This window comes from Erythranthe guttata, chromosome 5, assembly GCF_056151865.1.
Source record: "Erythranthe guttata isolate IM_541 chromosome 5, IM_541, whole genome shotgun sequence".
In the NCBI taxonomy this organism is placed as follows: Eukaryota; Viridiplantae; Streptophyta; class Magnoliopsida; order Lamiales; family Phrymaceae; genus Erythranthe; species Erythranthe guttata.
This window is the reverse complement of record NC_142537.1, coordinates 15405087-15465069: the sequence shown is the minus strand read 5'-3', so window position 1 is coordinate 15465069 and position 59983 is coordinate 15405087. Positions and strand designations below refer to the sequence as shown.

Sequence of the window (59983 nt, the reverse complement as noted above, 5' to 3'; positions counted from 1 at the left end):
CCAACGAGAGATCGTGGCATTAACCCCGCATTCCCAATCAACTCTTCAGCTCGACTCTCGAGTTACCAATCTTGATTGATCCCGCATCATCAGCATCTCTTAGTTACTATTGGAGTAATGATAATCAAACTTTGAATATTGCATCTTGAATGGAGAAATTTGATAATATTTTTTTTTATTGCAATTACTTATTGATTTATCAATAATAGATATAAACTACAATATTCTATAAATTAATATAAACAGACTAGAAAAATTCTAGTAATTTAGCAAGTTTTTACCAAGTAGGGATCGAAAGAATTTATTATTTAAGCGAACTTATTAATTTATCGAGTATTTAAACTTTTCCAAATCAATTTAGATTACGTTCACACTAAAACAAGAAAAGCCTGTTGAAACAGGTAAATGAGCCGAAGGAAAAAAATATCAGTCAACGAGGACAAAATCGTCATTTTGAATTCCAACAATGATCTATATTTAGGTTTAGTTAATTATCCCCTAATCTCCCCTTAATCTCATTTCCTTTCATAAAAAAAAAAAAACACACACACACACACAGTGTAAGAAACAAGGACACACGCGCCCGTACGCGTCCAGTACCCACGCCCACCTATATATACCCGTCCAACTGGCAATTCTCTTTCCCCAAATTCTCTCTCTCTGTATCGATATCTCTCTCTAAATCGGCATTAATCTGTATGCAAAACCCACCCACCTTCCATTTTTTTCCCACCTATCCTCTTTCAGGAAACCCCCACCAGATTCATCGGTTCTCTCTCGTAATATGGGCTCATCGTTCTCGTCTTCGTCTCCGATCGAAAGCTCCGCCGGCGCCGCATCGCCGGAGACCGGGTTGGGGGATTTGCCGGAGAGCTGCGTCGCGTCGGTGCTGGTCTACCTGGACCCGCCCCAGATCTGCCGGATGGCGATGATGAACCGGGCTTTTAGGGGCGCGTCGTCTGCCGATTTCGTTTGGGAGTCGAAGCTGCCGTTGAATTATGGAGATGTAATTGAGAGAGTATCGGAGGAAAACGATGGTTTTGTTGAGGGTTTGTGCAAAAGGGATATTTATTCCAGGCTTTGTACCCCTAATTCGTTTGATGCTGGCACCAAGGTTCGATCTCTTATTACCTACCCCTTTTGCGCTAATCGAAATTTCTCTCAGTTGTGCGTATTTTAGGTTGGATTTTGGGGATAATTGGACCCTATTATTGAGTACAATAACAATTAGGGTTTGTTAAATTGGAATTTGTTTTTCTTGAAAATGCTGAAGAAGAAAAAATTAGGGTTTTGTTAAATTTTCTTTGGCAGGAAAATTGAAAATAAATGAAAAAATGTCCCTTATTTTGATTTTTTTTTCCTAGGAGAGAGGGTTTAGAGAAAATTGTATATAGTTGTTAATGGAGATCTTTTGTTTTATGTGCAGAAAGTTTGGTTGGATAAGAGCACGGGCAAGACTTGTATGTTAGTATCATCAAACGGATTAGCGATAACTGGGATTGATGACAGGAGATATTGGAGCCGCATTCCAACCGAAGAATCGAGGTGAGGATTTCAGACTTTCGATTTCTGTTCCTTCAAGAAAATCAAGTTGAGGCTGTTTTGGTTGTGTTCGTGTGCATGTTAATAAATTAGGGGCTCAAAATACAACTATTTCCAAAAAAAGTTCGAATAGCGTTTCTTGTCATTCAAATTACGGCATGTTGGCATTATTTTTGGCCGATATTTGCTTCTGTGAGACATTATTATGAACTCTTAGATATATACATAAAGGGTTTATTGCTGTATGCAGAATAAAAACTTAAAATACCTATATAAGCTGCTAAATTTTAAGTTTACCTATTTGATTTCAATTTACATTGCTAATCTGTAAGGCCTTACGGCCTTAGTGACTGAAATTCCGCGACCCTAAACGGCCGATTCGAGCCTGAAAAATATGAATTCTTGAACCCGACAGCCTGTTTTTTAATTCTTCCGTGTACTTCATTTGATGAGAAGTCGACTAATAGTATTAATAGGTTGGAAGGAGAAGCACACATAAAAATGATTCGATTTAAGATCTGGAGAAAGCCCTGCCGACTATACAAAATATCTCTTCTAAAACCATAATGAAGTTACATTCAACTTTGTGTTTAGTCACTTCCTATGTGATCTACCTTTTTCTACATTGATCTTCAGTTTTCATTTATCTTACAAAATGCAAACATTATTTTACTAAATTCGGTTCTCCGGTGTAGGTTCAACTCCATCGCATATCTCCAGCAAATATGGTGGTTCGAGGTGGACGGGGAAATCGAGTTCCCGTTTCCAGCCGGGTCGTACAGTCTATATTTCCGATTGCAGTTAGGCCGGGCCCACAAGAGATTTGGTAGAAGGGTTTGCAATTCGGAGCATGTCCACGGTTGGGATAGGAAGCCCGTTCGATTTGAGGTGTTGACTTCGGACGGTCAACAGGCCACGAAGCAGTGTTACTTGAAGGAACATGGGAGGTGGATTCATTACCATGCCGGAGATTTTGTTGTAGCTAATACTTGCAGATCAATTAAAGTCAAATTTTCGATGACGCAAATTGACTGCACGCACACGAAGGGTGGCCTTTGTGTAGATTCTGTACTGATATATCCTGCCGAGTGTAGAGAGAGGTTGCAGCATTTTTAATTGTGATCCCATCTCTTTTGTAGGAAAGTGTACTCGTAGTGTGTGTTTCATTAGTCGTATCGTAGATTAGGGTTATGTAGAACAGGCAAACAAAACATATTGAGCAGTAAAGAAATTATGATCAAGATTTGTGCTGATTGTTTTCGACACATGATATGTAGATACGAGTCTCTCTGACTCTCCCTCTCTCGATCGCCCTTAATATTAAAAAGGGTAAATTACAACCAACCCCCTGAGGTATGGTCAAATTACAAAAAAACCCCTCATGTTTGGGTAATTACAATCACCCCTCAACTATAAACCTTCTTACACGTCCACCCTTGCGGTTTTAAATTTTCAAATTTAGTGGAATTTTCTTGATTATATGAAAAATATTATCACTTTTATACCCGTTTTATGCCATTCAAGCTCTACATTTTAAACCAAGATGATCAAAAGATGTTTTTTTTAACTTATATTGTGGCGCATCAGAAACTGTATTCTTACACAAAATGAGTACAAACTAGAGCACATTCCACGAAATCTAAATTATTATGTTCAATTTGACACCATAAAGGTGGAGGTGTAAGAAAAAATCATAGTTGAGGGGTAGATGTAATTATCCAAACAAAAGGAGTTTTTTCATAAATTGACCATACATCAAGGGTGGTTGTAATTTACCCTATTAAAAATGATCCATTATCCAAACATTACGGAGGAAGGTTCTAAATGTGAGGTAAAATTCTGGTTTCGTTTTTTCACCGAATGTTTCTCACAAATTAAAAATGTACAAAAAGTCGCAGCCAAAAAAAAAAACAAAAACGAGAGCCATCGACAAGTTTGCAGTAAAGCAAGTGCAAACTACTCGTCTCCTTGTTCGGAGGGGCGTCGATAAGGCATGTACTTTTGGTCCTTGGCAGCATTCTTCTTCCTCTTTTTCTCGATAAAAGCTTCGAGTTTGCCAGACTCCTGATGAGAAAACACATTGAAATAAAACCATATCGACAAAATGAAAACAAAATGATTGTGATAACTACGTTCATATACCTTGAGTTCATTGTATTTCTCGATAAGCTTTTGCTTCCGAATATCCGCTGCAAGAATAAAAAAAAATTAAAAATCAAGCTTATGATTTTCACAATATCTTTTGCATCATTTATCGAACTTTTCTTTTAATTTGTTTAACACCTTCTTTGACTTGCGCATCAAACAAAACTCAATACTTATGATGATTAAAAAGTGGCAAGGAGAAAACAAAATTCAATCACAGTCGTAAAACGACAGCATCCCACCAGAGACGAACTTTAAAAATCCTAAAATCTGGCAAAGTATTTGATTTATAATTAATTCTTTACATCCAATTTGTTCGTGCAACCAAAATGCAGACGGGATAAGAGTAAAAGAAAAGAGGACATTACATTTTTTGAGATAATAAGGTTGTTTCCCTTTCTTTGCAGCTTCCCTCTCTTTCTTCTTATGCTCCGCCAATATATCATTCTCCGTACGCTTAGGTGCAGCCGACTTCAACTCTTTATCCTATGATAAAATATTAAAATTATTAAAAAAATAATAATAAATAAAAAAAAAATTATACAAAAATAAACAGCAGCAAATAGTCTCTTACAATCCGAGATATCTGATCCTTTAGTTCATTTACTGCTTCCGGATCTTTTACTTTCTTCATCCGTTTCTTTAGTTCCTACAGATAAAAAACCGCAACGAATGAATGCAGAGAAAAGATTGTGTAAAAACACCAAATATTACGAAAATATCTGAATATTGAACGATACCTGTTTTTCAGCAGGAAGTGTGTTCTCGTAAATAAAGTTATATCTCTTCTTGAAGCTACATTAACAGAGTATTATGTCAAATCAACGAGGAAAAAAAACCGAACATATTATTACGTTGTATTCTATAATCTTGTGTTATTACATGCACGCAAAAGAAGTTTACCCGTCGACATTGAGTTCTCCACATAATGACTCAAAACGAGGGTCCCTAACCACCTGAAAAGACAAAGTATACAAAAACTTTAACCAACCGTAATTGTTACAAATGAGCGAACAACAAAAGTCAATAACACATGTCGATTGTTTGTACCAACAAACGTAATTCTTATCCAGGTAAGATGTTACACAAAGTAAGAGTGCATCCAATTTACATATCGACGGAACGTATTTTTGTGAGTGAAGACTACTTGAGTCGAACAAGATAGTTAAAGATTATTACAAAATTCATTCATACGTGGGAAAAGTGACTTGTTAAGAGAATAGAATCAGCAACCTTTTTTGGAACTTGAATAACTTCCCTAAATCTGCTGACAGGCTTCTTGCTACTTATCTCCATTGGCCTAAGCAAATCAAAAAAATGGAAAATCAAGAAACATTTAACGGGGAATTGGAAAAAGTAAGCAGAAGTAACAAAAACCTGTTTTATTCACTCGACCGAACAATACATTAACGGAAAATCAAGAAACATTAACGGAGAATTGGAAAAAAAGGAACCAGAAAAAAGAAAAGAAAAAGAACCTGTTTTTATTGACTCGACCGGCTTTTTTATCTGAGTTGGGTTTCTTGTAAACCATGTCAGAACCATCAGACCTTGCTCTCTGCAGCTCTTCAAATGTAACATCCTCTAGCTCCCGCTCTATTTCACCTTCCTTTACAAATCAAATCAAACCAAACCCTTTTTTAATTAGATAATTATTAAGAGAGAGAGAGAAGACAGAGATAGAGAGAGAATGGTGCAGATTTCTTACATCTTCAGACATGGATTCATGCTCATCATCGCTATCGTCGAATATAATCTTACTTGAAGTTGCAATGGGCGTCTCTAATTTCTTCATCTCCGAACAGAAAATCAAAATGTTGAGATTGTACTGAGCCAGCAATTAGGGTTTTTATTTACAATATTTAGGGGAGGAAATTCTTCTTTTATCTTATTTCTACTTGTGCCACTCGAAAATCAGGGTAATTGGCATTTTGCACCCTTAAATTACAAAAATAGTACGATGCACCCATACATAATAATTTCCTTGGCAAAGTGCACCCTAGTTCAAAAATATATTTATCTTTACTATCACAATTTTAAATGGATAAATTAATTTGTAAAATGGTAATAAATCTATAAATACAAAAATATTTATCTTTTCTATCACAATTTTAAATGGATAAATTAATTTGTAAAATGGTAAATCTATAAATACAAAAATATTTATCTTTTCTATTACATTTTTAAATGGATCCGATGCCAATTTCTTTTTTTATATAAAAAAAATTGTTCAATTTTAATTATGGTCAACGGTCAATAGATCTTGATCGTTCACCGTTGATTTTAAACTGGACGGGTCAACTCGGTCAAATTACCTGTTTGTCGACAAAAATGCACGAGTTAATTCGCCGAGTCACCCACTCGGGTAGACATGTCGGGTTGAACTTGGTAGTTCATGGGTTCCAATAGGGACAATTACACTTTTAATCCCTAATGATTGACCCGATTTTCCAAACTGGACGTACAAAATACACACTAAATGATTAATTTACGACACATTTGATCTACTCTGTCGCATGTTTGTTAGTAACTAACGGAAAAATGTCACGTTCAACACACATGACCCCTAATATGTCCGGATTAGGGCAAAACGAGGGAAATTTTACTTTTAGTCTCCGTCATTTCAAGATGGATAAAAAACGGATTTTTTGCACTCACCATGCCCATGTAATGTCTAATTGCCAAATTTATGTGTTGAAAAAAGGGTGTTACTATTTGCAGCGGGACTTTTACTGAAATTGGCTTATTTGTAGCGGTACATTTTTCATTTAATATTTCTTTTTTTTTTTGAATTTCTCTCTCCTATTCCCAAACTCTCTCTAGAAATTTGAATTTCGTAAATTTTTTCGACTTTGAAACCGTAGCAAACGAGGCTCGATTCCGGTAAATTTTCAATATCCTACTACTTTTAATTAGTTTTATTTCCAATTTAGGTAAAAAAAAAAACACATGTTTAGGATTAGATATAGCAAAATTTCGAAAAAAAAAATTAATTTTTGAAGCTCCCGTTTTCTGGAGCACGGAAACTCGAAGAAAATTCAAGTTTCCGTGCTCTGCAGAACGGGAGATTCAAACGGCTTGAATCCTCCGTTCTGCTGAGCACGGGAACTTGAATTTTCTTCGAGTTTCCGTGCTCCAGAAAACAGAAGCTTCAAAGTTTTTTTTTTCGAATTTTTTCATGGTTCCCATCCTCTAGGGCATGGAAAACCCATATTTCCGTCTTCCATGGCACGAGAACTTGGTGTTCCCGTTCCCCACAACACAATTGTTCTTTGTTTTTTTGTTTTTTTTTTTAATTTCCCATTTTGTGTAGCACGGGAAACCCAAAAAAATTGGGTTCTCGTGCTGCACAACACGAAAATACCGCAAAAAAAATAGAAATTTCACTAATTTCTTCAATTTTATCTCGCAGAAGTCATCTGAATCGGCCATTATGTTATTTGTTGTCGTCGGGAAGTCGATTTATCAAACAAACACGAAATTCTTTTTTTTTCGACTTTTTTTAGTTGAGAGCGTTTTGAGTTTTTTAGAAAGTTGAAAAAAGTTGAAATGAAAGTATCGCTGCAAATAAGCCAATTTTAGTAAAAGTCCCGCTACAATTAGCAATTCAGTAAAAAATTTAGCAAAGATCTCCTTCACATGACACCGAATTAATGATCCATGGATAAACCCGTTTTAGTTATAAATGGGTTTTCGTCATTGCCCTTTTTAGTTTTTTTGCGCACTCAATTTTTCGGACTATAATTAATGATCCATGGATAAACCCTACATGGATTAGGTGTGGTAGAGAAGTTAAAAGAAATCTATTTTTGGAGTTATAGTTTTGGATGATTGGAGAATATTTTCTTTTTCAAATATTAGGTACTTAATTGAAAGTTCAAAAAAAAAAAATCATTTTAGGCCTTACAAACTTTTGGTGTAAATTGGATCTCTTATTTTCAAATTGATGATTTGAAAGGTATTTAGGTATATTCAAGTTAGAAATCACAAAATCAGTCGCACAACATGCGAGTATAGCGCACGACCATGTGTCGTGGGGTTTTATCATTTTGACTAAATATCATTGGGGAGTTCTTGTTAAACACATAACTTTTTTCGGCAACTAGACACTATGATGGAGTGGACCAAATGTGTCATAAATTGATATTTTAATGTGTATTTTGTCCACTTCGAAACAGCAAGGAAATAAAGTGAAATCGGGTCAAATATTATGGACCAAAAGTGTAATTCTCCCAATCTCAATGCATATAACCTGTAACCGCCCGTTGACATACGGGGCCAGTTTGTGGGTCCGGGCCCGACCCGTTTTCTAGGTATGAAGTATGAACTCACTGAATCAATTAACACAAAAAATAAAAGGTAGTAACCGAAAGAACGTGGTGTTAAAAGAGAGTTTCTAGGGGTGAAAAAGAAAATAGAGAGACAAGAGAAGTTTTAGGGGGGGGGTGCAAATAGCAATTTGCTTGTTTTAAGACAGCTCGTCCGGTACAAACAATGCAACAAACCTAGATCAGGTCCTGTAAATTACAATTGTACCCCACATGAATGCACACGTTTTGGAAGGGAGAAAATTTTGCCAAATACGTTTTGGCCATCGACGGAGAACTCCTTTATGACGAATCAACTCCCATTACTCATTGGTACAAAAGACCCCAGAGTCTTTGAGAGTGAAAATTAAAGGCTATGTTTGTTACGGTTTTCGAATTCTTTCCACACTTTCCCCAAAACGAAAATTATCTTTCTACACTATTTTCAAAAACTTTCCCCAAAACAAATTCAAATATTTCTGTCTCTAACAAACATGATTTGACCGCTACAGTGAAAATTGTCTTCACTAAAATACAAAATCAAATCACTTTATCTTTTAAATTCTTCTTCCAAAATACATTTTTCCAACACCTTTCAGACATGATTTGACTTGCTACAGTACAAATTGTCTCCTCCCAAAACACAAACAAACTTTATTTAATTTTCAAATTCTTCTCCCAAAACATCTTTCCCCAAAATAAAATGGAAATGGAAGCCCAAAAGCTTACCAAACACAGCCAAAGAATCCGTCTCATCCGGATTAAGCACAACTCCTGGTATCGGGACATAAGTTGTTCAATTCTTCGAGTAACAAACTTAAGAATTTTCGAGCAAGCTAGAGTATAGATAGGTATACTCGCTAAAACCGATTTAATTATCAAAGTTAATTTGTCGCCAAAATATTAGGTACTTAATTGAAAATATATAAAAAAAAAAAAGGGAAAAATAAAACATTTTAGAGCAAACTTTTGGGTTGAATTGAATCTCTTATTTTCAAATTGCTGATTTGAAGGGTATTTAGGTATATTCATGTAGAAATCACAAAATCAGTCTCATAATGTATGACCATGTGACATGGGGCTTTTCGGCAAGTAGACATTACACGGGGGGTGAGTGCAAAACCTCCGTGTATCTTGTCCACCTTGAATCACCCGGGACTAAAAGTAAATTGTGACAAATATTAGGGACCAAAAGTGGCATTCATTTTTTTCTTTTCACGAGTTGCTAGTGGACGTGGGATAGAGTGGACCAAATGTGTCCTAAATATATGTTTTAATGTGTATTTCACTATTTTGTCCACTTCGAAACAACAAGGAAAGAAAGTGAAATCGGGCCAAATACTAGGGACGAAAAATGTAATTATCCCAATTTCAATACATATAACTCGTAAACTGCCCGTTGACATACGGGTTCAATTTGTGGGTCCGGGACCGACCCGTTTTCTAGGTATGAACCCACCGAATCAATTAACACAAAAATTAAAAGGGAGTAATTGAAAGAACATGGTGTTAAAAGAGAGTTTGTAGGGTTCAAAAAAGAGAGACAAGAGAAGTTTTAGGGGAGGGTGCAAATAGCAATTCTCTTGTTTTAAGACAGCTTGTCCGATACAAACAATGCAACAAAACCTAGATCAGGTCTTACAAATTACAATTGTACCCCCCGCCCACCCCTACCCCTACCCCCCACCCCACCCCCCACCCACGTGCGCTTCGGCCAATCCAAGAACCTGAGGCAAAAAAAGCCCAAAGCAAATCTCTCTCTCACCAATTTTTTTTGTCTCATCAAAATCTCCAGCATGAATTTTTCAAAAACCCAATTGTCTCCTACAATAAATACACATTGATTCACGAGCCAGAGGTGAGTGAGTGAGTGACTCAGTCGTCGTAGATTCCGAGTTAGTTTTGACAGATTTCCCCCAATCCGAATCATGGAGATGGATTCCATGGCGTCGGCGATTGGGGTTTCGGTGGCGGTCCTCCGCTTCCTCCTCTGCTTCGCCGCCACCATCCCGGTCAGCTTCCTCCACCGCCTCGTCCCCGGCGGCCCCGCCGCCCGCCACCTCTACGCCGCCGCCACCGGCGCGTACCTCTCGTACCTCTCGTTCGGGTTCTCGTCGAACCTGCACTTCGTCGTGCCGATGCTCCTGGGCTACGCTTCCATGGTGCTCTGCCGGAAGTACTGCGGCATCGTCACTTTCTTCCTCGGCTTTGGTTACCTCATTGGATGGTGCGTTACATCTCTGGATCTTAATTTAATTTTAGATTAATGGGTTAATATAAATTAATTAGTTAATTTAAGAACTGCTGTTGAATTGAATTTGAATCCACTGTTGATTAGTTATTCAGTGACATTTAATTCACCACTCTTTTTTCTTTTTTTTTTTTTTTTCCGAGAAGTTGATTTTGTTTGGTAGAGATGTTTACTAGATCAATTAGCAGTTTTTTTTTTTTTTTTAATTTGTTTCGATAGAAAGATCATACGACGAAAGTCGGTACATTGATAGTAATATTATGATTTACGAGGTTCGGAAAAGAAAAAAATTAAATCTTTATGTAAAATGTGTAGCCATGTGTACTACATGAGCGGTGATGCGTGGAAGGAAGGAGGTATCGATGCTACAGGTTAGTACCGTACATCCACTTCGTATTATTTTTCGATTGCTTCGTTTAATGTATTCGAGTTTCATCATTATTCTTGAATCTGTTTATCTGCGTAGAATTTCGTAAAAACGAAAAACAAAAAGAAATTCTTTTCAAACACAAAATAGTCTCCAAATGCTCGACTATTTTGTTTTTTTGGGCAATTTCACTTGATTTTTTCTGTTTATAATTTCTTTATGTTAAATTAATGAATCGGCTTTTCATTCTCACGAGCTGGTGTTTTAGTTGCTTTATATGCTTGTAAAATCTGCTTCGGTACTTGAACAGTACAAATCTCGTCGTTCTGAAGGCACATAATGTATCTTTTTTTTCCGAATTATTTTATCTTCACAGAAAGAAGAAAAAGAATACGACTAGAAAGAATTGGAGAAGTAGCACGATTCTAATGCTCGTGATTCTCGATGTCTGCTATTCTACGTTTATTATATTAAATCCCAATTCTTTGTATTAGAGTCATTTTCGCAAGAAACTTTGTGGATTGCTTAAAGAAAAGTCTGCTTTTTTGGAAAAGTAAAATAAAAATCGAGACTTTGTTATTTTAAAGTCTTGTTGTTTCCCAATTCGCAGGTGCCCTGATGGTAATAACACTGAAAATCATATCGTGTGTCATTAATTACAACGACGGGTTGCTTAAAGAAGAAGGCTTACGCGAGGCTCAAAAGAAAAACCGTCTCCTCAAACTGCCATCGTTACTCGAATACTTCGGCTACTGTCTATGCTGCGGAAGTCACTTTGCGGGCCCAGTCTACGAAATGAAAGACTATCTAGAATGGACCGAGAGAAAAGGGGTAATTATATTTACAAAAAAATAAAAAATCGACTAAATAATTCGTTGCTAATTAATTCACCTCCGAATGTTTACCTTGCGGCAGATATGGCAACCGACAAAGCAAGGACGATCACCCTCTCCTTATTTTGCCACTCTCAGAGCGCTTATACAAGCTGCTATATGTATGGGCTTGTATCTATATCTCGTACCGCATTTCCCACTCTCTCGATTTACTGAACCAGTGTATCAAGAATATGGATTCTTGAAAAGATTGAGCTATCAGTACATGTCGGGGTTGACTGCTCGTTGGAAATACTATTTTATTTGGTCTATCTCGGAAGCTTCCACTATTATTTCTGGTCTGGGGTTCAGTGGTTGGTCGAATTCAGATCCAAATAAACCACTGTGGGACCGTGCGAAGAACGTGGATGTATTAGGTCTTGAGCTGGCAACTAGTGCTGTGCAGATACCGCTCGTGTGGAATATTCAAGTTAGCACCTGGCTTCGACACTGTAAGTTAACTTTAATTGTATTTTTGGTCCTCTAGGTTGGCCTATTTAGGAATGTAGTCCTCTAACTTGTCATGTTTCAGTTTTACATGCTATAACTTTGCTAATATAGTATTTTTAGTCCTATTTTGCATGATTTTTAATTTTATGACGCGACAAATAAACTTGACGCCATTTTACTTATATGGACGCTTGGGAATCGATGAATTCGACATCTAATTTACCATTGGTAGAACTTTAATTATGTGAGACGATACACATCTATAAACCAAATTAGAGGGGCGTTTATAATTTTTAAGTGTCCATATAAATAAATTTGTGCGAGTTTGTTAGGTACATCATTAAATGACGGCTAAAATTCAAAGCTCGAATGAAATAGGACTAAAGATACTAATTTTGCATAATTATTGCATGTAAAATTGAAATAAGACAACTTATAGGATTAAATCTCTAAAGAGACCAACATATAGGACCAAAATTACAATTTTCCCTATATATATATATATATGTATGTATATATTTTTTCTTTTTCCTTTTTTTTTGGTGTTTCGATTTTTTTTGGGAAATAGTATATTTTCTGTTTCTGCACCTGTGAGCAAAAAACAATGATCTCTCTATCGTGTTTCGAGATTCTCCGTTTAGTATTATTTTCGGCATATTCCGTAGTATATTCTGCCTTTGTGAAAATTAATCATTAAAACATAAATCTCTATTTATGTGATTATTGTTAATTTCGTCCAGACGTATACGAGAGGTTGATTCAGAACGGCAAGAAACCAGGATTCTTCCAATTGCTGGCTACTCAAACCGTGAGCGCGGTGTGGCATGTAAGTATATAAACTCTCGTCAATTTTTTTCCCGAAAATTTATTTGCCTAATTTTAGCAAATGGTATTTTTTTTTTCTTCGTATTTCGACTAAGATATTTTAAAATGTGTTAATTCTCTCAACAGGGATTATATCCTGGATACATCATATTCTTTGTTCAATCTGCTATAATGATTGCCGGTTCAAGAGGTAACAAATTTTTTCGTATACGTCAATATTATTTCATCGAGTATATTAGGCTAATTTAAGTAAATCATTTCTTGATTAAATTTTTTTTTTCTTCTACGAGCAGCTATTTACAGGTGGCAGCAAGCAAGCCAAACGCCTATGATCAAGAATCTTCTTGCATTGTTTAACTTTGTCTACACACTTGTCGTTCTCAACTACTCCAGCGTCGGTTTCATGGTTCGTACTTTTATATTATTATTATCAAGAAAATTAAAAATTATTATTATTATTATTACTATTAATATTATTTTGCTAAATGTTTTTGGTGCTAAAATATTATCGTTTACAGGTACTAAGCCTGCATGAAACACTAGTTGCATATGGAAGTGTATACTATATCGGTACAATTATTCCAATAGCCATAATCTTGCTAGGCAATATCATTAAGCCCGCGAGGGCGGCCCGACCCAAAGCCCGAAAAGATCAGTGAGATTTTCGGTTGCTATTTCAGCTTGGGGGTGAGATTAATTAGATGAAAGAGTTGAAATCTGATTAATTTGCATCTTTTTGTTTTTGTTTTTACTTTGTAAGAACATCTGATTTGGTAATAAAGACGTTGATCCTTAAATTTTTCGGACACAATTTGTTATGAAGCCGACCAGATTTTATTTTGTAGCAAAGATTTTCAGGAGAAAGAAACATTAAAAACACCGGCTTGAATGTATGTTTTGTGACAAATTATTTTAGGACCAAAGTTTTCTCCAGATTCAGTACAAAAAATAATATTTTGAGTGACAAACACTAATTTACACATGATTAGGTAAAAAATTGTTGTTGCTATACTTGTCGTTCATATGGGCAAATTACGGTCACCTCTCAGTTATGGTCAAATTACGAAAATTCCCTTCTTTTGGGTAATTACAACGACCTCTTAATTATGTATTATCTTACAAAAAAACCCTTCCATGGTTAAGTTTAGGGATGCTAATTCTTTAATATCGAACCGAATTTTCGGTACGTCAATATTTCATACCGTCTACCGAACTAAATATACAATTTGGTTCTGTAAATAACCGAATTACATAAATTTTATGTAAAAATATTTAAAAGGAGGGGTGGCTGTAATTACCGAAACAAAAATGGGTTTTTTTTCGTGATTTGGCCATACCTCCTCGGGGTGACCGTAATTTACCCTTGAATATATGCGTTTAGTGACAACTTTTGTTGCGAACTGTTGTTTTTCGCAGTTGAGGTGTCACTAATCCTCTCAAAAAAAAAAAAAACAGTTGAGGTGTCACTAATGCCATTTTTTCTTGTAGTGATTTCGAGTAATTGATGTAGATATGCTATGGATAATGAACCGCTTGTTTACGTGTTGGAATCGATGGTTTACGGTTCAAAAGATAAACCCTTAACCGGTAACCGACCCTTCATTTTAAGGGTCCAATTACGGATCATAATCGCCGGTTTACTGATTGTCGGGTTGGTAGTTCACCCAATCGGATTGAAGATTTCAATTAGTCAGTTTTTTCAAAATTTGAGCATTAACCAATGGTTTTTTTCATTCTTTTTTTTTTTTTAATTTTTCTCTTCACCTTTAATCTTCAATGGACAAACAATCACGATCGTAATGTTTTAAATACAAATGCGAATCCCGTCAATTTGATATCGACGGTTGACACCCAAACAATCACAAGTATCGGTTCGGGTCCAACTCGAATATTGAACATCCCTAACCTAATAATTCATCAGTTTTCAAAATAAGTGTCGTTTAAGATTAATGCACACCAATTAAAAAAGTTGATAACTACTCTTGATTTTAGGGAAAATAATACTCCATCCTTCCCCAACATTTGACGTTTAAGGATTTCTCACACATATTAAGAAGTTCATTAATTAGTCTTTAATCTGATAGTGAAATTCAAGATTACCCTATTCTCTCTCTAAATAATAACTCATTAATTCGTTGAACAAATATAAAATAGCTTGTAACATCACAGAATAGGAACAATTAATAACAAGGGCAAACATGGAAATAAAAGAAAATGTTTTGCTTTGAAAGTTTACGACGTCAAATAAAAGGGGATTTTTTTCCTCGGCCAAAACGATAATTAATTGGGTAAGAAGGAAGAAGATATTTGACAAAATTAACCCTTTTGTGGCTTTAAATCTCTCTTTATTAGTTCATTAATCTCTCGTCAATTGTAAAGCAAAATTGAACAAAAAAAAAAAATATTGTCGTATTTTTTAAATTCTAAAGTGACACTTAATATGAAAAAATAAAATTATGGCTAAAACGACAATTAAAAAGAAGCTGAAGGAGTAGTATTTTGTGCATTTTAATTTGGTGCTCTATGTGTTTGGGTATTGGAGAATATATAATTTATTTAATTTTAGTTTCAAACATTTTAATATATTTGGATAACATCATAATTAATATCTATTATAATTTATAGGTTGGTTCTACGAAAATAGGATTTAGGAAAAAAAAAAAGAAAAGAAAAAAAGAAAAAAAAAATGGCCTTAAAATCATATTCCAATTTCGTACAGAATTCCTGCTTCCAGTGGCTAATAAAATAGCAAAAAATGGTAGAAAATGGGCCAAAGCCAACCAAGATTGGTTTCTCTGTTCGCCACTATATACCACCGCCCACTGGGCCCACAACATAATAAAAAAAGGGAGGTGATATTCGCGGTAGCAAAATTACGAATGCGGGTTTAAAAAAATCCACTCTCTACTTTCTTTCTCTCTCTACAATTTTAGCTTTTATATTAGAAATCATTCCAAAACACATGTTATTGTAGCCATTTGAAAAAAAAAATGAGTGCATCGAATGAGGATCGAGATACGGAATCCAACGAGGTAAAATTTGTTCGTTTTTGTTCTTTAAATCGCGAAAACAAGACCCACGACCAAGTTGGACGCCCCAAAATACGTCTCACGCCTAAACTGAACGCGGAAAACCTAGATCCACGTCCAAACCGAACGCACGGGATGGTACTCGGCGCCCGGTTCGAACGCGAACAAGTATTTCCCGCGTCCGGTTCGGGCGCGGAGAACTACTCCCCGCGGCCGATTTGGGCGCCAAAAACCAAAACCCACGTCCGGTTTGGGCGCGGAAAACTGCCAACCGCGTCCGGTTTGGGTGCCCAAAACCGATTTCCGCGTCCGGTTTGGAAGCGGAACACTTTTTTTTTTTTTTTTTTTTTTTTTTTTTATTATTATTCTTTAACCTTATTTTATTTATAATTATTTCAGGAAGAGCAACAACAAAATTCTTCTACATTTGAAGTTGATCATAGTGAGCATTTTATAGTACCGGAACTTTTTAACTCGAGGATTGAGTTGGTACAATGGGCGAGAATGACCGCCAAGAATCTTGGTGTAAAGTTGGTGAGCCGTAGTAGCCCTTCAAATAGAGCATATCTTACTTGTGATCTATTTGGGGTGAAGAGACCAAGTAAAACAGACACAGATGTGCCAAACTCTCGATGGTCGGGCACAAAGAAGATTAATTGTAAATTTTACTTGAAGGGAGAGCAACATTACGGGGATAGATGGGGAATTAGAATATTATACGGGAAACATAATCATGATCCCGTATATTTGTTTGGGCATGGGTCTACGAAAATGACTGAAGAGGAGGTGGAAATCACTCGGATGTTGGCAAAAAGTCATGTGCCGCCGAAGAAGATATTAATACATTTGAAAGAGAAGAACTTGGCAAAAGATGTGCATTTGAGACAAATATACAATGAAAAGGAGAAAATGAAAAAGGAGGCTAGAGGCGGACATACAATTATGCCGCATTTGGTTGGGTTGCTTGAGGAACATAAGTATTATAAGTGGATCCGCACTGATCCAACTACGCATGAAGTGATTGATCTGATGTGGGCACACCCTCAGTCGGTCGAAATGTTGAGACTGTTTCCATACGTTTTGTTGTTTGACTGTACGTACAAAACAAATGTGTACAAAATGCCTTTGTTGGAGATTATTGGTGTTTGCTCTGAGGGTCTGAATTTTACTGTTGCAGTGGCATTTATGCGCCATGAAAATGAAGATCATTATACGTGGGCGTTGAACAATTTGAGAAAACTATACCTCCCAAACAATGTACCGGGGGTCGTTGTGACTGATAGGGAATTGGGGCTAATAAAGGGGTTAGAGAATGTGTTCCCAGAGTCATATCATCTTCTATGCACATTCCATATCAATAGGAATGTGGGTCGTCGTGCTGCACAATGCTTGGGTAACAGTAAGTCTCGAGGAATTACCTTCGTTCGTGAGGTTTGGCAAAGAGTTGTAACTTCACTATCTGTTGCACAATACGAGAGTAACCTTGCGGCGATGGTCGATGAGTACAGAAACAATGCGGATTTACTCGAGTACCTAGATACGACTTGGCTCATATACAAAGATAGGTTTGTTCGTGCATGGACAGATTATGTATTCCACCTCGGCAATACCTCGACAAACAGGTAATTTAATATTACTTGTGCAATATAAATCGTAATTTAATATTAGTTGTGAATTAAAAATTTCCTATGTTCACTAATTAGGGTTGAGAGCGGTCATAAAGCAGTAAAGGATTGGTTGTCGTCGTCCACCGGTGGATTTGACACCTTTTGGGCTCAGTATCACTCACAGATGATTATTCAACTTAATGAGATTCTGAAAACATTTGGCAAATCAAGGAGGATCCGAGCGAAGACTATCAATGTACCCATTTTTAGGATTTTATCTTCCGGAATCGTCACACATGCGGCCCTTAAACTTTTGGACGTTGAGCGTAAAAAAAATGTCGAGAATTGCAATTGTTACTTGAAGAACACTCACGGTCTCCCTTGCAAACATGACATTGATCTTAAAGAGAGTAGACGTGGTGGTGTGTTTTATGCAGAAGATGTCCATAAATTTTGGAGGACCATGATTTTGTTGGATGGCAATGATGCTGAGAGTGTCGATTCAGTCCCCGATCATAGGACACAAGCACTTGGAAGATTAGAAGGATTGGTTGAGGAATTGCGTCAACGTTCTGACGTTGAGATTAATGATGTGGCGGACATAGTTTTTGAAAGGATACACCCCGGCGAGACGGAATTAAATGAGCCGTCAGTACAACGACCAAGAGGCAGACCGAGGAACAACTCCACACAGAGAGAATTGTCAGCGTGGGAACCTCGACCACGAGGTAGTAGAGGCCGTCGAGGCAGTAGAGGTCGTGGTCCACCTTCTGATTCATCTAGCAGAAATCGTAGTCGAGGTCGTTCATCTACTGTAAGTGGGGCCGAACCGGAACGCATTGTCCAACCTGACTTTATCCGGAATCTACATTTTGCACTTGTACCCGATGTTGTGACGTGGAAGAACGTGTTAGGCGATGGTAACTGCGGATACCGGTCTGTTGCATGTGCAGTCAAGGGCGACGAGGAGAATTGGTATGATGTTAGATTGGATATTTATAATTTTCTCAGAAAAAATGATGAGTTTTTCAAAGACTACTATGGCGGCGGGAATTACATATATCAAGTGATGACAAGTGTGGCACATTGGCAAAATGGACCGGCACCGCTAAATAAGTGGATGACTATTACGGACGTGGGAGTGGTCGTAGCAACATGTTACAACGCTTTGGTGTTGTCGACAAGCAGTTCTGGAAATCAGACGTATTTGCCGCTTTTCTCCCCCGTTGGTGTTTCACAACTATCGCACGAGATGACCATTGTATACCTGGCGGAAGGGAGTCATTTTGTGTATGTGAAGTTGAATGATAATTGTCCACTGCCTCCATTTGACATGCAGTGGCGGAGGTACAGGAAGGATAGTGTAGCTTATTTGGACGATGCATTAGCGGGTAGGCGTCGTGCGTGGGACATTCTAAACAGTTGATTGATTTTTTTTCCTTTTAATTTTATGTTGTTTGAAGTTTATGTAATTCAATTATAATTTATGGATGTTTGTGCTAATTATTGAAATATTTTAGTTTTTTAAAAACAATTTAAGAAAAAAAAAATGCATATTTGCTTGCATATATGCCTACTGTAATGCTCTGTGAAGCCAAGAGAAGTAGTTTTTAAGCTACTGTATCCTTTCTTAACAAACTGCATTTTTAAATCAAAAAATCCAAATACTCGGGCTCCAAGCAGGACTCGAACACAGGATAACATTAAGCTTCTGCCAACTCCCCTGCCAGTTAGGCAACAACGATTTTGTGAATTTTAATTTATTTAAATATAATTAATCATTTCATGATTTTCTGGGAAAAAAATTAAAAAACACGCACGCTTCCAAGATTTCGAACACGGGTCTGTCTGGTAAACCAAGATTGCCCTGACCAACTAGGCAACTACGAATATGTAAAGAAATACTTATTTAAATGCAATTATTGTTTTATACTGGGCAAAAAATATAAAAATAACATTGTTCATTTATCCAGAACTGAAATAATATGAAAGCCAAAAACTGAAATAATATGAAAAAAAAAACTGAAATAAACCTAAAAGTTAACATTGTTCATTTATCCAAGTAGTAATCCGAGAAACTCAAATAAACCTAAAAATACGTAAGTCTGTCGATAATAAAAAAAAACATAAAAATAGCTAACAGTCTGCTGATAATAACGAAATAACAAAAATAAATATAAAAATAGCTACTAGTCCCTCCTGTGCCGCCTGCTCTGGGAATATGGCATACGTGACGGTCCAGTATCATGCTCAACATTCGTATCATCATTTGGAATATCGGGTGGCTGCAACTGTAAATAATCAGAAAATGGCGTGCACAGATCCTGAACCTGTCTAAAGACATCATCTGGTACCATATGATATCCTGGAATACGGGATGCTGGCAAGTGATCGTAGTAGTACGGATGCAACAATCGTGTGATGTCGTACACGAATGGAACTGGAGATGGCTCTGCTCTCTCCAATAAATAGGCGACGTGCGCTCCGAAACTCGGTATCAAGTTATAGTCAGTAGGTCCACCAGGTGCCGGACCAGTCAACTTCCACGGACGAGTAACAGTATCGGACGAAGTACTACCCCGACGATGAGTAGCACCACCAGATGAAGTACCAGCAGCACCTGTCAAAGTAGTCGGGGATGCGGAAAAGGTATTGCCAACATCATTGCCATCATCATTGTCATCTAATCCAAAATCTGGCACCGGATAAACATACTGACCCTCGAAACCTACATGTGAATCATCATCATCCTCATCGGTCTGTGCATCTGGCTCCCTCAGTCGCAAATTACGCTCGCCCCGTCGTGTAGATCCAGTAACCTTACGCTTGTGTGTCCTACCCTCTCTTTGCGCAGTGGTATCATCTACCGGTTCCTCGATTCCAGCAAATCCATCTGGTCTCATGCCACGTGTCATCGGTCCCTTGCCCCGTCCGTGTGGCCAACTCGCCGACATCTACAAATATCAACATATACAAATTACTTAACTAATGAATGAATGAATTAATTATTTAATTCATAAAAAAAATTGAAGGCTACTCGTCGACTTCTACAAAAATCAGTGTATACAAATATAAATTAACTAATGAATAAATAATTTTAAAAAAATTGAACCGGGCTTTCGGTCTCGGCGCCGATAAAAAATAAATTGAAGCCTACTTGTTGACTTCTACAAAAATCAGCGTATCCAAATATAAGTTAACTAATAAATAAAAAAAAAAAAAAAAAAAAAAAATGAACCGGGCGCCCGGTCCAGGCGCCGGTCAGGGGTCTTCACGTCCGGACCGGACGTGCAGACCCCTGACCGGCGCCTGGACCGGGCGCCAGCAAATTAAAAAAAATAAAATAAAATAAAACCGGCGTCCGGTCCAGGCGCCGGTCAGGGTTCTGCACGTCCGGTCCGGACGTGAAGACCCCTGACCGGCGCCTGGACCGGACGCCGGCTGGTCTGATCCACGCCCAAAACAGCCGTGGGAAGGCAGTTTCCACGCCTGATTCAGGCGTGGAAACTGCCTTCCCACGGCTGTTTTGGGCGTGGATCAGACGGGATTTTCTCCCCAAAGTCACCCCAAAATCGCGATTTTCATTCAAATTTCAGAGGATTAACAACAAATTCGATACATATAAGTACTTTAGATGAGTAATTACCTGTCTAATTGACCCAAATTTCGGATTTGGAAGGATTGTGAGAAGAATTTAGGATTTTTGTGAAATTTGGGGGTTTTTGGTGGTTTTGGGGTTTGAGTGAATTGGGTAGGTTTTAGAGAGAGAAAGGAAATGCAATTGTGAACGACATTCGTAATTTTACTGCCGCGTAAATCATTTCAGTAAAAAAAAGGAAAAGAACATCTCCGTTAATTGGTTGATCCATAGTCTTACCCTACACCTGCGCACACCGAATCCTTCCCTCCTCAAAGCCCAAAAAAAAACCCAAATCTCTCTCTGTAATTTTCCAGTCTTCTCCTTCCTCGGAACAGAGCCTTCAAACTCGTCTTCGGCTCTGCTTCTGTTCCCTCTCTCTCTCTCTAGAAATTTTGTCCGAATTCAACAACATTCATCGCACCTTCCGTTGATATTTAATTTTTCTGTTCACTAATTTAACAAAACAAATTGGATTGGATTCTCGTGTTTAGGAGAGAGAAAGTATGGCGTTGAGCGGCGAAGCGTCGACGTGGACGCCTCAGGAGGAGGGGCTCAGGGAGATCTGTGGGCTGCTGGAGCAGCAGATGGCTCCCACCTCCGATGACAAGTCGATGATTTGGCAGAAGCTGCAGCAGTACTCCCACTTCCCCGATTTCAACAATTATCTCGCTTTTATCTTCGCGCACGCCGAGGTTGTTGTTTTTCTTTTTTTTGTTTGTTTTTGTGCCCTAGTTATATTGAATTGACTTGGAAGTGGTTGTGATTGAAGTTTGAGTTTTTGCTTAGTGATTTTGTTGGTAGTTGTTTTACTTGTTTAGTACAAAAATCAATGTGCTTATCGAGTTTCGGTGATTGTTTTCTGATATATGGTGAAAAGGCTAATTTTGGAAGTCTGTGTCAGTTATCATTCAGTTGGATTGTTGGTTTTAGGACAATGTTAAGTGAGTTTCGGTGTTTTGGTATTAAAAATAATTATGTTTCCAGTATTCATATGAATTTGGAGCAAGTGACATGGCCAAGTTAAGAATGAGTTGTATGAGTAGACGAACTTAATCATGTTCCTTTTAACCTAATTTTCCACTAATTTTGTTCATTTTGATTTTTACGTAAACATTCTGCTACATTGAGCAAGTTGTTGTTGCTACATTAAAGGGAATTTGTATGGGATTGTTATGAAGTATGTGTTATGGAGGCTTTTATGAAACCTATTAGCATTTGCAGATTGATATGACGTGACAAAGAAATGGAAAGCCATTTTCATGGGAAGAAAAAAAAAACTGATGGTAATCAATACAAGCTTGGCTGTGAGTACTTAATTGTGGTATGAATGAGCGTGCAATGTGACGTAATATGTATCACACTATTAGTTGGTGGGATGGGTGAACTTGTTTGAAATTCTGCAATCATCCGGGAACTATTCGACTGTAAACTAATTAGTTTGACCTTGTCATATTGCTGTTTTATTTAAAGATGCACTATACTAAAATATCAATGTCTGTAAACGAGTCTGTGTAGTGAACTTTTGGGCTATTTTGGTCAACTGACTATTTTGTGAATGTGATATAAAAGGGGATATCAGTGGAGGTTAGGCAAGCAGCAGGTTTGCTTCTGAAGAACAACCTTAGAAGTGCATTCAAAACCATGCCGCCTGCAAATCAACGCTATATAAAGTCGGAGTTGTTACCTTGTATGGGAGCAGCAGATAGGCAAATCAGGTCTACAGCTGGGACAATTATCAGTACTTTTGTTCAGATTGAGGGAGTTGCAGGATGGCCTGAATTGCTACATGTCCTCGTAAAGTGTTTAGATAGTAATGATGCCAATCACATGGAAGGTGCTATGGATGCTTTGTCCAAGGTATAAATTTCTTGTTTTGTTGGGTTGTACATGAATCACGATGTCTCGGGGCCATGATTTTTGTTTCGGTGTGAATTTTCATTGACATACAATGCAACAAGCTCTTCATGTACTTTACTTGGTTTTGGAAGAAGCTAAGTCTTACTAACGTGTGTACCAATGCAGATTTGTGAAGATGTGCCCCAAGTGCTTGATTCTGATATTTCTGGATTATCTGAACGGCCCATTAATGCATTTATTCCAAGATTCCTCCAGGTTCTTATGATGTTCTTTTGGACCTCCTCTCTCCCTCCCACCTTACTCCTCTGAAGACGAAACTAAATTTTTTTGATCTGCTATCTCACAAGAATCATGCTGTCTAATTTTGTATTAAACAGCTTTTCCAGTCCCCACATGCTACATTAAGAAAGCTGTCCTTGGGTTCGGTGAATCAGTACATTATGCTAATGCCTACGGTGAGTGTCGATCAATGTGACTTGGAATCATTACTTTCCAGTCAATTCCCTCACATGTATATACGTCAAAACTTATTTTGATAAATTTGCAGGTTTTGCATTTGTCTATGGATAAATATTTGCAAGGTTTGTTTGTCCTTGCCAATGACCCAACTGCAGAGGTGCGGAAGCTGGTAAGAAATTCTTTCAGTTGTCCTCTTGAGTTGGTTGTAGGAATTGATGTTTGGATCTCTGCCAAATGTATCAGACGTCATACTTCCAGTTCCATTCACCTTGTGCTTATTTCATCCAGTGTTTCATTATTGTTATGTTAGTTTTCCTTTTCAGCTTTCTTGATTTGCTAGCCTGTTGGTTTTCTTCTTATTTCTTGTGATGCTTTATATTATTTTCTGAGGATTTATTTCTGAAGTGTTATATATACTGAATCCCATTCAGTGAGCAGGATTAGTGGATGTGAATGCTCTAAATATGTAGTCACTCTGTCTGTTCCTATCCTTATTTTCACTTGTTATCTTTCATAATGAACACATCTTTTGTAACCTATATATAGTTGTATAAATTTTGAGGGCTCCCAGCTTTGCAACTTCACTTACATGGAATTCACTCTTTTTTTACCCTTCTGCTAAACAGGTATGTTCCGCATTTGTTCAGCTGATTGAAGTACGTTCTGCTGTTTTGGAGGTGGGTAATATATTGTCACCTTTAAATTTTCAAATGCTTATTATGTTTTATAGTTTAAGGAGTCACTAGTACTCACTTAATTTTATATACAAATACTTCAAAAGATTTTGATCTCTTATATCTATTGAGATGTGATGTTCCAAAATATTTTTCCTGATACCATTTCAATTTGATACTGCAGCCTCATTTAAGGAATATAATCGAATATATGTTGATAGTCAACAAGGACCCCGACGATGAAGTGGCTCTAGAAGCATGTGAATTTTGGTACCGCAGTTGTTTCTCAAGTCTAATTTTTTTATATATCTTGGTGGTCACGGATGACGGTTGCAAATCTGCTTTCTTGGTTCTACATTTTCTTTAGCTCCGGTTTTGTTTTAATTAGTGTCAAAATGGGGTAGATCGCTTTAGGATCAAGAAATTCTTTGATTTCGGGTAAAGGGCTTGGGATAGTTGAAATCTGGTTCGGTTTAAGTGTTGTATTAGTTCATTCTGACTTACACAATGGTATACTTATTGTTCACTTTGCTGGGCAAAAAGGGGAAAAAACTGTTCTGAATGGGTAGTTTATCAAGTCTTGTAAAAATTAGGTTACATTCTACCAAGCTACTATTAGTAGTGTAGCATATGGACCTAGATACACAAAATAGTAGTTCATATGTTAGTGCATGGGTTGATTCTGGAGATTTGTAAATATTTTTCGGTTTGATGAGGACCATTTGTTAGTTTAATGCTTCAATAAACAAGATTGTAACGTTTCTTTAAGTTGATTGCCATTCTCAGGGGATTATGTGAATTTCGTACTCCTTTATTCAGATTAAGAAACTTTATGGAGAATTTTCTAGATAGTGAGACAGATTAGCCTTTTTTTGGGACTGAAAGGTAAATGTCCAAACAGATTCCTTAGGTATTTTAAATCAAGAATTTGACTGCATAACAAACTCTTAGCATTACTATATAACTCCCATAGGATCAATAAATACAGCTGTACCGCTAATGACATAATATTTATTTGCTTTCTTGCAAACAAATGCAGGAATTATAGTTTATCTCTTAGTTGCGCATGCATTTACTACTGCTGATATGATTACTGTTTTCTTGATATGCTGTTCATTGCTCCTAATTAGTCATGTTTTTTTTCAACTGTTTAATTATGAACCCCCCCGTTGTACATGGTAGCTCACTTTTGCTTCACAGGTCTGCTTATTGTGAAGCTGAATTGCCGCCAGAGAACCTGAGGGAATTTTTGCCACGTCTTCTACCAGTATGATTCATGTTATGCTTATAATTTACTCTATGTAATCACTCAGTATACGAATTCTATACTTACTATTTACTAATATATTTGCCCAACTTCTGTAGATTTTGCTCTTAAACATGGCGTATTCTGATGATGATGAATCTCTTGCAGAAGCTGAGGTTTTTTTTGTTTTGTTTTGTTTTTCCTAATTCATTTCTGAACCTTAATTATAATGATATAATTTGGTACCTTTTTTATTCACCATGTTTCCTTTTGCAGGAGGATGGGTCTCTTCCAGATCGAGATCAGGTTCCATTGCAATTCGTGCTGTTTTTTTGGATATAAAATGCTGAGTTGATTTATGTTTCTGATGGCAATTATTATACGCAGGATCTGAAGCCCCGGTTTCATGCATCACGTTTTCATGGGTCTGAGGATGAAGAAGACGAGGTATGTATACAATTTCAGCGTTTATGATTAGAGGATGGTTGTATTAAATGTATTTTTCTCATACTTGCAATATCTGTACAATAAAATAGATTCTCAATGTCTATAACTCTGTTTACTTCATTTTCTTAGACAGTACTCTTCTTAGGTTACATGTAAATATTCTGATTTAGCTGCTTGGTTTTTGTTATTTCAGGATGATGACATTGTAAATGTTTGGAATTTACGTAAATGCAGTGCAGCCGCACTAGATTTTATCTCCAATGTGTTTGGGGATGAGATCTTGCCCACTATGATGCCCATTGTGCAGGTGGTTTAGTTGCATGATCATTGAAGTTCTGTTGTTTCTGCTCTTTGATTTTGCTTCTACCTCTTTAATTCCTTGCATTCCTTTGATCCCGACTGGAATTCCCTGGCTTGAATATTGATGCGTATAATTTGGATCGTAGAATTTTCTTTCTTACATCCAAACCAGTTAATTGTTGTGCATACATTGGAAGCAACAGATAGTATTGCATTGCCGTGATCTTTAGGAAACCAATAAAAATTTCAAGTATGGTTTAACATGGACTTCGATTTGTGAGACTCCTGGGTTTGACATGAATTTGAATTCGATACTTGATAGTAATTGCATCACAAATAATTAAAAAAATATGTCTTGGCTAATGAAGAATAGGACCATTAAAAAGAATATAATGTGAATGCTGTGTTCGTGTTTGATGCACACAAACACTGTGTTCGTGTTTGATGCACGCAAACACTGTGTTCGTGTTTCATACACACAAACACATTCTCTGCCTAATTGCTTATGCACAGTGAACATAGCTGTTGGATTTTTCGTCATTTACCCATGTTCAACTACTATATAAATATTCTGAAGTCAGTAATTATTAGTTCGGTGGAACAGTAAAGATTGCAAATATGCCAAGTACTTAGTTTAAGTTGTTGAACAGTATGACTCTGCCATTTTTTATAATTTGGCGCTTCAGTAAGTCCTAAATGGAATGGGACAGGCCAAACAGGTAATAATCTGTAGTCATTATTGATGAAAGTTGGAGAAGAACATAATGAGGCATGAAAAACATGGAAACATAGATACTTCTGCTCAATTCCTCTGTTTCACCAATTCGTGAAGTATTCTTTAAGATTAGCTTCTCAAGATTTTGGAATTTGTCCTTTTCTATTTTGCAGGCAAAGTTGTCCAATGCAGATGATGAAGGTTGGAAAGAGAGGGAAGCTGCAGTGTTAGCGCTTGGTGCCATAGGCGAGGGCTGCATTATTGGTCTTTACCCGCATCTCTCCGAGGTAATGTTTAGTGGTATTGGTCACAAACAATTTTATATTACATCTTTGTTTGCATTAGTTAGCGAGGTTTAGGGTGTCCCCCCGGACCATAAGAAATTAACACAGAGAGAGAGAGAAAATGGCTTAAATTTAGTGGGGGATGAGTAGGAGAGAATCAGAAGATATAAATGAAAGGTTTTCTTACTTGATGGTGAAGATGAAGAGTCGTTGCATAGCTGTTCCAGTGTTGGGGTGGTAATACATAAATAATTGTCAGAGCATGAAGTATCAAGCTTTAATTGTTATTTCATGGATAAAATTTCAAGTAACTGCACCTTAAAAGAAAAAGAACTATTACAATTAATCTGAACTGTGCCAAAATGAAGTCATCACACTTCGATATAGGTGCAACAAATACATGCATATTCCTAGCTCTACCTACAAGGAGTCGAATGTGTCCTTCCTGTCGTTGGTTACTAAACAATTTATGCATCTTACTCGCTTGAAAATACAAACCAATGGAAGGGTCACAAATCAAGGAACAGAGCATACTGACTTGAGGTTATAATGGGGGATGAAAATGGTTATTCGTGTCTGAGTAGAAGAGAGACCCTTGATTTAAATTTCTATTTTTATTTTTTTCAATACTTATAGAAGGGCATATGAGATATCCGGGGTACATAAGGGCTATTAGTAACTAGGGGAGATCAACTAAATTCTATTTTCTTTATAGGATGGCTTTTACCTTTAATGGCAGACAATGGTGTAGCCAGTCCAATGTATGAAATATTGTGGGAAATATCTGTATAACATGACTTGAAGCTGTAAATAATCAATCAAATCATATCATAATAGGCAGTACTGTTTCGTGCACCTAGCTTTGGAACAAAATCTTCCAAAATTAGAAAGTGGCCCTTATTTTTAATTTATGCTTTTGACTTGGTCTGCTATCCCTTGGATCCAGTGGTAGAGCCAGCATCTGATATCAGAAATTAAAATATCTTTTACATAAAAAATATTAGTGGACCTCCTTAGTACATATTTTCTCATAGACTTGAATGAGATATTAAAGTCTAGGTGAGGTGGGTTGAATAGCTAGTACGTAGTGGAAACTAGATTGGACCAGAGTGCTCTTGAGCTGATAAGGATCCGAGAAGTACATGTTTTGCAGCTAACGTAGTGTTGTCATGATGTTTTTCGGGTTTGTGATGTTAAAAGTCAAGCTCTTATATCACACGAATTCCAACATGTGTCATCTACTCTATCTGTTGCAGTTTTTATGTTTGATGCTTCTAGCGGTTCGTGACTGTATTTTTTTATCCTGTCTGTGTAACATATGATTTATTTGTTCCAATTGAAACACATTCTTTACATGTTCTCTTTATTCAATATCCCGCAGCATTCTAGTATATCTTCTCTGTTTGTGCTTAGCCTGATTAGATGCTGATCTTCTTTCCTTGTGCAGATTATTGCATTTCTCATTCCACTCTTAGATGACAAGTTTCCTCTGATTCGAAGCATCTCTTGTTGGACACTGTCGCGTTTTAGCAAATATATTGTTCAGGTAATATGTCACAATTCATATTCAGATATTGGGCCACTTCAGAGTCCCAAGTATCAATATAACTTTTAAATTTCACATTTCTCGATTCTTGGCTCAAGTGTGTCTTTAAGGTATTCTTATGTTATGTGCCTGTTATAAGGTTGCATATTGTACAACATTAGATGATGTAGAAAAAAGTAGTACCTTATGGCACGTTTGAACTGGAGAAAATATCTTACAATGCTTATAATGGATTCTCTACTACACTACATTCTATCTCTAGGGTATATAATTTCCAAATACAAGCTATTCGTGTTTGGATCTGGAGTTTAGTCTAGCATTACAGCTTCTGATAAAAAACGATATGTTATAAAGCTTATGATATTGAATGGACTGTTACGTTGTGGACACAACTGTTAGTATTGGAAAATCTCCAGATCATTCCCTCCCCTTTCCCTTTCAGTAGTAGTTTATCTTCACCTTAAGCAGGTAGATATTGAAGCCAAGCCTTGTTATCCTTTGTTCTTAGTGATAAGTGCCTGGAAATCTAAGGGCAACTGCCAAACCCGCAATGCAGATGCAATTCATATTTCTATATGCAATTCTAGTCAAAGTTTAAAAGTGTAAGAGTGTTGATGTTAGTATAAATTTTCCCCTTGAAGACTTTGAATTTGTTAGAGAATGGACTTGTGGTTTTAGTTACACCAGACAGCATTAACTTAGTGACTAACGTATAACTGAAGTTAATTTTGGTTTCTAATAATTTCTTGCGTTCTGTTATCGTGGCTTCAAACTTGTTTTTCAAGATTGCTTAGTTTACAATGTTATATTTGTTTGTTAACCCATGGGATTAAGTTATAAGGTCAGTTCTGAGTTGACATCACTTGTTAAAATGTTCTAGGGTACTGCTCACCAAGAAGGTCATGAACGATTTGACAAAGTTCTGATGGGTTTACTGCAAAGAATATTGGATGACAATAAGAGGGTGCAAGAAGCTGCTTGTTCAGCTTTTGCAACACTTGAAGAGGTTAAACAACCCCCCCCCCCCCCCCCCCCCCCCCCCCCCCCCCCCCCCCCCACTCTCTCTCTCTCTCTCCATGAAACTGTTTGTAACTTGGTTCAAGTTGTAGCTCTTATTGATATGAAATTCCCTTATATGCAGGAAGCTGCAGAAGAGTTGGCTCCACGATTGGATGTCATTTTGCAACACTTAATGGCGGCCTTTGGAAAATATCAGGTTGATTTACGGTGCTAGTTTTTGGTCTTCCTTGTCTTTATGGTCAGGAGCATGAGAGTCTTTGATTGGGATTTAAAAGCATCCTCTCTCAGTGTCTATTCTGCTCCCTCTTCCACTTATTTCTTCTTTCTCATAAGTACCTTGTTTGCAGAGGCGAAACCTCAGAATTGTATATGATGCTCTTGGAACATTAGCAGAGGCTGTTGGTGGAGAGCTGAATCAGGTATGCATAATTGTTCTTCATAGGTGTGTTCTATTTCTACTTAAAAACATGTTTTTCATTCACAAAGATGCATTTATGTTCTAAACATGATTTCTCTCATCAGTCATCACTACTGTTTGCTCCATGGGTTTAATTTACCTACTTTGAACATGTTTTCCATTTCTTGCTTATTTCGCTATGTTGACAATTGCAGCCTAGATATCTTGAAATTTTAATGCCCCCATTGATTGGAAAGTGGCAGCAGCTTTCTAACTCTGACAAAGATCTTTTTCCGCTGTTCGAATGCTTTACATCAATAGCAAAGGTATCTAGTTATCCTTGATCATTTTAAAGTTACATTCAAGCTGTTATTCTACATTAAGGAGCAGTGTAGTTGAACTTTTCTTCGTTTTGTTTTACAAGGTTTGATTGACTTTTATTATAATTAGTTGCCTTTTTTTTATGTGGTGAAATCATTTGATCCATTGAATACATTATCATGTGATTTCAGTATCGAAACTATAATCTTAGGTATTGCATACTCTTATGGGAACAACATTCCTCAGAACTAATTCTAAGGCATGACACTTCTATTCTGTTTCTTTATGGGAGTCCAAGGAGCCAAAGTTGTATACTTTGAGCTGTCAGACAAGTGATTGCCATTACACTCACGAACTTGTGTTAAAGACTAGAGTCTTAGAATTTTTTCTTCCTGCAAATATGTTTTTAGAAAAGTTTTAGAATCTTGTCTCCTGCAAATATGTATTTAGAAAAGTTTTAGAATCTTGTCTCCTGCAAACATGTAATTGAATCTTGTGGAAGTCAGTTATTGTCATACACAAAGTGAAACACTATGTATCTTTAAGTATTTAAATGTCATTGGAAAACACTATCTGTCCAGATTAGAAGGTTGTTTCTGCACTAATCCTTTATAAATGTCTGAAACATGACAGTGGAGGACAAAGTAAGTAACATGGTCTTTTTTCAGGCATTGGGTACCGGATTTTCACAGTTTGCTCAGCCAGTGTATCTGAGGTGCATAAACATCATCCAGACTCAACAATTGGCCAAGGTTTTTATTGACACAATATCTCTCTACCGAGTATTAGTTTAAGTGTCATGATATTTTGGTATTTTTTTAACATCTATGACCCTGTAGTTATGGTTTCCAGTTGTAATATTGCTTTTTTCACTATCTATTGGTTTTTTGTAGATAATTTTTTGCAAACTTGAAAATGCTCTGCAGAGCCTTAGTGTGCTTGTTTCATTTGCTTCAGAAGCTGTAAATATAGTAATTAATAGGCTTGATGCATTTAGCCTGACAAAGTTGGTTCTACCTTTTTTTTTAAAGGTTTTGAAAGTTTTGACTAGGTTCTATTTATTCTTCCCTTTTACTAATACATGTAACTAACCAAAATCTATGCATTTATGTATCCTTAACAACCTAATGACTGGAAGACCAAACTTGTGCTTTTAGGTTGATCCTGTTTCAGCTGGGGCACAGTATGATAAAGAGTTCACAGTTTGCTCCTTGGATCTTCTCTCAGGACTTGCTGAGGGTCTTGGTCCTGGGATTGAGAGTTTGGTACTTTTTTTTTTCATAATGCCGTTCATTACCGTACTGCATCATACATGTTTGCATAGGCCTGTGCTCTTTCAGCTAAATTTTATTGCTCAAGAAATCATCTCAGTTACTGATCCCCTTTAAATAAGCTATGCTATAAATGATGCTCTTTTATGATGTACGGTAGGAGAGACAGTGAGGAAATATAAGTGCCGATAACAGGGGGTGGGTTGGGTTGGGTTGGGGTGGTGGTGGGTGGGTGGGTTGGGGGGGGGGGTGTGGAGGCCGGGTGGAGGCTGGTGTTGGTGGTTATTATTGGGTAGGGTGAGTACAATGCAATGTTCATGATATTGATGCCCTTATCTTTATCCTCTTTTTTTTTTTTCATTCATTTTATATCCGTAAATAAAATGTTAGCATCATCATGGTAATGTTGAATGGTGATTACACATCATGATGTCTTTGATAGTATTGTCAAACTGTTGCCGCCACTTGCTGAAGTCGCAAGACTTCCTTAAGAATTAATATGCAAAATAGCTTAAACATTTGTTATTGTGTTCAACATCCTTTTTTCTTCTTTGTTTTGTATTTATCCTTTGTCCTTTATGTTGTCTTTTAGGTTTCACAAAGTAATTTAAGGGACTTGCTGCTGCAATGTTGTATGGAGGATGCCTATGACATCCGGCAAAGTGCTTTTGCTCTGCTGGGAGACCTTGCTAGAGTAAGTTTAGATTTGATGTTGTTTGAGTGTTGGTCCAGCTATTAAGCTGTGCCTACATATTCCATGATCTGATTATGTTCGTAGATCAATTATTTGCTCCTAGCAATGACGGTTTTGGAACAGTTAGAAATGAGGGTTTTTATTACACCTTGTAACTTGTGCGCTCTTGTTGTTATGTCTTGATTCAATCAGATATTCAAGGTTTTTTTTTTTTTTGAATTATTTTATTAGGTTTGTCCAGTTCATTTACATTCTCGTTTAGCTGAGTTTCTCGATGTTGCTGCGAAGCAATTGGTAAGTTAAATCACCCCTCTGCAATTATTGACAGTATTTTATAACTTAACTTTCTTATCCTGTTAATAACTTGTGCTCTCATCAGAACACCCCGAAGCTGAAGGAGACTGTATCTGTCGCCAACAATGCATGTTGGGCTATTGGAGAACTAGCAATAAAGGTATGGTCCTTTCTTCTCAGCATCTTTAGCATTGTCTGGGTGGTGGGTGCTGATTCTCTTATTTCAGGGTTTTGGAATCCTAAATTTGTATTATTGATTCGTTATGGTGTTCAGCTATAGTTCAGTGGGATTTCTATTATCTTTTGTTTCAACTCCAAATATTTGGTATACATAATTTCTCTTTTTGCATGTTGTTTATCTAATGAGGTCTGAATTGTTATTTGATATTTTAACTTCAGGTTCAGAAGGAGATGTCTCCTGTAGTTCTGAATGTAGTCTCTTGCTTAGTCCCGATACTGCAACGTCCCGAGGTAGTCACCCATCCTTGATTTTTGCTTTACTATGTATTTGTTTATTGTTCTAGCTCGTGGTTTGTACTTTGTTCTCTTAAATTTTATGATATCTTCTATTTTTCATGACTGAAGTTTAGGTTAACCGATTGAAGTTGTTCCTCATTTGCTTGTTATTCATCAAATCAGCAAAAAGTAAAACTAAAATTAATCTTTGGATGCATCGATTACTTTTTAAGTATAGTTCTTCGTTCAATACATTTTAGAACATCATCAAGGAATAATCACTGCAAAAGTGACATCACACGTAGATAGCAGAAGCACTTTTGTCCTTTTCTTGTATCTGTTGTAGAATTATATTCACTTGCGATCAGATCCACACATATTAATCAGAAAATAAAAGTGTAATATCATGTTGTTCTTGGGCTTATCCATTCCGTTATCATGCTATGTGACCAGTAATTTAATGATTGAGGTCCAAATAGAACTGGGCTCCTCTACTCATAGTTTCGATTTTGATTGTTTAGGGCTTGAACAAATCACTCATAGAAAATAGTGCCATTACACTTGGAAGACTTGCATGGGTTTGCCCGGAGCTTGTCTCACCACACATGGAGCATTTCCTGCAGTCGTGGTGCATTGCTTTGTCCATGTAAGTTGTTGGTTCCTTATTATTCATTATAAGTGGTGTTTTAATGTCTTCAAATCTGCTTACATTTATGGCCAATTGCTTCACATATTAAAGAGTAAAAAACAGGCATCTTTAGGACACACAATCGAGTTGATGTATGCCAAAAAAAAAAAAGGAAAAAGAGAAAAAAGAAAGAAAGAAAGGAAAACATGATTGTTGAGAAAACTCTGGAAAACACATCTGATTTGTGTCAATACTATTTGCATCTCTTTTTAATTTAGCATGCCCATCTGCCCCTTAATTATCTATATAATCTCGTAAGACAATTATATGTTCTTGAGGTTATACGTCGGGTCGTTGTCTTGTGATTTTTCAGGTTTTTGCATGTGAGAATTAACATCATAGATTAGGACGTCTTTTTTGGATAGTAAGAAACTCTATTGATCTGTATCTAATTCTAAAATTGTCATAGGATACGGGATGACGTAGAGAAGGAAGATGCTTTCAGAGGTTTATGCGCAATGGTAAGTTTTTCTGTTTACCTATGGCTGTGGTATCAAGACATAATCACCCTCATATTATTATTAAATGTTACATCGACTTGCAGGTTAGAGCAAATCCAGCTGGGGCTTTGAATTCTCTTGTTTTCATGTGCAAGGCTATTGCAAGTTGGCATGTAAGTAATGCATTATCAGACTGGCTACAAATTTCTTTCTGCAGAAACAGTGAAATAATTTTTGTTGTTTTTGTTTCGTTTTTTTTTTCCTGATCATTTGTTCCTTTACAGGAAATAAGGAGTGAGGACCTACACAATGAAGTCTGCCAGGTGTTGAACGGCTATAAACAAGTAAGCAGCTTTGTATTTTTAGAAGATAATCAGTATGGAATTTCGCCAAAATAAATTATAACTGTTATATATCACCTGCCCTTGTGACCAAAACAAGAACTTGGGGACCGAGCGTGCTGCTTTATGAATATCACGTATCGTTAAACCAAAATCTACCAAAACATGATTTGGTGCTCGAGGAAAAAAATATCTTCACTAAAATCGAAACAAACATTACGTTTCTCAATAATGTCATATTCCCCTAGTTGTGGTTTCTTTGCCTCCCAACAATGATTTCCAATTGAACATTAAATTACTCGAAGGGATTATGAAATAAAAAAATAAAAAATAACACCTTGGTAAATCACTCGAAACATTTGCAGATGCTTCAAAATGGAGCGTGGGAACAATGCATGTCTGCCTTGGAGCCAGATGTGAAGGAAAAGCTGCTCAAGTATCAAGTATGATGATCGCAGAATATTCCTTCCTTACTTGATTGGCTGTGCGTTTATTCATCATTGTCTATTTTTCCGACAATTGTGGGGCCCAGTTTCGCCATGTGACTGTTTCCGTACAATAGCATTTTATTGAGAACCGGAAGCTGTGGTTGTATAGGGAATGTGCTATTTGAACTTCTGTATTGTTTTCTCTCCTTGCCGTGCAAATAGGAGAGAAATTGTTGATTTGAATTTGAGGTTTTCGTTTTTTTTTTTGGGGTCGTGAATTGGTAGAATTCTTTGAAGGTTCTGGTGGGGAAGAATCCAGTCACAAGTTCCACAAAGTTTTGTTAGGAAGGTGTCCATACTTTCTTTAGGATATCGAAATTGTAATTCTATTTCTAGGCAGAGAAAAATTTGATATTGTTTTCGAAATGTCGATTAGGGGGTTTCATTGGAGAGCGAAAATAAATATTTCGATTATTTAGGCTTTTGGTGTGATGATTTAATAGGGAAATTATATGTGCTTGAAGAATTAAATGTTGTATTATTGTGAGGGGATTTGGTATTGATGTTTCAATATTTTGTGTTCTGCAAAAACTGAAAAATGATTTGGACTTATTTTATGTAGCACAATATCTATTATTGCATTAAGCAAACCATGTAAATAGGAAGTATCCAAAAAGATATATTGATAAGCGCGTCGTATATAATTTTGTTTTGTTTCGTATATATTTGCTTTTGCGAACGGAAGGGGGTTACATAATAGAATGTTATTAGATTAGTAACTAGTGATGGGTATGGATTTGGTCTATTTTAGATTTGAAACCGAGCTGTTTATGAGTAAGTTAAACGGTTCTGAGTCGGCTATCGAGTTTAGGTTTCAATAATCGGATGGTTCTTGGTTGGGTTGCGGGTTTTATAGGAACCGACACAGAACTGAATTTATACATATATTATATTTAAACAAAAAATAGTCTACTAACATATTGTAATAGTTAAATATAATTAACTAATGATATATTTGTGTTGATTTAAAAAAAAATATTTGTTGTTTCGCTTCATATACATGTATAACTTTTTGGAATGTTGCATTTGAGTGTTTAGATTATTTTACTTGTAAGGGTAAATTACAATCACTCCCGAGGTATGGTCAATTTACGAAAAAACTTCTCTTGTTTGAATAGTTATATCTATCCCTCAACTGTGATTTTTTCTTATAGCTCCACCCTTATGGTGTCAAATTCAACATAATCATCTAGATTTCATGGAATGTGCTCTAGTTTGCACTCATTTTGGGTGAAAATACAGTTTATGATGCACCACAATCTGATATATACAAGCCAAAAAACACATATTATGATCATCTTGCTTCAAAATGTGGAGTTCGAATGGGAAAAAACGGGTACAAAAGTGATAATATTCCATATAATCAAGAAGATTCCACTAAATTTAAAACCGCAAGGGTGGACGTGTAAGAAGATTTGTAGTTAAGGGGTGGTTGTAATTACCCAAACATAAGGGAGTTTATCGTAATTTGACCATACCTCAGGAGTGGTTGTAATTTACCATGCTTGTCAATATATGAGTAATATATTATAAAATCAAGAGATTAAATATTTTGTTTGTTGTTAATGGGTCTAACTGATCTATCGGACCAATCTAATTTGGGTTCTGGTCAGAACGGGTCTAGGTTCAGATCATGTGGTCAAAGCTAACCCGCCTCAGAACCGACCCATTAACATCCCTATTAGCAAATAGTATAGAATGTTCATCACAAAAATATCTACACACCCTTCATAAGCTCATGAATAATATTATAAGTTACATCTACTTTGATCAAGATATATCGAAATGTAGAAGTTTTATAAGTTATAATCATTTCGCATATTTTGAAAAGTGTCCATCCTTTTTGAATGATACTTTATAGATGATCTCAATAATATGACTCATCTTAGATCCACAACCTCTCCTTCTATTAAGACTTTGATTGATAATTAATTGACTTCTTCTTTTTGGTGTTAAAATAAATAAATAATATTTTAATACTTGCAAAAGTTTGTTTTTAGAAACAACTTTAGAGTTTTCTTTCTTCTTATAGTATGCTTTTAGGTGTTTTGCAAAATTAATTTTTATGTTTGCTTGTCTTGAAATAAATTGTTTTAAGTATTTTTTTTTTGAAAGCACATTTAGACCTGATTTTCCTATTTATGTTCATTTTCCAATAGTAATTACAAACAATTTTAACTTTTATAAATAAACACTTAATACTCACTTAACTTATAATCACTAACTTTTAACTTTAAATAAGTTTTTGCAAATACTACCTAAATCGTATAATGCATGCGCGCATTGGCTTACTTTGAAATTTAAGAAAATTGAAGAAAACTCGAGTAAGTACAACCAATCATTGTTCTAAGAGTAACGCAAATATTATCCAAAGAAAGTTTTAGGGTCACTAACCACGAAATCCCCAAAAGGCAAATACATAAATAAAGGGTACGAATAAAAAGATTTAGTGCAACCATTCAAAGTACCAAATTCGACAAAATATATTTGACAATCACAATCAGCTTAATGTTTTATTATACCATGAAAATGATTTGGCACCAAAATTTGGAAAATGGCATTACCAACAGTGAATTAAGAGACTAGGGTGACACTTTTTGCATGAACATGTTATATAATGATGAAATAATGATAACATATGAATTATGATGGATCTTCCTATATTACAACTATACACAAGGCACACACATAATCGCCCACCTACATATAAATATTGGCAACATGTACTATTTTGGTTACACGTTTTTTTTCTCCGCTGTAATCTAATAATCATGAAAATTAAAAAGAAAAATTTAAAATATGAAAAATTCTTTGGTGTTGGTGATGCAGATACTAATGTTGGTAATGATGCATGCACCATATATTTAAGATTTTTTTAAGTTTATTTCGATTAAGTTGTGTAACTTAAGTTATGCAAATAAGCTTTATAAGCCGTCTAATTAACCCAAACTTCAAAGTAAAATTACATGAAGTACATGTTTTTTTACTCTGTAAATAAGTCTGTGTAAGTTGTATTATGTGTTGTTGGATGCATCAATTCTTGTTTTAGTTTTTTCTTTAGTTTATTTTAATTAAGTTATTGCTTATTAATGTAACTAAGCTCTGCAAATCACCGTCACCGTTATTGTTAGTTTTATTATAACTAAGTTGTTGCTTACTAATATAACTAAACTGTGCAATCACCGCTGTTAGTTTTCATAAGCAATTCAGTTAGAATGACTCCAAATCTAGCGTCAGATCCAGGGGAAGATTACGCACAAGGACTTTAAGCAAAAAGATAAATCTGTTACTCCTTAAGGCTATAGAGAATATATTTGTGGGGCTTTCAGCTAATTTTTCCCTTTTTTTGACTTGAGAATTTAGGGTTTATAGTGAGACCCCCTAACTCATTTGGGTATGTGAGGACGTACGGATCCATCTTCTTTTATGTTATTAGTGAAACCCCCTTAGTTGTTTAATTAAATAAATAATATATCAATATTACTCCTACTTATAACAACAATTCTAACCATTTTCTTACTCAGGCACCCCTTCTCCACCTCTCATCATCAATCACGTTTTTTTTTTCTTCTTTCCCTTCCTTACCCACAACTGCCTTCCACCTCCGCCCTTTCCACCGCCTCTGTATTGTCGTCGTTGTTTCCATCTCCGCCTGACGCTGCGAGAAGCCGCTCCCCAACGCCTTGATGACGAAAAATTCTCAACCTTGACCTATCACTATAAAAGAAAAGTGACCGGACCAATGTATATAAGGAAAATCAGGTGAGGTAGAACCCTCTCAAACAAAATAATTTGAGAAACCCCCCCCTTATGTTTTTTCGCGATTTTCTAATATACCTTATGTTTTTCCGCGAAATTGGGATTAAACTGGACTCTAATCGACCATGCTGTTTGCATAGTCTTTATTAATAGACTATTGTTGATTAAAATATTAAAGCGTATATTAGACCTAAAAATAATAAATTGACTATAAAAAATATAGTAGATTTATTAATCGACTACGCAAATATTATATCCGACTAGCGCCCAGTTTAATCCAAATTTTACGAAAAAATATAATCGTTGTCGCACTCTATGTGCGCGGCCGCAACTCCGCCGCCCTCCTCTACAGCAAGTAGTACGCCCTGGAGCGGGCCACCCGCTCCGCCGTCACCCTCCGCGACCTCTTCATAGTCCCCATATGTTTCCGATATGTCTTCTACATCGACCTCTCAATCCTTTCGCCTTGAAAGGAGTGAATTTATCTCAAATAGTAAATTATTATTTGGACCTTTTCCTATTAATAAAATATTTTGAAAGGGTTATGTTAAATAGTCCCTTTAAAAAATGGTGGAGGCAAAAATTTAGAAAAGAATTGACGACAACATATGTAGCCGACATTGATAACCGATTGTCCAATCCTATGAAGGCAACTACAAATAAAGAAGTCGAAGGGATATGTAATAAACAAATATTAACTTAAGTTCTAATCAAATTGAGAAAAAAAGAACTAATTAACACTTAAACAAAAACTCACGTGTATCAATATCCAAAATAATCAAATTATGTTGGATCTGATGAGAGTTTTATTAATATTAATTTTCATATAATATTTGAGCCTTGATGGCTATCTATATACCATTCATTTAATTAAAAATCAGCCACCACATCTTATAAATAAGAAAAGAAATAAATAAATTGTTTTGCTGTACCTAAGTAAACCAACTGACATTGAGAATCAAGGCATCTAAGCCTATATGCTGTTATTTTTTCAATTTCTTTAATTAATGTTTATTTTTATTATAATGTTTAATCAGATTCAAACATGAATTTTAGGATTTAGGATAGAAGTACCTAGCCAATGTAAAGTAATTAATGTCTGGAGTTCGAATTATCTTGTCAATATATTTTAAGTTAAATTTATCGTACACTAATTTATGTCTAGTGTAATTTACTTTTCTTATATAATTTGCAAACTGTTGTACGAGAACGAATGTTGTTAGCCTTAGTTTCGCAGCAATTGTCATAATCGAATGTCGCGGGCGCTTGTGTATGCTGAATTTACTATGGAGTTATGGTTTGCGCATTTCCTGACACAAATTGATTTTTGAACAATTGATAGCGCATGAGGTTCTATAAATGTTTACTCGGTGCACTAATTATATAATTGGCTATAAATTGCTTAATTATTAAAAATACAGAAAAATAAAATGATGAGGGTTATATTAATGCAAGTGTTTCAACATGTGAGCTCTATATATACTAGAGAAGTAGACACCCTTTGTACCTGCCCAGAATTGTTATTTTAATTGGCTTAGTTGGTTTTTAAAATTTTATTTTTATACATTTGTTTTACTGTTTTAGTCTACCATCCATTAGTTTTGGGCTAATTTCGATTTAATTTGGTTGAATGATATGAAAAAAAAAAGAAGTCAAACCATGAATTTTGTTTTTCTTTATAGGGAATTTGGAGATATGTCGAATTGTCGAAGCGAAAAATACTTTTTGGTCCCCATGTTCCAAGAAAACGCTCTTGATCCCTCGATTTACCTCGATATGATACAATACCCTTTCGTTAATGGGTTGTTATTAGTTAACGAAATTTGACCAGAAATGATAGGAGTATAACAATTTGGTCCCTTGTATTTACGAATAAAATATATTTGGTCCCTCTTGTTCTACACAAAAACATGTTTAGTCCATTGTGCATTACCTTATTTTGATAAAATGGTGTGCCCTACATGTGAGCGATTCCGTTAGTTACTAACATTTAATTGACGGAAGGGACAAACGGCATAATAATGTGGCAACTTAAGGAACCAAATGTGTGTTTTTTAACTATGGGGACCAAATATGAATTAGTGGCAACTTACATTATTTTTAACTATGTGTGTTTTTTTTTTTACTGTAATTGATTGTTAAACTTGCTCCAACTTACATTGTTAAGTAGTATGATATAATTAAATATATTGGGAAAAATACAATTTTGGTCCCTCATTTTTACGATACAAATATTGTTGGTTGCTCTCGTTCCAAAAAGTCACTTTTGGTCCCTCGTTTATCAATTTATATTACATTTGGTCCCCTTTCGCTAATGGGCCGATAAATGTCGTTTCGGTTTTAGTAATACCGTTTCAACTTCAAACATGATTTTGACAATTTTTTTACCTGAATCGCAAAACGGATAACATGGAATTTGTAGTTATTTGAGTTAGTTTTCTAATCCAACTTGAATCAACAAGATTGAATGTCGGTTGAGAAATATATGCATTAATAGTCAATGTACGCTTCCCACAATTTTGATGATTTTGAATTATACGAAATTTTAAATGTAATTGATTCATGCATAACTTTGTCACCTGATCGACATTCAATCTAACAGGTCAAGATAAATTAGAAATCTATGTAAACGTATTACAATTTGCGTATTCTGAATTTTGCCAAAATTAGACTAGAAATGGTTAAAATTACGTTCGAAATCAAAACAATATTAGTAAATTTGATACAAACATTTAACATTTCAGATAATATTAATGTCTGTACAATGATAGACATATTATACAAGAGTGTAAGTTTTGTCGAGTCGCGTACATTGTATTTTCCGAACCAATTTTGATTTTATAGAATTTCAATTTGCCCCTCTAAGAAAATGACATTGAAACTAAAAAAAAAAAAAGAAAAAAAGAAAATATATTTACCAACCCCTCCGAGTAGACAATATGATCTAACTAACAAGTGGAAGAATTTTTAGCATTAAGTGGCTTCACACTATGCCAAAGCTTGAAGTGGATAATATTAAACAATATAAATATTAAATAAACCTAGTTTTTCAATAAGTTTGATAAAAAGAGATGTATGTATGATTGAACACAAATGTTAGAAAACAGCTAATAATTAGCTTTTCATGCATGTTTGTAATACGTGTGTTTGTGCGTGTGCGCCCCCTCTTTTCGATTGACAATTCTACCCCTACCCCTACCCCACCCACCACCCCACCCCACCCCACCCCCCTACCAATGTGAAGTTAATTAAACCACGAATTTCCCACGGCTTCACTTTGTGTAGAACACACAATTTAATCTCCTTATATACCAACAAACATCACCATTGATCTATTTATATATAGCTACCAAAACTATTTTTTTTTTTTTTTTATATTTTATATTATACATACACACATGCATGTATCTATCTATGTATCTATATGTATATGTCTGACTCTCCACATGATCAACAACCCAACAATATGATCCAGCAGCGCCACCGTCCTCCGTCGCCGTACTCTCCTAATTCCCCCACACACTCTCAATCATCGCCGCCCAAGAAAATCAAGAAAACCACCACCAGCTCCGCCGCCGCCGCCGCCACCAACGGAAAACACCCAATGTACCGTGGAATACGGAGCCGCACCGGAAAATGGGTATCGGAGATTCGCGAGCCGAGGAAGACCACGCGCATATGGCTCGGCACGTACCCCTCGCCGGAGATGGCGGCGGCCGCCTACGACGTGGCGGCGCTGGCACTGAAGGGGGGTGATGTTCTCTTGAACTTCCCGGATCACGTTACCTCGTTCCCGGTCCCGTCTTCGCCTTCACAACAGGATATCCGCCGGGCCGCCGCCGACGCGGCGGAGATGATGAGGCCCGCCGGCGGAGATACTGCGGCGGATGATCGGAAACTGCCGAGAGAGGATACTGAAGCGGCGGCGGCGGCGGAGCCGCCTGATAATATTGTAGAAACTATTATTGATGAGTTCATAGATGAGGAGGCGTTGTTTTATATGCCTAACTTGCTTTTGGATATGGCGGAGGGAATGCTGGTTAGTTTGCCCAGGATGGCTTTCCGGCCGCCGGAAGATTCGCCGGAAAATTCTGAAGGTGAAAGCCTTTGGAGCTACTTCTGATGACCGGCGGCCGAATTTCTGAATAGAGTGAGAGAAATTAAACGCAGAAAAAAAATCGAAAAATCAAATGCATTCGAAAAATCAAATGCATGCAATGCAATGCATGAATACTAATTATTGCAGAGAGGAGAAAATTCAATCAAATTTTGCTTCGAGATTATTTCTTTTTTTTTTTCTGAACTTTGTGTGTGTGTGTGTGTGTGATCTATAATATGTTTTTCTTAGATATATATATACATACATATATGTATGCACAGTGGCGAGGCCAGAAAGTTTGGTGAGGGGGGGCTTAAACACACGGGGGTTCGGGGGCAGCGCCCCCGAAAAAAATTTTGCTACGAAAGAAATTTGAGATGAAAATTCGATATGAATTTTTTTTCCTTCACTTTCAAAAGATAATACCAAAACCGCGAAAGCTAAATTGCTATGAAAATTTAAGAAACATGAATATCAAGTCGATTATCAAATTGACACAGAGAAGTTGTCAAATGCTAAAATGATCGTCGGTGGATGGCAATTTAACCGCTATTAGTGTGACTGTGAGAGAGAACAAAGTTTTTTTTTTTCAAGAAACGTAATGAACTTGAGAAATAGAAGATGAGAGCAAGTCATACATGAGGTGATGGAGGGTTTTGAGTAAGTGGTCTAAAAATAAGTGGGCTTAAATAATATAATTAAATAGACTAAAAATTAAATAGAATATATATGTATATATATATAAAATATAATTGAACAGACTAAAAGAAAAATAGGATATATATATAGGATTAATTAAATAGACTAAAAAAATAAATAGAATATACATGGGGGGCTTTGAATAAGTGGACTAAAAATAAGTGGGCTTAAATAATATAAGGGTAAATTACAAACACCCCCCTGAGGTATGGTCAAATTATAAAAATCCCCTTCTTGGGATAATTACATCTACCCCTCAACTATGATTTTTTCTTACACCTCCACCCTTATGGTGCCAAATTCAACATAATCATCTAGGTTCCGTAAAATGTGCTCTAGTTTGTACTCGTTTTGTGTAAAAATACAGTTTCCGATACACCACAAACTGATATATACAAGCTAAAAATCACATATTATGATCATCTTGGTTCAAAATGTAGAGTTCGAATGGGATAAAACGAGTACAAAAGTGATAATATTCCATATAATCTCGAAGATTCCACTAAATTTGAGGAGTTGAGGGGTTGGTTGTAACTATCCAAACAAGAGGGGTGTTTTAGTAATTTGACCATACCTCAGGGGGTGTTTGTAATTTACCCATAATATAATTGAATTGACTAAAAAATTAAATAGTATATATATATATATATATATATATATATATATATATATATATATATATATATATATATATATATATATATATATATATATATATATATATATATATATATATATATATATATATATATATATATATATATAATAGTAAAAATTTGGGAAGTGAGGGGGGGCTTGAGTCCACCCTAGCCCTTGGGTGGACTCGCCCCAGTATGCATGTATATACTGAGAATTGCAGCAGTGAGTCAAATTAAGTAGTCGGGAGACAAAGATCAATACTTGTTAGAGAAGACAACGACGTGTAAAAGTTGTCAAGAGATAGATAAAAAGAATTATTTTGATCAGACGACTATTTATTCAATTATATTTAAAAAAACATACAATATTTTATATTGAAGCCTACGAAAATTTATATAGTGACAATATTAAGAAGGTGGTGTTTGCATGCAATAGTTTAAATTATGGATAAGAACTTGAAATAATTGCTTATTTATGTTATAGAAAGATCTATATACTGTACTAAAGATCTATGAAGTTATAGGCTTGAAATAATTGTTTATTTTAGTACATTATTATCTCAAATGTCCTTAAAGATTGGATTTAGATATAAATACTCGACACAAAATGGCCAGTGAAGCTTTAAGTAAGCACAACAGTCAACAGTTGCTTATGCTTTTATAATTATAGTTTAAAACAACTTATTTTAAGTGAAAAAAAAAAAGCAAAAGTTGTATTTTTAATGCTCAGAATTATATGAGCCAAAAGTTTGGCGCATAATCTGTTTCTAAAAATTTGTGCAAACAACACCTAAGTTACAATCAAGTAATATGAATTCTTGGCACATGCAAATTTACTTCATCAAATGATAATATTGAGGAAATGATAAATAACTCTTGAGTTATACATGAGTTACAAATATATTTACGATTTATACTATGTTATACCTGGTGAAATACAATAGGTAGATATTTACCATTCATATAAACAAACATACATTGGTGGGTCTAGATCAATGGTAAAAATTCACAGTAACATTCACCAGATGAAGCATATAAATAACTTGTATTTATTTTTTTACTTTTCAGTGTCACGTTTACTTGACTTTTCTACATCTACTCGCAGATTAGTAGTAATTTTTTTAAAAACATATCTTCTGTTTATCTAATTTTGACGCTCAACCTTATTTTCATAGAAACGGTCCTTATATACAATCTCAAACAACAAGGATTTTATTAAAACTTTAAAAATAATCGGTTGGTCGGATAAGTATCGGTCATCCGACTTATCAAAGATATTAAAAACCAAATTATCAACCCAACTATAATGGATTAGCGGGTTGATTACAACAATAAAAAGTGGGTTGATGATGAATTGATTGATGGCTAATTACCATTACGTCCCTAACTACTCTTTCTTAATCATACTTGAACTACATATTTATTATATATAGCACAATGATCATATGCTTGATATTAGTGGTATATATACAATGATATTTTTCTTCTTGTCGACTGATAGTGATTGTGGACAAAGTTTAGTACCTTTTTAACCTATCATTTTCTAGTATTAATTACTACTTTTTTAATGGGACTTAATCCCACTTTGCACCCTTGAAAAATAATAATAGTATTTTGTACCCTCAAAATAAAAAAAAAAATTATTTTTTCAGATAATTTGATAACGAATAGCTGAAAGATTTTTTTTCGTAAAATATTGTTTTGTGATAAAATAATATAATTTCTAAATACAACAACAAATATTTAATTACCTTTATTAGAAAAAAATCATTTGTGGTGCATTATTCATGATATGTTGTGTTTTGTGGGTCCAAAATACTATTAATTTATTTTGAGGGTGCAAAGTGCCGAACACAGCATATTTCAAGGGTACAGACCGAGATTAAACATTTTTAATGGCTAGAGGTTCAATCAAGTTGAGGACGAGGGACAAAAAGGTGGATTCATGAAATCAGAATAAAGTTCATTTGCCGAAATATTAGAATTTTTTTGGTCAAACCGATTTCTTGCCTGCATTCCCTTTCAGTTTGACCAAACACTAAACATTTTCTTTTTCTTTTAATTCTTTTGGTGAAAATTAATGACCTATTGCATAATATGTATAGGGTCTCACTGAGTAGCAAAGCCAATATAGGGCCAAGGGGCCATGACCCCCCAACATTTTTCAAAATTTAATATACAAATATAAAAATTTTGTAAGATTTTTTTTCTTTCAATGTGTCCGGCCCCCTCGAATCTAAAATCCAGACTCCGATAATGATCTCACTCGAATATTTGAAACAAATGGTCATGATCGGTGGAAGCTAGGCCCCGTTTAGTTGTCAAGATAAGCCATGATCAACTAAATAGTTTGACTTAATTTGATGTTTGATATCCCAATAAATTGTCGGGTCGACCCGCCAAAATTATATAATCATGGCTTATCTTGCCTTATCTTGGCTTATGTTGTCTTCTAATGAGGTTTTTTTTTTTTGTTGAATGTTGCAAGCTCCAATAAAATAATTGAGTTTCATTAGATTATTTAATCTTATCTTGCCAGCCAAACGGGGCCTAAGGGTGAATGAGTGAAGTGGTTGATGATAATTGTTGTGTATTTTTCATGTTTATGGGATTTGCGGTTGGTTAGGTCTATTGTATATAAGTTCAAACTATGTTAAACGTGATTATTTGAAATATTAGTATTAAATAATACATTTCATTAACATGAGAATTAGAGGCCGACCAAATAAAATGTTGTGAGTCCGAATTCCAACGCCACCCATTTCAAATATTTCAATTGCAATGTTTCAAATGTAATTTGCATAACATAAATAGGTAAATTATAATAAATTTCTTTTTTTATAGTTAATGACACTATATATATATATATATATATATATATATATATATATATATATATATATATATATATATATATATATATATATATATATATAAATTTTTTTAATTACTGTGTTTATAGGCTTTAGCCCATTGATTTGTAGTCTATCGTCTCTGGGGCCCATTGATTTTTTTTTTTTTTTTTTTTTTTTACATTTTCAACCTAAAATTGTACATTTTCGATTATATAATGTAGTACAGTCATATTTATTAATTTATATAATAAAAGGACTATTATTTACAAAAAATCCAATCAACATTAAAAAAATAGACAATTTTGAATGTTGTTATTACAAGTAACTAGTATCCCACAATATATATTCAATAATCAGATGTGCAAAATTTTCAACTATAACAAATCATTAGCTTCACTGTGCATTATAAAAAACCTATAGATCTTATATGTACATATGACTCTATATGACTACATAGGTTGATGTGCGAGTTTGACACAATTTATTGAGATTCCTCTCCAATCCTTTTTAAACTTTTATTTTTTATTTTTTAATTTTTTTTAATTTTTTTAATTTTTTTATTTTTTTTATTTTTTTAATTCTTTTAATTTTTTAATTTTTTTTTCATTTTTAATTTTTTTTTCTCTATCAGATATATTAATCGTCTATGCGATATAAACATAGTCGATTAAGAAACTGACTATTGTAAAATCAAAAAAACAACTATTTTTACATGACAAATAGGATACATAAACTGTAATTAATTTATACAAATAGGAATCCAAAAATGAATTAAAAAAATAAAATCAAGTAACCTTAACCGACCAGCAAAACAGTCGATTAACACTTTAATCAACTACCAGAGCATAGTCGATTAACTTAATCGACTACCTAAATAACACATAGTCGATTGAGGATCCAACATGCGCGAATTTCTCTACATGCGCCGTCCTTTGCCTGATCTTCCAAAAAACCCTAGATCTGCTCCTCGTCGTCACCACGCCGCCGCCACACCACACCATAATCACTACACTTCCATATTCTGACGGTTTTAATGACAAATAAAGTAAATTACAATCCGCACCACCAGCCCAAACAAAATCACGTCCATCAAAACCACCAAAACAAAGCCACCAAAACCCAATTTTTTTTCATTTCATAATCGTCGATATATCCAATAAGAGGCAGCAAAATCATATTAAAAATCCATAACCTGCGGCGACGAGGAAGAAATCTTCGCAAAAATCATGAAACTGTGGGTAACCCTTGTCGTCAACTCATTATACATCTCAACCTTCGATCTAATCTTGTAAAGAGGGAGAGAGAAGAGAGAGAAGAAGATAAGAGTGAGAAAAAAAGCAGATCAAGAAATAAAAATGAGATAAAACGACGGAGGAGAGAATAGAGCAGATTGAATGCAAATCGAGAAAATGAAAAGAAAGAAATAACGATAAACGAGGAGATGTCAAAATTTAGTGTTATTGATACGCGTTTTCCTCACGTATAAATTACCGCAAGTATACGGTATCGCATTTTGCAGAACAGTGGTTCCGGATATCGATCCACAGGGACCTTGTAGATTCAAATGCTGAGTAGTGTAATTATATTATCGTTATATTATCTAGCCGATCGTAAATAAGTGGATTGGTGAGAAACCCTAATTTAAAAGCATGCAAGAACGTAAACATGCAAATATAAAATGTACGTAAAATAAAGTAACGACAACTCAACGCGGGGGACTTCGATTTAAAAGGGACTTCTAGGGCCAAATCCACCTAGGTATAATCAACAACGATCGACAAATCCACCATCTAAAATCACGTTCCTATTCGTTAACCCAGACGCTAATATACTCTAACCCCCGTCTCCAGTGTAGCTAGAGTCTACCCACAGGTCCGACGTCTCCGTTCAGAACCTGCTATTAAGAGAGCATTTAGGTCAAGTCCTTAAGGGCTACCCGAAGTGCATCACGTCTCCGTTTCCACACCCCGGGCTATGTTTTCCTAACTTCAAACAAGAAATCCTCTCTCGAGTTCATTCCTATTTAATATCAGTCTGAGAGCTGATCAACACAATCAGAAGCATTTAATACAGGAAAACATAAACGAAATCAAAACACGACAAATAGAAAGTAGAAATGACGATCGAAATCAATATATACAAGGCTTCATTACCCTAGAAGAAAATGTTCTTAGTTCATAACAAACATAGTATCAAAAGAATGTACAAAGGAAATGAAGAACAAAACGTAAAGAAATTGCGTAAGAAAAACCCAAGTCGGAACCCCCGTTGATGATTCCCGCGAAGAACCGTCGAAAACCGTAAAAAGTCGAAGAAGAATGAAGAGTGAGGGCTAGCTTCTATTTATAGTAAATTGCAAAGCTTCCTCAAGAAGCTTTGCAATTTAAAATATCTATCCTTGAAAAACGTGCCAGATCGCGATCCAATAAAGCCAGATCGCGATCTGGCTTCTTTAAAAAAAACGTGAACCGCCTTCCAGATCGCGATCCAATAAGTGCGGATCGCGATCTGGCCCCAAAATCCCGATGCTACTGGAATTTGACACCAGATCGCGATCCGACTTTCCTGGATCGCGATCTGGGTCAGAACTTTGCTTGCTACTGGAATTTGCCCCCAGATCGCGATCCGACTTCCCTGGATCGCGATCTGGGTCTTATTGACCACTTTCTCGGCTTGAAAAATCGGTTTCGCTTCCAAATGGCTTCGACTTGGCAACAAAAGCTAACAAAACCTAAAAAAAGGAAATAAAACAAGAAACGCAATAATATATACAAATAAAGCCGAAACTCGGACGAACGAAGACCAAAACTCGAAGATTCGATAAGCAAAAATCGTGCAAAACGAACACTTATCACACCCTCAAACTTAGATCTTTACTCGTCCCGAGTAAATCAAAACGAAACAATGCAATAAAAACAACAAACTAAACTAGGCCACTAACGTAGGGAAACACGATTGCATTTAGCGTATGCAACAAGCCGTTGAACCCCTGGGTACCACCAAAGGACGAGTTGTGTCTCGTGAGGGTTTTCAGACAACACACCCACAAAGTTGCCGGATTGGTCAAAGCATTGCAATTAATTCGAAAGATAAAACGAGCTAGATAACCTAAAATCTCAGAGTGGCCCACGGCTTTAAGGTATTCGACTTTCCTACCGACGCAATTAGTTGTTTCTACACCAACATGAAAGATAGACTCAAGAATCCGTAATTAAACAATAAACACAATCATCGAGGGTTTTGAGTAGAAATGTGGGTGAAAAGTAAGTTTTGATTCTGAAATTCCAAAACTCGAGTTGGGCATAAGTAGGTCTTTTTATTCAATATGATACGACAACAACAAGATATTGTGACTTTTCTCACGACTTTTTTTTTTTTTTTTTTTTTTTTTTTTTTTTTCTTTTTTTTTTTTTTTTTTTTTTTTTTTTTTTTTTTTTTTTTTTTTGACGATCGAAAAAAAAAAAACGTAAAGACCATTGATAGAACTTCTAGCCAACAACTCGACATCGTGAACACATAATTCAATTCTAACCTGCCCCCCAAACCTCAGGCTATGTTACCCCTCAGAAAAATGCGCTCAAGCTTAATCGGAAAGGATTCGAAAGGCTATCCACACAAGTTGCAAAAACGCAGTCGGAAGGTTCATCTATAATTAGCCGGTGATCCAAAATTTCAATTTTAAAATCAACTAGCCCATCTACTAATTCATTAATTGCTTTGCTTCAAAAGAACCCGGAAATGCAAATTACACTCGATCCTAAATGAGATGCATGTGACAAACATAACACAATTACGGAAATCGAAATACATAAACGAGACTAAATTATATGATATGCATGCAAAAGACCAAATCAAAATAAGATAAATAAAATAAAATAAAAAAACCAAAGTCTAGCAAAGATACATCGTAAACGAAATATCAATCCAACGACTCATCCCACAAACAACAAACAAAAACAAGCAAGTTCAACACACACCACCCTCAAACTTAAATTCTAGCATAGTCCCTATGCTCAAAAGCAGAATAAAAAAATAAAAGGGATAGAAAACACAACGTCCCCTAGTTGTCGTGATCGTCCTCGTGGGCTCCTCCCTCCTCTTCCGGTCGTCCCCGCTCGTACTCCTCCCAGGCCTGTGCCACCAGTGTAGTGGCCGCCGCTTGTGCTTGCTCGTCGGCGGCGGAGGTTGATGCTCCATCATATCGGGGCCGTGGTGGGAACGGCCGTGGCTCGACAATGTCATCGGTCCTGCACTGAAGCGCTGCAGCCATGGCCTTCATCATTTTCTTGAACCATCCCACATTTTCCTCCATAACATCCATCCATTGGCCGACATACTCCGGGAGCTGTGGTTCTGCTTCTTGTCTGCCTCTTCTGCCCCTTTGTTCTGGTCGAGCCGCATGAACACCTGAGGGACCAGCATCTGGCAAGTCTGAGTCGCCCTCGCCTAGGGGTCCACTCGCTGGCTGGAGCTTGTGGTAAGGGAAGATAGGCTGTGGTGACCTGGTGAGCCGGTCATCCGCGTATGTGGGGACCCCTGCACGATCACACAGTGTAGTGATAAGGGAAGGGAACATCAGACCTAGAGAGGTATCACCTAAGCATCGTCGGATCTCAGCGTGTATGATCGCGCCCACATTCACAGGTGTCCTCTTCATAATGGCGTACATCAGTGTAAGACGTGGGGCATAGGTCTTGGCCGTCGATTTTGTGGGCATGAGCCTGCTACTGACGAAGTACATCCAAACCTTCGCTTCTCTTGAAAGTTCTCCCCGACGAAACCAGTGCTCCCCTTTTTCCCACTTCGAACCCCTAGGGCAAAGAGTCTGAATCAGCTCCTCATAGGTCGTTGCCATCTTCAGTTGTTGAAACGGCTCGGTCGGGACTTCGGGTAGGTGGAAAAACTTGTTGATTGTAGCAGCGTCATAGCGCACCTCTTGGTTTCGAAGAACGACCACCGACCCCGGGTGAAAACCGGCATTGGCATAGAAGAGCCTCACTAGATTCTCGTTGTAGTCCTCCGGTCGTTTGGCCAAGTACTTCCATTGTCGACGATCAAAGTTTTCGAAGATCGAATCTCTTGGCATGCCATCGAGATCTAATTCCCTTTCTGGAACAAACGGTCGGCTGTGGCGACGTATGAATTCCCTTTTTGCCTCGACGTTTACGTACAAAAGCTCATCTCCCGGTTCGAGGACTACGCGGTCAAGGATGGTGTGTTGATTAGCCCGGGATCCCATCTCAAGTTGCACGTTTCCCGTGCGTGGGGTTTGTTGCTCTTCCGGTACCTGAGATGGTGGTGGTGCGCTCGAAGTGCCTTCTTGGCTTCCCGTGCCTCGAGAAGCTCCCTTTTTCTTCGGTGCGGCTTTTCCCTTTGCCGGTGCCTTCTCCTTGGGTTGGGCTTTTTTTGTGGTTTCGCCCGTCTTTAAGAGTTTCTTGGCCGGCGACGTCATTTCGTTCGACTTTGTGCAAGATGGAGGGTCGAAAGCCTTTGGAAGTTGGTTCGGGAATTTTGTCGAACACTTGGCGTGCCCAACTTGGTAATCCTTTTGATTTCCACCGGTTGTTTGGTACCTATTCCTCCTACATCAATCACAACACCCAAGTGAGAATCCACCACCACAATCAACAATAGGTAGCTAAACAATCAACCCAAGTCATTCAAGTCTTTATTTTATCCTTTAGTTCGAAATTAAGAACAATAGGGCAATTCCTATATCTAAACATTGGTTCACCCGCAAATTCAAGTTTTGAATCCCAACACCAAGTATAAATTCACGTACAAGCATACACAATTAACAAACAAGGGGAAAAAAACATGAAATTTTGGGGAAATTCGAAAGAATTGAAGAAAATAAAAGAAATGAGGATTAGATTGAAAATTTACCTTTTGAAGATTCACCCACAAATTCTTGGAATAAATGTGCAAATCGTGAATTTGTGATGATCAAGTGTGTGATTGATGTGCTTTTTATGAAAGAAATTGAAGAATTTTGAAGTTGGGGAGGGGTTAGGGTTTGGAATTTAGAAAAGGGGGAATAAGGAAATGAAAGGGGAGGGCTGACTTTTGAACTGGTTTTCGGCCCCAGATCGCGATCCAATATACCCGGATCGCGATCTGGGTCTCACCTTGCAGCTTCTGGAAAAAGGCCCCAGATCGCGATCCGACTACCCTGGATCGCGATCTGGTCCTTAAAATTTCAGTTTCTGGAAAAACGTCCCAGATCGCGATCCGACATACCTGGATCGCGATCCGGGCCCAAAATCCGCCGCTTCTGGAAAAACGTCCCAGATCGCGATCCGACATACCTGGATCGCGATCCGGGCCCAAAACTGGCTGCCACTGGAAAAACACCCCAGATCGCGATCCGACTTACCTGGATCGCGATCCGGGACACCTAAAATCTGCCAAAATGAAAATTTAAAAGGGGGTGAGATAGAGATGTTGAACCCTATAATATAAAAATGCACGAAAAAGCTAAAAAAAAGATAAAAACGAAAACAAGAAAAAAAAAGAAAATGACAGAATAATAGCAACAATGGGTTGCCTCCCATTTAGCGCCTGTTTTACAGTCGACGGCTCGACTTCTTTTGGATTTATTGGGAGAAAATTAGTGCGACACGCTCCACTTCCTCGGGAGCACCATTCGGGTAATAATGCTTAACTCGTTGCCCATTCACTTTGAACGACGGACCGTCTCGTCCTCGTATTTCGATAACTCCTTGTGGGGTGGCGCTCAGGACTACGAATGGTCCCGACCAACGGGACTTGAGCTTTCCCGGAAATAGTCGTAGCCGAGAATTGAATAGCAGGACTTGGTCACCTGCCCGGAACTCTCGCTTCGTAATTCTTTTGTCATGCCACTTTTTCGTCTTTTCTTTGTAAATCTTGGCATTTTCGTAAGCATCATTTCTGAACTCCTCCATTTCGTTGAGTTGAAGCAATCGACGATCGCCGGTAGCTGTTTGATCGAAATTGAGCTTTTTGACTGCCCAATAAGCTCGGTGCTCCAATTCCACTGGCAGGTGGCACGCTTTCCCATACACGAGTTTGTACGGAGACATCCCAATCGGTGTTTTGAATGCGGTTCGATAGGCCCAAAGTGCATCATCGAGCTTCAATGCCCAATCTTTTCGGTTCGTGCTCACGGTCTTTTCCAGAATCTGTTTGATTTCTCGGTTTGACAACTCAGCAAGGCCATTTGTCTGTGGATGATAAGCAAGCGCAATTTTGTGTCGGATTCCCAACTTGTTCGTGAGATTAGTGAGCAGTTTGTTGCAGAAGTGAGATCCTTCATCGCTAATGATCGCCCTGGGTGTCCCAAACCTTGAGAATATGTTCTTGTGGAAGAATTTGAGGACCGTACGAGCATCGTTGGCCGTGGTGGCAATCGCTTCGACCCATTTGGACACGTAGTCCACGGCAAGCAGAATGTATAACTTTCCGTTCGAAGAAGGGAATGGTCCCATGAAGTCTATGCCCCAAACATCGAAAAGCTCCACCTCTTGCATGTTGTTCAAAGGCATTTGGCTTTTGTTGGATAGGTTCCCTGTTCGTTGGCATCGATCACACCGTTTCACGAACTCGTAACTATCTCGGAAAAGGGTTGGCCAAAAGAAGCCTGACTGCAGAACCTTGGCGGCTGTGCGAGATTCCCCGTGATGCCCGCCACAGGGTGAAGAGTGGCAATGTGTGAGAATCTCACGTACTTCTGTTTCCGGAACACATCTTCGGATGACTCGATCGGGGCCGGTTCTGAAAAGCAATGGCTCGTCCCAAAGATAGAAACGACTGTCGTGAAGGAATTTTTTCTTTTGGTGATACGATAGATCGTCAGGAATGATTCCACTGGCCAAGAAGTTGGCCATATCAGCATACCACGGAGTGTGAGTACTAATGGCGAGCAGTTGCTCGTCTGGGAAGGATTCCTGAATATTTCCTTCGGCTGGAACTTCTTCTAAATTGAGTCTGGAAAGATGATCTGCTACCACATTCTCGCTCCCTTTTTTGTCTCTGATTTCCAAGTCGAACTCCTGGAGTAGTAGTACCCATCTGATGAGTCTGGGCTTGGCGTCCTTCTTCGCGAACAAGTATCGAATAGCTGCGTGGTCTGTGTAAATGATCACCTGAGACCCCAAAATATACGGTCTGAACTTGTCAACAGCATAAACGACTGCAAGCATTTCCTTTTCGGTCGTTGAATAGTTCTTCTGTGCCTGGTCAAGTGTACGACTCGAATAGTAGATGGCTTTGAAGATTTTGTCCCTCCTTTGTCCCAATACAGCACCTACAGCATAGTCGCTCGCATCGCACATGATCTCGAATGGTTCCTCCCAATTGGGAGTAATCATAATCGGTGATTGGGTTAGCTTCTCCTTGAGAAACGTGAAAGCCTGCAAACAAGCAGAATCAAAATCAAAGACAGCTTCCTTCTCAAGCAAATGACATAATGGTTTTACTATTTTCGAAAAATCTTTAATGAATCTACGGTAAAACCCAGCATGCCCTAAAAAACTTCTAACTCCCTTCACATCCTTCGGTGGAGGCAATTTTTCAATCGTTTCGATTTTTGCCCTATCCACCTCAAGACCCTTTTTCGAGACCTTGTGGCCTAGAACAATACCTTCACGAACCATAAAATGACATTTTTCCCAATTTAAAACAAGGTTCGTTTCTGTACATCTTTTCAAAACAAGTTCTAGATTGTGCACACAATGATCGAAAGACGATCCAAACACAGAAAAATCATCCATAAACACCTCAAGAAACTCTTCTACCATATCGTGAAATATAGACATCATACAACGTTGAAAGGTAGCAGGCGCATTACACAAACCGAAAGGCATCCTACGAAATGCAAAAGTACCGTAGGGGCAAGTAAAAGTAGTTTTCTCTTGGTCTTCCGGGGCGATTGAAATTTGATTGTACCCCGAATAACCATCAAGAAAACAGTAATACTCGAAACCTCCTAGCCTGTCTAGCATTTGATCGATAAAGGGAAGGGGGAAATGGTCTTTTCTAGTGGCTGCATTCAATAATCTGTAATCGAAACACACACGCCACCCAGTGACTGTTCTAGACGGAATAAGTTCATTTTTGTCATTCACAATAACCGTCATCCCACCCCTTTTTGGCACAACCTGCACCGGACTGACCCACGGACTGTCAGAAATTGCATAAATCATACCAGCGCCTAACAATTTCAAGACTTCTTTTTTGACTACCTCTTTCATTGACGGGTTTAACCGCCTCTGAGGTTGGACTCTTGGTTTATAGACGTCTTCCATTAGAATTTTGTGTTGAACAATAGACGGGCTAATTCCCTTAATATCCTCAATAGACCAACCTATAGCTGACCTATATTCTCTAAGGACCTCCAGCAGTGTGTTTGTTTCGGACTCGCTCAAACTAGAAGAAATAATCACCGGATAAGTCTTGTCTGCTCCAAGAAAAGCATAACAAAGATAATCCGGTAATTGCTTCAATTCCAGTACGGGAGCCGTTTTCACACTAACTGGTATCTCGGGGACGATCCCTACCTCGTCTATGCCTAAAATCTCGGCACACTCAAGAAACAACACACAATCAAGCACATCATTTTCAATAGGGGTTTCAGGGGAGGCAGAATGCAAATCAATAGAGTTAACAATGCAGTGCTCAACAGAATCACATAATTCAAACAAATCAAAAAAGGAGGAAACACAGTCCTCGATCACGTCTATTCTACTGCAATGCTCAACATGCTCAGAGTGTTTAAATGCATCTGTCAAATTAAAAACAACTTCTTCCCCATTTACCCTAAGCATTAAAGATCCTAATTCCATATCAATCATCGCCTTACCAGTGGCTAAGAATGGACGACCTAAAATGATTGGTGCTTCATCATCTTCAGGCATTTCAAGTACCACAAAATCAACAGGCAAAATGAATTTATCTACTTTAACTAGCACATCTTCTACAATCCCATCGGGATATTTCAATGAACGATCAGCTAGCTGTAAAGTCATGCGAGTGCGGTTCAAATTTCCTAAGCCCAGTTTTAGAAACACAGACATAGGCATCAAATTAATACTTGCCCCCAAATCACATAAAGCTTTATCGAAAGTAGAATTGCCAATAATACAAGGAATAGTGTAACTCCCTGGATCTTTCATTTTTGGTGGTAGATTCGACTGAAGAATGGCTCTGCAAGTTGCCGTGAGTGTCACTGGTGTGTCTTCTTCGATTCGAATTTTCTTGGATAGGACTTCCCTCATGAACTTGGTGTAGTTTGGCATTACCTCCAAGGCTTCTGCAAAAGGGATGTTGATTCGAATCTGCTTGATCTTTTCAATGAACTTCTTCAATTGATCCTTGAACTTCTTCTTCTTCTGTCTTTCTGGAAAAGGAATGGGAGTTATCATAAGAGGAGGATTATCAGGAAAAGAAATGTTATTGGGCTTACTAGCCTCTTTTGTATTACTCCCTGAGATGGTAATTTCCGGCTCGGCCGGGGTCGATTGAACAGCTGGTCTTGGTGACTCGTCTGTTGGATAAGGAGGATCGGTCATTTGCAAACCACTTCGGGTGGTTATGGCTTGACAGCTTTCCTTTGGATTGACTTCGGTATTGCTCGGAAATCCACCCTTGGCCATTGTGGACATGGATTGGGCGATTTGCCCTATTTGCTTTTCCATGTTCTTCATTGTTGATTTCAGGCCCTCCATTTCCTGTTCTTGTCGGTGAAGACGCTCGTCGTACGTTGGCCCTCGTTGCTCTCTTTGATGGTTGAGATCGGGAGGTGGTTGTAGAGCATTCTTCGGATTGGCATAGGAGAAGTTTTCGTGATTCCGAATTCCCGGGTGATAATGAGTAGGGTTTTGGTTCTGATTGTGGGTTCCTCGGAAATTGTTGAATCGGTGGTTCATAAAGTGTGCCTGCTCCCAATCGTCGTTTGTGGCTTGCGAGGAACTTGCTGCTGCTACTCGTTCGGTCTGTGGCCCTCGAACTGAAATTTGGGCGACCTGATTTGATAGGATCGCTAATTGTGCTGAAACTGCGGCTAAAGGATCGAGTTGGTGGACTCCTGCTACCTTTTGCACACCACTTCGTTCGGACGGCCAATGGTACGCATTCTCACACATTCGCTCGACAATGTCTCGAGCGTCTGTGGGAGTCTTGTTTTGCAATGATCCACCTGAGGCAGCATCGACTAGAGAGCGGGCTGGTTGATCGAGTCCATTGTAGAATAACTCCATTTGATCCCACGGGTTGAATCCGTGTTGAGGGCATTGTCGTAATAAGTCCTTGAATCTCTCCCAAGACTCGTGCATCGGCTCCTGGCTCATCTGTCTGAAGTTGCCTACATCTCTTCGTAGTTGTGCGGTCTTCGAAGGTGGAAAGAATCGTGCCAGAAAGGCTTGTGATAATTCTTCCCAACAGGTGAGTGATCCTGGATTGAGACTCAGAAGCCAACTCTTCGCTTTGTCTCTGACAGAAAATGAGAATAGCTTCAACCGAATGGCATCATCAGAAACGCCGTTAACTTTGATCGTGTCACAAATTTCCAAAAAATTGGCAAGATGGAGATTCGGATCCGCAGTGGCTGCTCCGGAGAATTGGTTCGCCATGACCATGTTGATTAGCCCCGTTTTCAGCTCGAAGTTGTTTGCGGCTATCGTCGGTTTCCTGATTCCCGAATAGTTCTCATTCATAGCTGGAGTTCGGTATTCTCGCATTGTTCGCTCGGGTGGCAGGTTCGGTCTTGGCTGCTCGTGATCTCGTCCTGGCTCTTGATCGTACTCAAAGGCCAGGTGCTCTGGATTTCCTTGATCTTCGGCCATTGGTTCACTTTGTTGGTTGCGCGTGGCCCTTAGTCTACGTAATGTCCTTTCAATCTCGGGATCGTAAGGTATGATTTCCAAATTTCGACGCCTGGGCATAAACAAAGTGAGTGGTTAAGATCAAGGTAAAAATCGAAAATAAAACAAGTAAATGGCTAAAGTAATACTCAGATAATTGGTAACACTATCAACATAGATAAAATCAAATTGGTCCCCGGCAACGGCGCCAAAAACTTGATACGCGTTTTCCTCACGTATAAATTACCGCAAGTATACGGTATCGCATTTTGCAGAACAGTGGTTCCGGATATCGATCCACAGGGACCTTGTAGATTCAAATGCTGAGTAGTGTAATTATATTATCGTTATATTATCTAGCCGATCGTAAATAAGTGGATTGGTGAGAAACCCTAATTTAAAAGCATGCAAGAACGTAAACATGCAAATATAAAATGTACGTAAAATAAAGTAACGACAACTCAACGCGGGGGACTTCGATTTAAAAGGGACTTCTAGGGCCAAATCCACCTAGGTATAATCAACAACGATCGACAAATCCACCATCTAAAATCACGTTCCTATTCGTTAACCCAGACGCTAATATACTCTAACCCCCGTCTCCAGTGTAGCTAGAGTCTACCCACAGGTCCGACGTCTCCGTTCAGAACCTGCTATTAAGAGAGCATTTAGGTCAAGTCCTTAAGGGCTACCCGAAGTGCATCACGTCTCCGTTTCCACACCCCGGGCTATGTTTTCCTAACTTCAAACAAGAAATCCTCTCTCGAGTTCATTCCTATTTAATATCAGTCTGAGAGCTGATCAACACAATCAGAAGCATTTAATACAGGAAAACATAAACGAAATCAAAACACGACAAATAGAAAGTAGAAATGACGATCGAAATCAATATATACAAGGCTTCATTACCCTCGAAGAAAATGTTCTTAGTTCATAACAAACATAGTATCAAAAGAATGTACAAAGGAAATGAAGAACAAAACGTAAAGAAATTGCGTAAGAAAAACCCAAGTCGGAACCCCCGTTGATGATTCCCGCGAAGAACCGTCGAAAACCGTAAAAAGTCGAAGAAGAATGAAGAGTGAGGGCTAGCTTCTATTTATAGTAAATTGCAAAGCTT

The 59983-nt window shown here is 37.2% G+C and overlaps 7 protein-coding genes across 7 annotated transcripts; 5 read left to right on the top strand and 2 right to left on the bottom strand.

Moving 5' to 3' along the window:
• Positions 1-642: 642 nt before the first annotated feature.
• LOC105966375 (F-box protein PP2-A12) lies at positions 643-2783 on the top strand. Its single transcript, XM_012990936.2, has 3 exons — positions 643-1114; positions 1427-1545; positions 2238-2783. The coding sequence occupies exons 1-3, from the start codon at positions 785-787 to the stop codon at positions 2656-2658; spliced, it is 870 nt and encodes a 289-aa protein (XP_012846390.1). The 5' UTR covers positions 643-784; the 3' UTR covers positions 2659-2783.
• Positions 2784-3256: 473 nt separating this feature from the next.
• Positions 3257-5555, bottom strand: LOC105966363 (rRNA biogenesis RRP36-like protein). Its single transcript, XM_012990922.2, has 9 exons — positions 5396-5555; positions 5166-5296; positions 4921-4987; positions 4591-4643; positions 4428-4482; positions 4262-4336; positions 4056-4173; positions 3685-3731; positions 3257-3606 (listed from the first exon to the last, which is right to left on the bottom strand). Exons 1-9 carry the CDS (start codon positions 5480-5482, stop codon positions 3499-3501), a joined length of 741 nt encoding a protein of 246 aa, XP_012846376.1. The 5' UTR covers positions 5483-5555; the 3' UTR covers positions 3257-3498.
• Positions 5556-9589: 4034 nt separating this feature from the next.
• On the top strand, positions 9590-13570 carry LOC105966366 (lysophospholipid acyltransferase 1). Its single transcript, XM_012990925.2, has 8 exons — positions 9590-10221; positions 10561-10616; positions 11223-11443; positions 11528-11936; positions 12675-12760; positions 12886-12949; positions 13053-13165; positions 13278-13570. The coding sequence occupies exons 1-8, from the start codon at positions 9923-9925 to the stop codon at positions 13416-13418; spliced, it is 1389 nt and encodes a 462-aa protein (XP_012846379.2). The 5' UTR covers positions 9590-9922; the 3' UTR covers positions 13419-13570.
• A 1956-nt stretch (positions 13571-15526) lies between these two features.
• Positions 15527-35512, top strand: LOC105966365 (transportin 1). The gene is made up of 30 exons (XM_088817758.1): positions 15527-15611; positions 21232-21727; positions 22605-22892; positions 23058-23147; positions 23270-23347; positions 23440-23520; positions 23978-24028; positions 24210-24295; positions 25226-25292; positions 25391-25447; positions 25548-25577; positions 25659-25718; positions 25912-26025; positions 26907-27020; positions 28465-28563; positions 29444-29569; positions 29705-29779; positions 29931-30002; positions 30196-30306; positions 30970-31053; positions 31459-31566; positions 32165-32266; positions 32498-32560; positions 32646-32720; positions 32960-33031; positions 33538-33662; positions 34114-34165; positions 34249-34317; positions 34429-34488; positions 34851-35512. The coding sequence occupies exons 2-30, from the start codon at positions 21539-21541 to the stop codon at positions 34932-34934; spliced, it is 2682 nt and encodes an 893-aa protein (XP_088673884.1). The 5' UTR covers positions 15527-15611; positions 21232-21538; the 3' UTR covers positions 34935-35512.
• On the top strand, positions 16240-18897 carry LOC148770741 (PKS-NRPS hybrid synthetase cheA-like). The gene is made up of 2 exons (XM_088817759.1): positions 16240-17410; positions 17492-18897. The coding sequence occupies exons 1-2, from the start codon at positions 16293-16295 to the stop codon at positions 18819-18821; spliced, it is 2448 nt and encodes an 815-aa protein (XP_088673885.1). The 5' UTR covers positions 16240-16292; the 3' UTR covers positions 18822-18897.
• Positions 35513-42088: 6576 nt separating the features above from the next.
• LOC105966360 (ethylene-responsive transcription factor ERF027) lies at positions 42089-43215 on the top strand. Its single transcript, XM_012990919.2, has one exon. The coding sequence runs from the start codon at positions 42157-42159 to the stop codon at positions 42853-42855; it is 699 nt and encodes a 232-aa protein (XP_012846373.2). The 5' UTR covers positions 42089-42156; the 3' UTR covers positions 42856-43215.
• A 14286-nt stretch (positions 43216-57501) lies between these two features.
• On the bottom strand, positions 57502-59788 carry LOC148770740 (uncharacterized; the record flags this gene model as incomplete). The annotated part of the gene is made up of 1 exon (XM_088818032.1): positions 57502-59788. A coding segment is annotated over exon 1 (1443 nt), but the record flags the coding sequence as incomplete, so codon positions are not given.
• Between the last annotated feature and the right edge of the window lie 195 nt (positions 59789-59983).

What these genes read in the sequence shown, in the direction of transcription:
- LOC105966375 (XM_012990936.2), top strand. Translation starts at nt 785, where the DNA reads ATGGGCTCATCGTTCTCGTCTTCGTCTCCGATCGAAAGCTCCGCCGGC. An exon ending in CGTTTGATGCTGGCACCAAG is followed by an intron (nt 1,115 to 1,426) that starts GTTCGATCTCTT and finishes TTTTATGTGCAG; the next exon opens with AAAGTTTGGTTGGATAAGAG. An exon ending in ATTCCAACCGAAGAATCGAG is followed by an intron (nt 1,546 to 2,237) that starts GTGAGGATTTCA and finishes TCTCCGGTGTAG; the next exon opens with GTTCAACTCCATCGCATATC.
- LOC105966363 (XM_012990922.2), bottom strand. Translation starts at nt 5,482, where the DNA reads ATGAAGAAATTAGAGACGCCCATTGCAACTTCAAGTAAGATTATATTC. An exon ending in ATGAATCCATGTCTGAAGAT is followed by an intron (nt 5,297 to 5,395) that starts GTAAGAAATCTG and finishes TGATTTGTAAAG; the next exon opens with GAAGGTGAAATAGAGCGGGA. An exon ending in AGAAATACAATGAACTCAAG is followed by an intron (nt 3,607 to 3,684) that starts GTATATGAACGT and finishes TTTTCTCATCAG; the next exon opens with GAGTCTGGCAAACTCGAAGC.
- LOC105966366 (XM_012990925.2), top strand. Translation starts at nt 9,923, where the DNA reads ATGGAGATGGATTCCATGGCGTCGGCGATTGGGGTTTCGGTGGCGGTC. An exon ending in TTTGGTTACCTCATTGGATG is followed by an intron (nt 10,222 to 10,560) that starts GTGCGTTACATC and finishes TAAAATGTGTAG; the next exon opens with CCATGTGTACTACATGAGCG. An exon ending in TAGCACCTGGCTTCGACACT is followed by an intron (nt 11,937 to 12,674) that starts GTAAGTTAACTT and finishes AATTTCGTCCAG; the next exon opens with ACGTATACGAGAGGTTGATT.
- LOC148770741 (XM_088817759.1), top strand. Translation starts at nt 16,293, where the DNA reads ATGACCGCCAAGAATCTTGGTGTAAAGTTGGTGAGCCGTAGTAGCCCT. An exon ending in GGCAATACCTCGACAAACAG is followed by an intron (nt 17,411 to 17,491) that starts GTAATTTAATAT and finishes TTCACTAATTAG; the next exon opens with GGTTGAGAGCGGTCATAAAG.
- LOC105966365 (XM_088817758.1), top strand. Translation starts at nt 21,539, where the DNA reads ATGGCGTTGAGCGGCGAAGCGTCGACGTGGACGCCTCAGGAGGAGGGG. An exon ending in CGGCCTTTGGAAAATATCAG is followed by an intron (nt 29,780 to 29,930) that starts GTTGATTTACGG and finishes CCTTGTTTGCAG; the next exon opens with AGGCGAAACCTCAGAATTGT. An exon ending in TTGGAGAACTAGCAATAAAG is followed by an intron (nt 32,721 to 32,959) that starts GTATGGTCCTTT and finishes TTTTAACTTCAG; the next exon opens with GTTCAGAAGGAGATGTCTCC.
- LOC105966360 (XM_012990919.2), top strand. Translation starts at nt 42,157, where the DNA reads ATGTATATGTCTGACTCTCCACATGATCAACAACCCAACAATATGATC.